The following is a 72,089-nucleotide window of genomic DNA, read 5'->3' as shown; positions in this document are numbered from 1 at the left end:
AGTTTATGGGGAGAGACTTATCCAAAGTGGATTGAATTGAATTCATTACGAATAGGAAAGTCACATCGTAAGATCAGAAATCACGGTTAAATGAGTTGGTGTAGTATCAACGTGGCAGGTTCATTTCAACGCTTTAATTTTGGAGATGAATTATTTTTGAAAATGTTGTACATGTTTTTCGATGTTGAAAGAAATCATTTGATTAATTATGACAACATAAAAGAAACCAATTTAATTTCAACTTTATTTTCGTATATGAAAACTTAGAAGAAGGAAATGATGATGACTCAGTTTAAGATAAGAAAGTCTCTCAGTTAAAAAAATACTTATAAAAATATTTATATTTACCTCACTCACGGAGAGAAGTGGAAATTCGGTAAAAAAATCACTAATTAGTTTCACATAAAATCAATATATATATATATATATATATATATATATATATATATATATATATATATATATATATATATATTATTTTTCATAACAGACCATCTTTTAAATTTAAATACAAGAAATAGATGTATATATTCCATATGGAAGCTTAGATTTCAAGTTATTTTTGCAATTATGTTTTTGTACATTGATGAGGATGTTTTTTAAAGTAAATTCTTTAAATTTATAATTGGTTTTTATTGTTAAGAGTACGACTTATTTACTGTCGATAAGAATTTTATCTTTTATTATATAATTGTTTGGAAATCAAATTTATATGAAATTGTTGAGTGTAATAGGAAGTAACTGAAGACTTTATTAATTTGTTAGAGCTAGCTACCATTGCATATTATTTTCTTTATTATGTTTTACCATCTTTGTTTGTGGGGAAAAACTTTTTTCTTTTACAGCGGGAAAAAAATTTATTTTCATGCTTAAAGTTTAACCCAAGTTTTAATTTAACTTGTTTAAAGTATTTCATAGTTTTCCGTCTAGTTTTATCCCAAAATTTGCTAAATTGTTTCAATGTCATACTTGTTAGTATTTTCATACATTTAGTAACAGAAATTAATGACCTAGTTAATTAGGTCCAAATTGTTTTATATTATTTCTAGACGTGTGTTCAGTTTTTTTAAAATCCTTTATGTTATGACACCAGAAAAGAAAATACTTTATGTTATTACCAATTGCATGCGTACCTATTATATTTTGTTATTTTATATTAGAAATTAGTTCATTCTACCTTTTTTTTAAGTCAGCTCATTCTACCTTAACTTTTTTTATTTGCTTTTTATTTTTTATTTTTTAAGAATTTATCAACTAGTATTTGATTACCAATTTATCATTTTCCTCTCCACTTGCGCAACTATTTTCTTCACCTTCATCTATATTTGCTCTTTTCATTGATGATTTCATCATCATTTTCGACCCACTATAATCTCTAGTGAATTAAAAGATCATATCATTCTCTCGTATGGTCTCTTCTTGCTCCCACGATATCAGAACCTACTATCGTCTCCTCACTCTCTTACTACTATCGTCACCTATTGTTTGCCTTTGTGCATGGTGTGTGCGTGGAAAGTCACATTACTCTCATATTATCATTTAATGGTAAGACTTAAGTGAAGAACAAAATTCGATGGTGATTTTTTTTTTAGAATTATGAGGGATCATATTTTTTTAAGATTAAAAATATTTTTTTTTCTTCTTCATTTTATATTAATCATCCGAATATTCTCGAAAAAAATATTGTTCCTATATTCTAGACTTGTGGTTGTGGCCCGTGTACGATCTTATCCACTTTCGGTTTCAGGCATAAGAAACATATTACTGTTGTTCGTTGTTACGTCTATCATGTACGTCAAACAAATTAAGACATATATTTATTTACATAATATATATAGAGGTGTCAATGCAATGCAAAGCTCTTTTATTGGCATCACATCGATTGTTTGAACGTAAAAGCATAGGCATGATCCACTTGTATCTTGAAATAAAAGAATTAATTGGTGGTCCCATCTTGCTGTTACACAGAGAGAGACAAGATTATTAATTAACTTCTATACATTTACGTGTAATTTAGTATCTTTTACTAATTATATGAGAAAAAATATTTTTCACTGTTTCTTTAACAAAAAAGTCCTTTAAAAAAAAGTGAAAGTCATCTTCTTTTTTGTTAAAATAATTTTAAGTAAATTATACCAGCATTCTATATAATTTCGTCAAAAAATTTTCCTATATTTCCCTTTTTTTACTTAACACTAATTCTCTTTAATTATTTTAAAAAAATTACAATCATATCATTTATATATTACACTAACTTCTTTAATTGTTAAAAAAGTATTACATCATATTACAAACGTTAAAAAAAAGAAGAAAAAGAAAATATGTGGATCGGAATCTCAAGAAATCACAGAATATATTAACATTATTTACTTTAATTACTTAATAATTGTTTATAGTAAATAACATAGATAAGACCTCACTTTTAATATAGTTGTCTTTTCAAACACTTTTTTTACCCATAAAATTTAGACCAGACATTTTTTTTTTGCTGGAATTAAACCCGGCAAATTGCTTAACGTTCTCATTTGACAACCCTTTTATAAATGTAAAAATATTTAAGCCACAAGTTTTAATATTATATTTAACGTAGTTGAAGTTGATAGGAGATTAATAATTAAGTTCCTTTACCCTTTCAAATTTTATTTTAAATCGAGTTTTTGGACCTGCAATTACATCCACTAGTTCTCTGGCTCTCGTGTGCTTCGTCGGGGAATGCGGAACAAATAATGCATACCTGGCACTGAGTCAGCATAAATGACGAGCAGGCCACGGATTGAAGGAGTGTGGATAGGCTTGATTTGTCCATCCATGCAAATCATAAAACAAAGTGCTGATTTGGTCAAAATGCTAATAATTGCAAAATTTGGTTATGTTGCCTTAGAGAATATGCAATCCACCTTGGTGGAAAACAAAAATGGACACTAAAGATAATGCTGACGATGAAAACTACAAAAATATGTGTGCTTGAAATAAAAAAAAATTGATTCTTTACATGAATTTTGTTTCATTTTTTTTTATTGTAGGTGTTGTTCGGAGGGTTCTCTAACATTGATAGGATTCCAATATTTTGTATTTCGAAATATTATTTATTTAAATATTTGATAAATTATCATGATATTATTTTTATTAAAAAATATCTCAATAAATTAAGAAAAAAATATTTATAAACGATTTTGACCACAATTCTTAAGAAATATGAGACTCTATGACTACCAACAAATATTATTATATCCGGTCTATCCTATGCTCCTCTCCCACCATCGCACTCATTTGAGCACCAATTGTCAACTTCATTTTCTTAAATGGATTTTCTTGAAAAATTAATCTTTATTTCCCAATCCAAGATGCACTAAAAAAAGATATGAATATATTAGTAGGTAGATATCTGCTGAGACTCCAACAAGGTTAGGCCTTTCAAAGAGAAAATAAAAACTTGATGCAGTTTTGTTCTTTCTAAATTACATTATGTGTAATTATATTTTATTGTGTTATTTATAACTTAATGTTATTTTTTTTTTATCATTTTATCAAATTTTCTACCTAAAATCCTCACATGATTATTTTCTATTTGAATATTTGAGAGTTTACGGTGGATTTAGAATACGACATAGTGTTAAATGTTTACTATTTAGAGATCAAATTTTATAATGAGATTTGATAAAATTTGAAAGATGTTTTATAATAGGCTAGATGTTACTTTTGATCCTTTATATTTTAATGATTTTTTATTTTGATATATTAAGTTTTAAAAGTCTCATTTTGGTCATTTTCTCATTTTTAAAGGATATCGTTTTGGTCATTTTTTTTATTGAAACATCAAATATGTTAAGAAAAAAGTGTGACGAGTCTCTTAACATGGATTGAAATGATGTTGTGACATGTTAATTTAAATTATGTCATTTAAAATGTGTTGGAATACAATTGTGAGTTGAAATCCTACATCAGGTAAAAATGAGAAAGTTGAACACCATATAAGTAAAGAGAAAATCCATAAACCTGAGTATTAAGTTTTTAGGTTAAAGTGTAGTGTCAAATTAGCTTATGTAGTTACTCATGAGTTCATGTATGAAGGTCAAACAATGTGTCCCGTGACCACAAAGAGGTGGAGTGCACTGGTGCAAGGTATTAAAGCATGTTGATGATAATGGCTAGGCGGGTTGGGGCAACCATGCTTAAGCTTTAAGGGTCACCATTAGATACTCATGGATTGAAAATGACTTTTGCTTGAGAGAGAGATTATCATGTGGGAAAAACTCATACTTAAGGGAGAGATTGTTCGAGTATAAGTGTGAGGTCAAGTTTCACATTGGATAAAAATTAAAAAGTTAAGCAACATGTAAGTGAAGAAAAGACCTATAAAACTAAGTCTTAAGGTTTTTTTTTGTTTGTTAAAGTGTGCTGTCAAGTCCATTTGTGTGATGTGCTTAAAACCCATTGGTGAAGATTTCTCGTGTGTTTACCCCCCTCCATTGCACAAAAAAATGATTTTATTTTAGTTCTTTATATTTTAAATGGTTCTATTTTGATACTTTAAGTTTTTTTGAATGATTTCATTTTGATTCATCAAGTTTGTAAAATGATAAGTTTTATTCCTAATAGTCCTCCATAATATTTAAAATACTTTATGTTTATGAATTTATTGTAGGGATATCTAAGACAACTTTTGTGACAATTTTTGTCCCCCTCCATTTCAATATCACAATTAGTAGGTGTTAAACAAGTGACCTCAATAACTTAAGAGAGGGGGTGAATTAAGTTTAAAAAATTTCTCCTAACAAATTTTAATTCTCTCTTTAAAAGGAATATGCAGACTTAATATGCAAAAAAGAAGTAATGAAAAATTTACTTGATGTTTTTTTAGATATGCAAAGTAAAATTAAACTGCAATAAAGTAAAAGAGTTTAGGGAAGAGAGAATTGTAAACTCAGTTTTATACTGGTTCAACCATGCCTTGTGCCTACGTCTAGTTCTCAAGTAATTCACTTGAGATTTTCACTAACTTGTAAATCCCTTTACAACTTCTGAACCATTCAGGGATACCCTTCCCTTATGTTAAGAAAAATTTACTAATCAAGAGACCCACTGCCTCTTGATTAACAATTGATTGCTTTGAAGTATAGAAGATTGATTTTCTCTCTTTTAGAGAAGAATGATACAATTTGAAGAACTTATAAGAATTCTTAATGATTTTGCAAGTGTTTGGCCAAAGGTTTTCTTGTGAGAGGATAGGACAATGAATGTTCTAAAAGAACTCTGAAGAATTTCAAATACAAGTCACATACTTATAGGCTTTTGGTGACCTTTAAAAAAACTTGTGAAGAGTTGTGACTTTTCAGAGTTATTTTTGAAATTTCCTTAGTGGTAATCGATTACATATATGTGGTAATCAATTACATAGTTAATTTTGAGAAGGTATGCCTTTTTAGTTTGAATTTAAAAATTTTCTGTTAATGGTAATCGATTACAGCTTTTAAATCTCAAATTCAAACTTTTCTGAAAGCTGTTTAAAACTATTTTTGCTTCTGGTAATCGATTACCAGAGAGAAATACATATTTTTTAAAATGTAATATTTACTTAAAAACTTTATAAAATATTTGAAAGCTTAAGTCTTTTAAGGTCAAACCTTTGCAACATTTTTAAGAGACTCTTTTAACATATAAAGGTTTATTGTAATTCATTTATCTTGATTTCTTGATCTTGACTTGAATCAATGTTGAATAACTTTAATCTTTTGGTATCATCAAAATCTTCATACAACATATGTACTTATAGTAGAAATTGTTGTGACTCTAAAATTAAGTAGGATAAAATATAAAGAAACTCAAACAAAAGTATCCCTTTTATAAGAATAAAAAGTTGTTTTAATTAAACTTGAAAATAAACTCTTAGAATTGACTTAGTGATAAGAGGTTCGGATAGTATTTATGAGATTCTAAGTTTGAATTTTAGTGTGATTATTCAAAGAAAAACTTAAAAATATTTTTTTAATTGCTAATATTAAATTAATATGATTAATAGGGAACCAAATCATTATTTTTGCGTGAATCCACATAATTTTAATTTGTCTCCTTATTTCCAATTTCTCATGCCACCATCATTTCTCCTTTTCCTCGATCGTTATGTCCCTCTAGCCTAGATCTTGTCCTTTCTCTTCAGCTCCTTCATTTTATTTTTATTGTTCCGTGCTGCTAAGCCCAATCTTCCTTATTTATAAATTATAAATAGGAACAATATGAGAAAATTTAAAATATTATCTTTCTTTTCCTTACTTTTTCCATCTTAAATTCAAAATTAATACCTAGAAATTTCTTCTCGTCCTTGGCCCTTTTCCCATAGAAGAATATCTCATGTTCAAGTCGTTAGGATATCGAATCTTCAATTAGAATCTCTGAAATCAAGATTGAAGAATGCTACACTACACCTGTATTTAAAAAAATTACACATATGGAACTTGCCAAAGATTTTCCTCCTTGTCGTATCTCATTTTAAATTATTAGTAACAACTTTATGTAATATAAATACGTGGCAACAGTTACAAGCAGATTAGTTAAGAGTTTAAAATGAAACCCACTTCCGGAAGTACATTTCGGTAGAGCTGGCAAATCGAGAATCACACAAGGTTCCTTCTAAAAATTTACACAATATGAATTGTTTAACCTCACATCAGTATCACGTTCTATTCGATAAAGTATTTCTTTATAAACTTTTTTTTTCTTTACACAATTTAACATATATAGGTTCTTTTAAAAACAGAACATTTATTTATACTTATATTTTATGTTACTTACATCAATTCATTATCTCAATTGAGTTGATGACTAATCCAATTTTTAAAACACTTATTTAATTATGTATATTATTTCATCTAACCAATAATAATAGTGAACACATATTGAAACAATGGTTAATATAAATGCTAATAACCTGTCCCTTAAACCATCTTGCATCTATTTCAACTTTTACCATTAGGCCATCCTAGTGAATCATAATCCATTTTTTTTATTCAGGTGAATCATGATCGATTGAATTATAACAAGGCAAGACATGTTCCATTTCTTAAAAATTGTGCAAACTAAGAAAAATGTCAAAGAAATAATTCATTCATTATTAGTTAACATTTTTAACACGAGCATTAAATTGTATAGTTAATAATGGTCTCTTGGTCAAAAGGCAGGCTGTCAGGTCCCTCAATTTATATTGTCATTCTCCTTATGATAATAAGAGCAAAGGAAGGAAAAAAAAACAAAGGAAGGAAAAAAGGAACGAAATCTTTAGGAATAATTGAATGTTTTGCATTAGAAAATTCAAAATTGTGGCGTTTAATGAATTAAACGTTTTTCAATAACAACGGATTTATTTTGTCTTCTCCAATCAATGGTCAAACCTCTTTATATAGTGTAGGTTGAATCAATGAATTGGTGTAAACATGGGGCTGCATCATTGAACCATTGTCTTTAACATGGAAAAGGAATGTGACTGAACTGTAGCCTCATGTCTTTGTTCATTTTGCTAGCTGCACATATATTAAGATGGAATAAAATATCATATAATAAAAAACCCGAACTAATCATCACACAATATTATGTCTACTAGCTACTTCCTCTGCGTCCATACCACGCATCTAAGACTAATATCAACAGATAAATATTATTCATATCATACAACTTAACAAGGTTGTCGATTAACTAATCTAGCTTTACCTACTCTATTGGAAGTCTTTGAAAATTCGATTGATACCAAAATGTTAGATCATGTTGCATGTCTCTAAATTTAGTTATGTTTTGTCACAAATGGATTGAACACTTATTATTATATTGAAGAGTTTTTTATTGTGCCAAAGGGTCTCTCTGATGATTTCTTGCTGATATCTTTTATGCTTGCGAGTCCGAAAGAGTAGTGTTTCAAGATTTGCATGTAAGGATCCCATTTGATGATTTCAAAATGGGTGTGCTTCGTATCTTAAACGAGGCTCTGACGCAACTTCATCCGAATGGGTGGACAACCATGCGAGCGTTCCGTGCACTTTTCTTGTATAGTTCTGTACCTACAATGCCTAGGCTTTATTATTATTTTTTTGCATTATTTTTGCAATCATCCACAAGACAAGGCTCAATGGATATCGTTGATTCGAATATTGAAATGTCCTCTCTTTTACCCTTTCACTTCTCTTTACAAAAATTTTAAAACGGGTTATTTTAAAGTAATAATAAGACCGGTTATCGGGAAGAATTTTTTCTCTGACTCGGCGGGAAACCCATTGTTTCCTTTCTACTACCAACAATGCCCTCGTCGATATGACAAGTACCCGAAGGAGCTTCTGAGAGCCAACGAATGGTGAGACCTTGAGTTCCTTGAAACGCTCCCTTGACAACTGCCTGCTTGACCTCTAGTGTCACTTCTTTAATCTCCGAATCCTATCCGGGATTTTGAAGGTTAGTTATGTTTCTTTTTGGGTGTGTGCCAATTTCTTACTTTAACTTGTGCATTTATCACTTGTGTTATTTTGCAGGAATCATGACGCAAGCTGGTGCTGACATGAGCGCCTTCCGCCTGGCCCGTACAAATCGGATTGCTGTCAGTGGAGGTCCTTCTCTGAATCCTCCTCTGAACCAAACACCGGGGCCACGTGATGCACTGGCTGATGTGGTGCCTCCTCCCTGTAAAGACCCAAAGGGGAAGCACAAGCACAAGAAGAGGAGTCACTGCGATCACCGGAGTGGCTCAGGGGAGGCTTCTGATCATAAGGAGGGGAGCTCTCGAGAGAAAATACTCAAGCAAAAAATGCTTGAGTTTTAGCCTTCCACTGTCGTGACCTTGGCCAACTTGTCGGCCTTGACCAACCAAGGTTTTTTTCCGTTAAGGTCTTTTAGTTGGACCGTCTCATCCCTCCGGCAATGATCTTTGACCACGGGAGGCAAGTGTTGAGCAAGAGCGATGACGCCGCCAACTGGGCCAACTGCTAGACCTTTCTTACTAGGGCCTTAGCTTTGCCCCAACATCTCCAGGGGTCCTCGAATGCTGATGCCTTGAAGGATAAGCTATTGAAGGCCGGAGAGTCTCTGAACTCAGCGTTGCAGGCTAACACCAAGTTGGTTGGGGACAACAAGAACTTGGAGGATTGAGTTCTTGTGTTGACTACCGAAGCCAAGGGGATGGAGACGCGCGTGACACCCTCTACCCCTCACATATATACAAACAAAGGAATAAAAATCCAAATATTAATTAAAAGTATTTTTTTTTTACATTTTTAAATACAAGTCTTTCAAAGGGATAAAAGGCTCACATTCACTTTCTTCTACATCATATTCAAACTTGTCCAAATAAATAATAAAGTTATCTCGGTTTAAGGAAGACCGTCAAAGACTTCATACAATTAATATAAAACCCTATACCCTAATGCCACATCCTATCAGAGCGTTGTGTCTCGACGTCCTTCAGCACAAGGTTCCTTAAATCAATTCACCTAGTCATCTGCTTCCCCGAACACAAAGTTCAAGATCATCACAAGATCCAAACACAAACAACACACGGGGAGTGAGCTATCACATTCCTAACTAATAGAGAAACAAGGCAGCTAGATATACATATCATATAAACCAAATAAAATTTACTTACACGTAATTCCCGTAATTCCACCACTTTGTCATTCAAAGTTCATTTTTCATCCATCAATCACACTTTTCAATCATCAATCACATTACACAAGAATCATATGCTCTGATCAAGACATAATAACACATCAATTTCATAATAAACAATTAGCAAGCGCATGAGACAGATATGCTAAGACTCAAGCCTATATGCAATGTGGTACCATGTCAGTGAAAAACCACCCTGGGGCGCTTAGGAGTACATAACAAGACACACCACACAATGGGTTTGTCAGGTCACTCTCACTAAGTAAGATCATAGGGAGACCAGTCAGGGTCACGATGTTTTGCGAGAATGCTCCAACCATATGGGATCAGCATAGGCTTAAAGGAGCACTCAAACCCGGTGACCCCCAAGGCCTACACTCTGAAGAGTCTGTCAGGGTCTCTCCCTCCTGATTTAGGTCCAACCCCTAAAATCATTTTAGCACACAGAAACTGCTCGTGAATTATACAATACCCACGACCTCACACTCGTGTTTTAAACACGTACAACATATTGCGCTACAATTTAACATTGGTTCCTAAATAGGAAACCTACACTTTCTCTTTAACACTGGTTCCTAAATAGGAAACCTACACTTTATTTTTAACGCTGCACATTTAAACTTTTTTCAAGATAACACTAGTCGGGTTATTGTACAATTCACAGCTTACAACACAAATAATGTCACATCAAGAGTTAATCACACACTTATTCACAACCAAAACTCATTCACAATTTCACATCTCATAATGTCACAATCCACCATCACATGTTTTCATGTATCTCACAATTCAACACTTGTTCTACTTTATACTTTTACTCAATCTCAATAACAATATTATAATCTCAAGGCAACATATTATTACACAATTCATCACATATTTCATTTATAAGCATTACTCATGAATTATACAATATCCACTACCTCACACTCGTGTTTCAAACACGTTTAACACATTGCGCTACAATTTAACACTGGTTCCTGAATATGAAACCTACATTTTCTCTTAAACATTGTGCATCAACGCTTTTCTCAAGATAACACTGGTCGGATTATTATATAATTCATAGCTCACAATATAATTATTGTTACATCAAGTGTCAAACACACACACTTATTCACAATCAAATATCATGCCCACAATTTAACATCTCATAATATCACATCAACCATCTCATTTTTACATGTATCTCGCAAATTGACACATTCAACTTTGTACTACTCAATCTTCACAATAATATTATAATACCATTATAATAACTTATTACACCTTATAACTCATATACACATCACACAATAATAATATTTGCATGATACAAAACATATATATGTATATGTATATAGTGAATTAAACTACATTGTTTTTAATCAAAGGATTTCTATAACAATTTAATATTACATCAAAAGAAATTACCACTAGGCATTAACCTTACAATTTTCTTTAATTTATTATTCTAGTATTACAATAATTATATACACATAACATGTTGATCATCATCGTAGAAAAATTAGAACAAGATAATAATTTGTATAAAATAAGTCATTAAATAATATTATTTAAAATATAATTTACGTTAATAAAAATAACTTAATTTTTCTAAGGGGTTCACACTCAACACAAGAACACATCAATCTCACAACCATTTCTCATTGGGACATCAATTGATTCATCAAACAAATATAATTCACTATAATAATTATAAGGATAAAATGAAAATTGCAAAAACACCCCAAAACCCATTTCAATTGATATCTCTAAGGATCCCTACACATGTTCTTACTAACCCCAAATTGTGAATAACTCATCCCTTACCTCTAAGCGGGCTCACGTGTCTTCAGCCAGCGATAGTAGCATCTCTAGCGGTTCCTTGAGATTCATCCGGTTTTTTCATTCGACTGCTTCGATAGAGTTCCCAAACATCAGAGAGACGGAGAAGGGATTGAAGCCTCCATTTGTATTATCTTCATACAATTCCTTTTTCTCCCTCCACGAACATTATCTCGCAAATCCCAACGGTGAAAGCGTGCGAAATTTCAAACAACACATCCAATTTTCACTACAATCCAACGGTTAACGAAACCAGGATCGTAGTTTTATCAAGACAGCTCTGGGTTTCTATGGGAAAGAAAAAGGCTACAATGCGAAAGGTACTTCTCTCAGCTCAAACATTATATCAAAATTCCCAATGGTGAGAATGCTAGGAATTGGGTTGCGAACCTGGTGCTCAAATTTCACGATGATCCAACGGTGAATGAGTCCGAGATCGTCATTGTTCTGAGAGATTTGATGGGCTGCGGGAAAAAGAAAGAGTTTTGGGAAAAGAAGAGAGAAAAAACGAAATTGAGAGGCAGATGAGGCTGAGGAGTCAGTCTGAAAACTGACCTAGCATGTTGCTATTTATAGCTAGGGTATTCACGAACTATTATTTACTCTATTTATTTATTTTTATTATTTTATAAAAAAAGAAACTCTATTTTATTCCCTATCAAATGAATAAATCAAATGTCTTTTTTTTTTCCTTCAAATCATTATTTTTCATTATTTATTTATTTATAAAAACCTGATCATTTTTCTAAAACTCTATTTATTTAAAAAAATAAAAATTCTTTTTAAATTGGCTTACGAAAAATGGGATGTTACAACGCGACCATTAATGATGAAGCCTTGGTTAAGTCTCCGGATGGCGAGATTTCCAGGCTTCGGTCAGCCTTAACCATTGCCAAGAAGGAGAAGGAGGAGGCTACTACTGGTAAAGAGAAGATCCAGCAGAAGGCTTTTGATGATGTGTATAGTGCACATGAGGCGGGCTTCAACCACTGCCTTTGACATGTGTTGCACCTGTGCGAAGTCTCCGACCCAGGTGTCTTTGATATTAATAAAGACGTATATCATGGGGGCTGATGTTGATAGAAGACATTCTAGAGGATGCAGCCCCTAATCCTGTGAGGGCGATGACCCCGGTGGAGGACTTTCATGCTGACAATGTTGGGGCCGAGGATGAAGACAATGTAGGACCCATGGACTAAGTTTTTAGATTTATATGTACAACTTTTTGTGTTAGCTTTCTTTTTGTTTTTTGTATGACACTGTTGTTGGTCTTTCGCTTAATGTTAATGAAGTTTCCTCCCAAAGAATTGGTTTGCTTGTTATGTTTTTTTATTTAGTCGAGTGACTTATTTGTTTTTGTATTCGATCGACACGGTATTCGGTGGCAAAATGATAAAACTAAATTGTGCAAGTGTAAGTTTACTTTTTAATTGAGACATAAGAAATTTTAACATAAGCCTTATAATTTGTTAATGAAGCTGGAGAGAAATGTTAACAAATCGTCGAAGTTCAACCTTAGCCAAAGAGGGTATTTGGGAAGCAACTGTTAGTAAGTCTTCAAGTTCAACCTTAGCCGAGGAGGGTACTCAGGAGGGAACAATCAATAAGTCTTCAAGTTCAACCTTAGCCAAGGAGGGTACTCAAGAGAGAAAGATTAGTAAGTTTTCAAGTTCAACCTTAGTCGAGGAGGGTACTTGGGAGGGAACTATTAGTAAGTCTGGATACACTAACCTACAATCAAAGATAATGATTAAAAGATTTTGATTAATAGTTGGTCGCCGAAGTGTGTCTCGTTAAAACCTCCTAGGTAAAAACCTTTTCATATTTTTTATAAGAATAAAAAACTGAGGTAAAAAAAAGAGTATGACTGCTATTACAATAAAGCACTTAACTATAGTAGAATTTTAAATGTGTGGAGTTCCAAGTCCTTGGGATGACTTTTCCAGATAGCTCTTCTAACTTGTAAGCTTCATTCTTCAAATTATGCTAAACTCTGAAGGCCCCTTCCCATATGGTTGCCAAATTTCCATCTGTCAGGACCTTTCGGGCTTCTCCGCATGCTCTCCATACTAGGTCCCCTTGTTCGAACTGCAAAAGGGATAACTTAGAGTTGAAGTGTTGGGTCATGCGCTGCTTGTATGCTTCATTCATGATAACCACATCTTCTCGTGTTTTTTCTATGAGGTCCAACTCTATTAGTAGTCTTCGTTGTTTTCAACCTCAGCGAAGTAGTGCCATCAGAGAGAGACTTCTTCTACCTCGACCAACAACATGACGTCTGTCCTATAGGTTAGCCAAAAAGGAGTCTCTTGGGTTGTAGAATGTGGGGTGCATATATATACCCATAGGACCTCCGCAAGCTCTTCAACCCATCTTTCTCTTGCTTCATCCAACTGCTTCCTTAGCTCACCCGGGATTATCTTGTTAGTTGTTTTGGCTTGCCCATTGGTCTGGGGGTGTTCCATTGATTTCACCCTATTCCTAATACCAAGACCGCTCAAGAACTTATTAAGCTTTCAATCTGTGAATTGTTGGCCATTGTTTGTGACCAGTGTATTCAGAATTCTGAAATATGTGATGAAATTATTCCAAAAGAATTTTTGGATAGACTGAGTTATGATGTTTGCTAGTGGTTCGATCTCAAACCATTTTGTGAAATAATCAATCATCACTAGTAGAAATTTCCTTTGCCTTGGAGCCATGGGGAAGGGTCCGAGGATATCCATTCCAAAAATAGGGAATGACTAAGGGAAAACAATAAGATGTAGTTCTTCGATTGACCGATGTATCAAATTCCCATGTTTTTTGCATTGGAGGCATTTCTTCACAAAGCTTGAACAATCTGTCCTCAACGTTGGCCAATAGTGCCCAATCCTCATAACTCTTGTGGCCATTATTCTCTTTCTAGAATGCATATTGCAAACTCCTTCATGTAGTTCTCGAAGCACGTAGTTAGTTTGGTCTTGGTCAAGATATTTGAGCAGAGGTGAGGAGAATCCTCTCCTATATAATTCGTTGGCCACTAAGGTATACTTGACAACTTGCATTCTTAATTTTCTGGCTTTTCCCTTATCTGTTGCGAGTGTCTCATGTTTCAAGTACATGACTATCTCATTTTTCCATCCCAAAGGGCCTTCTTCCACTTGCAGACACTTTTTTCTCGAGATGATGGGTTTGGGAATTGAATGGAGTGTGAAAGTTTTCAATTGTCCATGTTTAGGTGAAGTTTCCAGTCGGGCAAACTCATTAGCCTTGTCATTTACTTTTTAACTTACAAGAATCACTTGAACTACCTGAAACTCTTCCTTGAGTCTTTCAAACATGTGGTAGTACTTCAGGAGTTGGGGTTTCGAATTTGAAACACCTTTTTATCTGTTCGGCGGCAACTTTGGAATTGCTTCAACATCAAACTCTTTGAGCATCAACCTCTTTGGCAAGTTTTAGTCCTAGCAAGAAGGACTCATATTCGATCTGATTGGACGTGGCCTTGAAGTTGAAACATAAAGATTGGGCTAGGGCTATGCCATTGAGTCCTTATAAGATCACCCCAGCTCCAGTTCTATGCCGGTTGGAGGAACTGTCCACGTGCACCGTCCACCATTCTTGTTCCAAATGTGATTATGGAAGGTGAAGTTTGTTGACGAAGTCGGCCAGTACCTAGGCCCGGATAGTCCCTCTTGGCTTGTAAACAATCTCATATTCTGAGAGTTCAATAGACCATGTCATCATATGACCTGTTAGCTCAGGAGACGATGAGCAACATTTACAAGTACGAGGGTTACCTTTTCTATCATCTAGTACCTTGTTTCTGGATATTGTAGCACTCGGCTCACAAAATATATTGGCGTCAACTCACTCCTTTCTTCCTATACTGGTATTGTGCTAGTGTCCTCACCCTAGATTGAAAGGTAGATAATCATTTTTTTTGTTGGTGTTAGGCTTCGACAAGACGGGCGGTGTTGCCAATGTTACTTTCAGGTGCCGAAAATTTTTTTCACACTCATCGTCCCAAACAAAGTTATTGGTTTTCTTAAGGAGGTTCATGATTGGTATGACCCTGTTAGCAATTCTTGGCAAAAATCTTGACTAAGAGGCTATCCAGCCGGCTAGCCTTTGAGCTTTTTTCACATTTTGGGGACTTTTAATCTCCAAAATGTCTTGGCACTTGTCCGAGTTAGCACATATTCCTTGATGAGTTAACATGAAACCCAAAAACTTCCCTCCTTGTACCTGTTTGAACTCTAGGACAGTCCCGAACTTTATCGGAAAGTGTACCGATTCGTTAAGGTAATAATAAAACGGTAAGAAATCGAGTATCGAACTCAGGGAAATTGTTTCATTCGGTGAAGTTTCATTCAGCAAGCCGACATTGAGATAAAGCCATGTAAACAGAATTAAACCAAAGATGTATATGCTGTAAATCTAAAATAATTACAAATACACTTATCAAAACGGGAGAGAAAACAGATGATTAAAACGTTGGGTCCTTCTACTGAACTCTTGATGTAATTAAAAGATTTTTCTCTATTTAATGTTATTTCTGTGTTCTATGCTGAGGACTAAAATACCAAACACCGATTCCTCGCGTGAATGGGCTAATTCAAATTAAACCTCATTCTTGGATGTCTCGTTGAACTTAGCCTAACCGAACAACATTACAATCACAACATATCAAAAACTAAAACCCTGCACTCTATGTCTAGCAATGCAGTTATCTTGCCCTGCTCTATCCAATTCTAAGGATTAATACATTTTCCAATGCTAAAAATCCTAACTTTACACACCAATGGGTGATCAGACCAAAAGCATGCAATAATTAAGTGCAGATAGAAGCAATGAACACATAAAACAACTTTAAATAAATAGTTATGAATTTTCATCAAGTTTCAGCAGAATTTCCCAATAGAGATACTTAGCCTTCCATCGCAAGGCAGCACCTTTCAACTACAAGATGAGGGTTTAAGAAGAAAATAACAGATTACACAGTGGTGGGGATGTCTCCTCCACCTCTAGGAACCTAGAAATTACTCCTAAACCTAAGATCCTCTTGAAAGCTGAGGTTTTTGGTTTCCTTGCTCTGTTTTGTGCCTCTGTTATGCTCTCTACACTCTGAATTAGCCTAATCCTAGACGATCGCTTGATTTTTCCAACTTCAGCCTTAAAAAGGGCTTTCTGTCCTCAAAGGCTCACTTAGTGCCATTTTCGCGCTTAGCATGAGTTAGTGAAAATCCATTGAGCGAGCTGGGTGTGCTTAGCGCGAGAAGAGACAAACGCCTCACTGAGCGAGATGATGACACGCTGAGCACGCAAATGCTTCCCAGATTCTCCTCCAGATTCTCCCAACTCGCTAAGTGGGCTGAGTGCCTCGCTTAGCGCATGATTCTCGCTAAGCGCACAAGCCTCGCTTAGCAAGACACCAGTTGCTAGCCTTCACAATCTTCATCCTTTTTACTTGAAATTGAAGTTGAAACACATTAAATTCACAATGTTGGGCATTTCTACTGAACAAAATTAAACTAAACCTAAAAATATGTACAAACCTACAAAAAGAACCATAAATTGGGTATAATATAAACATTTTATAAAACTTTTCTATACAAAAGTTAGTCATAAATGACGACTAACAGTACCCCAAATGATGCACTTTTCGGGGTTTAGCCTCATGTTATACATTTTGAGTTGGTCGAAGACTTCTTCTAAATATGCAATGTGGGTTGCTAAATCATCATACTTGACCACTATGTCATCTACGTAAACTTCTAGGTTTTTTCCAAGTTTGAACTCCTTGTCCATCAAACGCTGATACGTTGCTCTAACATTTTTGAGTCTGAACGACATAACTTTGTAGTAGAAGTTTACGAACTCGGTGATAAATGTCATCCTCTCATTCATTGGGTCCATCTTTATCAGATTGCAACCAGGATATGCATCCAAAAAACTCAACAATCTATGTCTGGCTGTTCCATTGACCAGGCTGTCGATGTTTGGGAGTAGGTAAGCATATTTCGAGCATGCTTAATTCAAATTCATGTAGTCTGTACACATCCTCCACTTTCTGTTTGACTTCTTGACCATGACCAAGTAGGGAAGCTAAGTGGAATAGTCAATCTGTCTCATGAACTGGGCGACCATCATCTTGGCCACTTCCTGCCGTATTGCTCGACACCTCTCTTCCCCCATCTTTCTTTTAATTTGGGCAATGAGCTTTGCTACTTTATATATAGCTAGCTTATGATAATGAAAGTTTGGATCGATCTTGGGCATGTTTGCCGCGGACCATGCAAATAAGTCAGCGTGCCCCTGGATAACCTATTGTATTCGGTTTCGGTCGTCATTGGAAAGTTGTTTTCACATTTAAGTGACTTGTCCCTCCTTACGTCTGAGATGAAAAATGAATGTCTCCTCTATCATCTTCACTGCTTTTCATTGTTAGTTCTCAGATTGAGTTCTAGTTCCTCCAACTCTTTGGTCTCCGCCTTGGCCTCGACGTGGTGGACGACTTTTGGGGCTTCCTCCTTTGTATGAGGACATAACCTAAGGCTGACCATATAGCATTCTCTGGCCGTCCTCTGGTCGGCGTGCACGATAGTCTCGATGTCCGAAGAAAATTTCATCGTGAGGTGAAGGGTTGAAACAATTTCGCCCAGGGCATTGAGTAAGGGACAACCAGGGAGTATATTGTGCGACGTGTGAGCAAGCACTATCACGTATCATATTTTTAGCCTTTTTTGTAGTGACCCCTCATGCTCGAACACAGTGTAAAGCCAAATACACCCCTTCGTCCCTACCTGTTCTCCAAAAAAATCGAACAATGGGTCATCATGTGGAAGGATTTCAAATTCATGTATATCCATCTGATTGAAAGTGTTCCAAAGTAAGATGTAAATTGAGCTTCCTTGGTCTGCAAGGGTCTTCTTGATTATGCAGTTGGCTATCTCTACACTATAACCATAGGGGTCATCCTGCACTAGGTCAATCACCTTGAAGTGATCTGATGTGAAGGTTATGGGAGACATGTTAGGTACTCGGTGCCGGGAGACACTATTGACAGATCGAACTTGCAGTAGTTGCATTTTTTGTGATGGGTGGCCCTTCCTCCAACAAAACCTCTAACAATGGTGTTTATGACCCGCCTCGATTGGTCGAGGGGTCTTTCCTTTCTTTCCCTCGCTACTGTGGCTCCTCCGCCTTTATGAACGTCCTATATGTTCTTAGCCCTTCCCTCGGCTTGATTCTAGTTTGTACAAATTGTTAGGCCTGTATGACTGTGGCTTGTGGACGAACTCCTTTAGATGGCCAATCATTCCTTCGTCGAGTGATCGCGATTGCAGTGATACTGTCAATGTTTTGAGTAGTCAACTTTTGGCGGTGTGTTGGCTCTTTTTGGCGGTAAAAGGACTGATCCATGATATGAGATCTACTGGTGGTAAAAAGAGTGTAATGAGCATATCGTTGTTCTCGGGGTGGTCGTTCCCTCATCCCGTCATTGCAAGATTTGTTAGAGTTGGGCTTATCATTATCTTTTTTGGCCGACACGGCATCCATTAACACCCGGTTCCTATATTCGGCCAACTCCTCCATCTGCATGCACTTAGTCGCTCTCCTCCATCCTGTTTAACATATAGTTCAACAATTTTTTAAAAATCTTTGCTAGAGCCTAATTCAATTTTCCTGTCAGACTATCATTGATAGGATGAAAATTGTACATTGTGTTGTATTGCTTTGACAATATCTTATAGAACTACATGAGACCTCTAATAAGGTACTTTAGTTTGCCCATGTTAGGTGTAACAGTCTGGGTTCTAGGTTTATTAATTTGTTTTTTTTTTTGTTTTAGGGATGGTGGGATTCTAATGTGCAGTTGGGCTAAGGCAATTTCTTTTTCAGATGCAGAATGTTTAACTAACAAAGATCACAAATTGAGTGTTTGTACTTTGTACTTGTTATTAAATTCCATTGCCAGGAGCATAACATTGAGGATTTGATGGTTACAATTTGCATATATTCAATAACTAGTTGTTGTTTACAATCAAAATCGTTGTATTGAGTGTTAGTAAATTTTTCACTTTGCAAGGAATTTTTCAAGTCAATTATCTTGTGTTGCATCCAACCAATTTGTGCTTTAAGGTACCTAGCTTTGTGAGCTGAGGAAGGGGCTTTGATTAGGTCAGGATTTCATTGTCAGTTCTTGACAATTCACTTTGCAAGGAATGTGCTAATTTCATTGTCTACAGACCCACAAAATTGTAGATGATGTTGCATTGAATAAGTTGGTTTTGTAGCCTGGAATCAGTTGCCCAAGTTGCCATTCCTACAAAGATGGTTGCAATAATCTCTGGCCCCTGATTGAATCTTCATTCTACTTCCTCTACATAAACCACAGTTCTTGTGCCAATAAGGTAATTTTTTTTACCACACAAGGAACCTTACTATGCCTTTAAATGCTGCCTAAAGTGTACTTATTTCTAAATGAAGTCCATAAGAAGTTTGAGGTTCAATATACTGTTGTTTGTAGCCTTGGCATATCCAAAGCCTCTATATAGACATATTATTAATTATTAATGAATATCTACCTAATTTGGAGTACAAAGTATTCAATCATTCATTGGCTTCATACTCATAAACTATCCAAAGCCTACTTTTATCTGTTTCTATTTACAAACGTATACCTACAACCAATTTTTTTTCTAATCTATGTGTAATCTTTATTTTCTTTTTTCTTTGTTTTCTCATTCCAGTTTCAACTAACAAGCATTGTGAAAAAGACTAGATCAGAGAGTATAGAGAAAAGAAAGAATTGGGGAAAAAATAGTGTTTTATGTGAAAGAGCCTTCACAATATGAGGGGTAAACGCCAATCTGTAGTGCATCTGTTAAATATTTTGAGAATTGTCTTCAAAACAATTGAATAGATGCAAACAACTTTGTGGTGCATGCATGTAAATGTGCAATTGTGCATGATGCTTAAATTTTATTCTGAGAACAGTAGAAGATCTTCAATTAGACTTTCCTATACCATCTTTATTTCATTTACTTAAAATGAGTAAGAGCTGGATTTCCATCGAGTCCCTTATTATAAAAGTGACATTAAAGTCCTACAATAATGTTTCCCTATACATTGAGGACAATAATTCCTTGACGGGGCCATACATTCCTATTGATGGGTAATGATCATGAGTGAAAAAGAATGCAATTGACAGATACTCTTGCTTCTCTTTGGTTTACTAGCACACGGTGCTCCACACTTTTGAATTTGTCGTTGGATATATGCTGTGAAGGCATTGTAACAAGAGTCCCACGCCCGATCATACTTATAACTGCATCAGGTCTTCAAGGTGAACAACCTCTGGTCGATTGAACAATGTAGGCAAGGGAGGTCGGTAAAATGGATCCGTAACCTCGAGAAAAGGATTGGCTCTGAGGGCTGGGCACGGGGTCCCAGTCCCGAACCCGTCGGCTGTCGGTGGACTACTCGAGCTGCTTCCGTGGCGAGCAGGTCGTCGCGTGCCAGTCGGGGGACGGATTGAGTAGTTTAGTTGATTGAGAATGATATGTGAATGTTATAAACTACTTGATATCGTATTTAATTCTTATGGATAAAAGAAAAAAAAAACTTACAAGCATTGCAAACATAAACACGCACAAGGATCACGAGAGAATAAAAAATTATTGAATTGATCATTTTGATTAATAAATATTTATATAAAATGAGGTTTTCTTTTTTAACAGGGTGTGAAAAAATTATTTATTGTTAAATCTTACCTTAAAAATTCATAATTAAACATAAAAGTCATGTGATTTCTTTAAATAAAATTGTGTAACTTTACATTACCAAAAAAAAGTTTTATGTAACTTTAAATAACTTTCAATGTTAACTATTTATGTATGATGATCGTATAAAAAATAACAGAATGGACTCCTATCGAACTAAGTGTAACTGACTTGACTAATCGAAATAACTTAATATAATTCAACAATATTATATTTCTGTGTAATAACGAACCATGCAAGAGAAGATATTTTTTCTTTTAAACAAAATTGACAAGGTAGGACTCAATCTTCAGTTCTGAGGATAAGGTTGAAACTTCATTGTTCATATATAGCGATCCCATTAATCATTGAAAATTAGCACAAGATGCTCAATCCTAAATAAAATATAAATTCATAACATAATAACAAGAACAACCACATTAAAATGATGACTATGTCTAGGGTGCGAAAGTGAAACTACTTTCGCACCCTACGAAAGTTTTGCATTTCAGAAATTAAGCAATGCGAACCATCCGATCAGTGAAAAGAAAATCTAACAGTCGTTATTTTTTCCTTGCTACCGGTAGTAAATGGATGCCTCGATTTGTGTGTCTGCTATCCCCCCACGCGCGATTGAAGTTGCAAAGCATCCCTCAACTACTTTTTTGCTTTCCCCAAAAGGTATTTTCAAAACCAAATGAAACAATCTATTGAAAAACCATAGCCCCCTCTTGAAAAATCACAGCTGGTTTTGTCTTCTTGGTGCACAAATTCCATCCTAGAAGATCCGATTTTTGAACCAAAGCACTTGGGTTCTCATCATTTGGCATCAGAGGTCAGTTCTAGGGTTGGAATTGAGTTACCTTTTTCTCCATTATATTAATCAATTCTGTTCATACTCTGCTGTTGACACAACCCTAATTTGTGTTTGATAAAATTTGGGTTGTTCAATTTGGTTGTTTGCTTTCTTCAAATTGTTGTTGTTTTCATACTCTGCAGCATATTTGTTGTTGGTGTTGATTTCTGTTTATTGTTAAACATGAGCTTGTGTTGTCGGGAATGGTAATGTAGTGAATCTGTTGCTGCAACTTAAATGTTTGATTGCAAGGTTACAAATTTCGTTATTAGAAGCAGTTTGTGTTATAAAAGAAAAAAAAATTGCACAACTTGTGGCTGTTGTTTATTAAATTCAGTAGAAAAAAAAAGAGAAGAAAAAATAAACATAGAGTACAGCAGCTGTAGTCATTAAATTTCCTTGCACCCAACTTGTTTGATAAAATTCCTAAGTGTCAAGTGTGTTCTCTATTTGTTGTTTTCCATATAATTTGTTCTTACAGGTAGTGAAATTGTTATTTGCTACTTCCCTTTTGTTGGTGTTCAAAATTTTGTGTCAAGCCTTGTGATTGTTACTCTTGAAAGTTATTCTTGATCATAGATTGTTGATTGTTGTAAGAAGCTTAAGTTATAGAACGAGTGGAAAAAGGCTAGAGAGTACATTTGCTGAAAAGCCTAATTGTGTCAAACACTTGAGTGAAACACTTTGGTGAGGTTTTCTTATTTCAGATTCTGTTCATGGCTGAGAGAAAGGGACCTCCATCCCCTACTAGAGATCATAGGATGTTGTTAGATGCCTTAAGTCAAAGGATGAACCAAGTTTTGAGGGAGCATACGGAGGGAATGTATGAAAGGCTTGAGAGTTTAGAAAACCAAAATCTGAATTGGGAAAATGAGCAACATGGAGATAGGGATAGACATGAGTTTGGTATTTGTTTTTTGTGTTTGTGATGCCAAAAAATTGATCTGCGAATATTAGACAAATATCTGCAAATATTACATAAACAACCGTTGAGTAGTCCATTTTGTTGTTTGGTTGTTATTTTGTAGTAATGTTTGTTTTGCAGTTTGGGTTGCCTGAATGTTGTACCGTTTTGAGTTTTGTTGTTATATTATGTGTTGTAGTTTTGAAGATGCAAATAACCAAGGAAAAATTGTATAAAGTTGTTAGATGTGAATATTTTGATGGGATGAACAATTATCTGTCAATTTAGTGTTGTTGTCAGTGTCTCTGTGTAGTGGTGCCATGGAAAGGAGTTCGTTATCGTACACCTCCGAGGCCTGAAGTCACGTGTTTTGTCTGTGTAACATAGAGGCTCCACTAGTCACATCGTGGACTGAGGAAAATCCAGGGAGGCGTTTTTATGGTTGTGGTCTATACAAGGTAAGAAATATTAATTTGGTGCATATGAAAAAAAAAGAATTCGGTAGGGATTGATTTATGTGTTAATTGTTGATTGTTATTGGTTATGTTGGGCATGTAGGATACAGGTAGGAAAGGGTGTAATTTTTTTCAGTGGCATGATCCAGTTGGCAACAATCGTCAAAAGAAAATCATTGTAGGGTTGATGAAGGAGGTTGATGAATTGAAGTTGAGGGAAAAGGATTTGCAAGCCATGATTAGTGACATGAAGATGAAGGAAAAATGTTTATGGATTGTATTGGTTGTTTGTTGGGTCTGTATTTGCTTCTTATTGTGTTTATTATGTAGCAAAGGAGTGTAATTTGATAATGTAGGAGGGGGGGAATGTAATTAGGCAAATGGTTTTTGGTAGCTTAAGTTGTGGAATTAGGCAAATTGTTGTAATGTGCACTGTAATTGTGAAATTGTTGAATTGTGTAATTGTAGCTTAAGCATTTTATGAACCACTTCAGGCATGTACAATTGAAGTTGTCCATTTCGCATAATACATAATATCTGTACATAGTAATGAATGAAATGAAGTTTTTAATAAAAACATATTTTGTTAAATTATAATTTTTATACATAGTAAAATTGTTTACTTATACCAATAATGAATAAGAAATCATTATAATTGTGACATTTTTGTATATAATTATTACAAAAAGCTTATATGGTATTTAGATAGTCAGGTAGCATAAATAAATTTATGTGTTGTAGAGTTGCGAAAGTTGGTAATAAGGGGAAGTTCAAAAAAGTTTAATAACATGGCTGATATAACAAAATTGGAACTGGTGCGTAGGGCCGAAGAATGCAAAGAAAGGCAACGGGCCCAACGATTGAAAAGAAACCCAATGTGCAAATAGCAAAATGCAAATAGCAAGGTGCTGAGTACGGCCCAAGGAATGCAAACAAAGCCGACAAATGCAAAGAAAGCCAATGGGCCCAATTCGTCAAAAGAAACCAAAGTTGCAAATAGCAAATATTGATAATATATGTAGTGTTCAACGTGAAATATGGAAATTGTTCAGCAAATTAAAAAATATAGACAACTTAAAATGACATAAAAATAATTTAACGATCCCAAATAATTTTGCGGCGGATCACCATTTTCCATATTTTATCGTAGACCCTGCAATAGAAGGAGAGCTCATCACCGTGTGACAAATCACTATCCCTGAGGAATTCATACCATGGTTGTAAAACATATCTGTTCATTCCATGAAGGACCTCAACATTCCACTGTAATGGAGGTCCAACTCTTCTGAGGATGGTCATGTATTAACCGCAGGCATTTACATGTGGCATGACACAATTTGGAAGTCTCTGCATGGCAAAAAAAATACTGTCATATATAAGCATCAATTTGCATAAGGAACTTGGAAGAGGTTGTTATGGTTACCAGGGGTCGCGGTGCACCATGCATTGACTGGGAAATTTCAATTGTCCAAACATACTCTCTTGAGAACAAGAGTGGCCTCCCGCAACTTTGGTGCTGTAGATCGGGGGTGAAAAAAATGTCAAAAGTGTATTTGTTTTCCATTGCCATGAATGTAATGCTGACCGATTCATAAATTTGCAAATCTTTTCTTAAGTGGTTTAGTCCATCGACAAAGTAGACTTTGTTGTGAAGCTGTCTAACTCTGATATAAAACGGTGTTCCAAGATATGTCAAGCGGACAAAGCTAGGGTATACTTGCCCCGGAAGCTCCACAAACCTCGCCCTTCTTTAGTCCTCTGTTCCAATCGTGCTCAACGCTCTGCTTCGATGGTTTTACCACGACAAAGACAATGCTCTATTGCTCTACTCAATGGTACTGAATGCTGCTTCAATCCCTAGGCCTAGAGGGTATGCTGGGCTAACCTTCAATGGCGAAACAGGGAGACCTCAAACACAACTCCGCGCCTCCTGAGCTTGAATCGCAAAATCGTGACCTATAGTATTGTATGCTCGAAAAACCAGACACATAGCTATGGTAGTGTATGTCGGGGAAAGCAGAATAGTAGTCGGGGAAAGCGCGTGGGGGGATAGCAGACACACAAATCGAGGCATCCATTTACTACCGGTATCAAGGAAAAAATAACGACCGTTAGATTTGCTTTTCACTGATCGAACGGTTCACATTGCTTAATTTCCGAAATGCAAAACTTTCGTAGGGTGCGAAAGTACTTTCACTTTCGCACCCTAGACATCGTCTAAAATGATGATGCAAGGGATCCATTAACAGCACCATATCTTTAGGAACGAGTGCAAAAAATGCTCGCTTGAATTTGTGACCAACAAGGATCCCAATTTTGCAAATGGTTTTGTGGTATTCGGGTTATCTTCCGTTACCAGCTCGACATAAGATCCTTTAGATAAATTTAAATTCACCTGGTCATAGTTGTTCTTAGTTGATTCATATAAAATTCTGGAAATTTCTTAGTTTAATTCATTTGATTCTATTTTAGTTTGTGCTTAAGAGTTTTATGATAGTTGATTTAAAGATCTTGATGAAGTGGAAAATTCTGATTAAAAGCAAAAACATCAAGTGTTGATAAATTTAAAATTCATGGCATTCTTAGTGTTCTTGAAGTGTTCTTTAAGTTCTGGAATAGTCCTATGTGGTCTGTGCAAACGTTAAATTTTTTTAAGGAACCAATGCAATGTTAAAGGAGGGAGATGAGGGCATTTCTAGTAAAAAAATCATTAAAACTCATGTGCCAATCACATGACCAAACACGTATTGGACGGTACGCATATATTTCTAAAATTGAAGTTAAACTAAAATCTAAGGCAAAGACTAGAAATAGACCCGAACCTATAGTTTTCTTATCCAAAAATGCACGATACTGTCTCTGATTATCATTTTTACGACTATATATGTATTTTTTAAAATAAAGGTCAATGCACGTGACTAGATATTTTTGCAAAAGCAGTTGATTAATTGGCTAACATCCTTAGTTTTCTTACCATAAATGCACGGCAGTGATGACACTGTATATTACTATCATTTTCATTTTAATAATGGTCAATGCACGCGGTTTCAGTGATGACACTGCAAGTTATTTCGATTAGATATTTTTGAATAAACAGTCGATTAATTGAGTATAAAAATCACTCGGTGCATCTTACTTTTTATGTGAACATTTTCAGCTTATAAAAAAGATACAATGGGGTTTCAGTGGTTTTTTGCTCTGTCAATACAGTTTCTGATGCTTTGTTTACTGTTTTCATTCACTGTTACTAATTGTCTTCTTTCAGTTCCTCCTACAAGATGCCATGAAGATGAAAGCCACGCCTTGTTGCAATTTAAGGAAAGGTTTGTTATTAGTAAGTCTACTTCTTATAATCCTTTCAGTTATCCTAAAATTGCATCTTGGAATGCAACCACAGATTGCTGCTCATGGGATGGCATTCAATGTGATGAGCACACAGGTCATGTCATTACCATTGATCTTAGTAGCAGTCAAATCTTTGGTATATTGGATGCTAATAGCAGCCTCTTTCACCTCAAACACCTTCAAAGCCTTGATCTTGCTGATAATGACTTCAACTACTCTCAAATCCCATTTAGGATTGGTGAGCTTTCACAGTTAAGGTATCTGAACCTTTCTGAAGCTAATTTTTCAGGTGAAATCCCAGAACAAGTCTCACATTTATCCAAGTTACTGTCTCTTGATCTAAGTAGGGCATTTTATAGTTCTCCAGATACAGGAAATCTTTTGAGTTTCAAAATATCCACTCTAAGAAGCTTAATTCAAAACTCAACTAATCTTGAAAATCTTCATCTTAGTTATGTGACCATTTCCTCATCTGTACCTGATATTCTTACAAATATTACATCTTTGCAACAACTCTCTCTTTACCATTGTGAACTATATGGGGAATTTCCATCTGAAATATTCCACCTTCCAAACTTGAGATATCTAAATTTGGGGCATAACCAAAACCTCACTGGTAAATTTCCTGATTTTCATTCAAGTGCACAAATTGCCAGGTTAGAACTTGCTTCCACAAGTTTCTATGGTACCCTACCTGCATCCATAGGAAATCTCAAGTCTTTGAATTGGTTATCAATTTCACGATGCAATTTTTCAGGGTCTATTCCTTCTTCATTTAGAAACCTCACACAGCTTATGTTTCTGGATATTATGCACAACAAACTAAAGGGTCATCTTTCTTCATTCTTGGCAAATCTTACTAAGTTACAAACCCTGAGAGTTGGTTTTAATGAATTTACAACTGACACCATCTCATGGATTTGTAAGCTGTCGGGAGTAAATGATTTGAGCCTAGACTTTGTAAATATTAGCAATGAGATTCCATTTTGTTTTGCAAATCTCACCCACCTATCTGTATTATCCCTATCTCACAGCAATTTAAGTGGACATATTCCATCTTGGATAATGAACCTAACTAATTTAGCTTACATGGATCTTCGAGGAAATAATCTTCAGGGTGAAATTCCAAACTCTCTCTTCGAACTTGAGAACCTGGAAATCTTTTCTGTGATTGGTAATCTATTGGAGGGAGAATTAGAGGTGGATAAGTTTCTAAAGCACAAAATGCTAGTTTCAGTTGAATTATGTTTCAATAAATTGTCATTATTAGTTAATGGAAAAAATCCATCCAATGCAAGCCTTTCTCGAATTCAAGGGTTAGGTTTGGCTTCATGCAATTTGAAGGAGTTTCCACATTTTCTCCAGGACATGCCTGAGCTGTCATATCTTTACATGCCAAACAATAATGTCAATTCATTCCCCAGTTGGATGTGGGGAAAAACAAGTCTTCGGGGCTTAATTGTTTCCCACAACTCATTGATAGGAAAAATATCCCCACTGATATGCAATTTGAAATCTCTTATGCATCTTGATTTATCATTTAACAACTTAAGCGGCATGATTCCCTCATGTTTGGGAAGTTCTATTCAATCTCTGCAAACTTTGCGGCTAAAAGGAAACAAATTGATTGGCCCCATTCCTCAAACATATATGATAGCTGATCTGAGAATGATAGATTTAAGCAATAACAATTTGAGCGATCAATTGCCAAGAGCACTGGTAAACTGTACAATGCTAGAGTATATTGATGTAAGTCATAACCAAATTAAAGATTCATTTCCTTTTTGGTTGGGATCTCTTCCGGAGCTGAAAGTTGTTGCTCTAAGTGATAATCATTTGTATGGATCTATACGGTGTCCTACAACTTGTACATTTCCCAAACTGCACATCATAGATCTTTCTCACAATCAGTTCTCTGGAAGTTTGCCTTCAAAAACAATCCAGAATTGGAAATCCATGAAAGTTTCCCGCAAGAGTCAATTACAGTATGAGTATTATATGGCGTATAAGTTGTTGGGGAGGTTCAGTTGGCAGGATGATCAATATAGCTATTCATTTACAATGTGTAACAAAGGGATGGTAATGGTTTATGAAAAGCTCCAACAGTTTTACAATCTGATAGCGATTGATCTTTCAAGTAATAAATTCTGTGGGGAGATTCCAGATGTTATGGGAGACTTAACAGGCCTTGTTTTGCTCAACCTGTCAAATAACATGCTTGGTGGCAGCATTCCTTCTTCCTTGGGGAAGCTTTCAAACCTTCAAGCATTGGACCTATCTCTCAACAGTTTATCAGGGAAGATTCCTCAACAATTGGAAGAACTAACCTTTCTTTCTTACTTTAATGTGTCCTTTAACAATCTCTCAGGTCCAATACCACAAAATAAGCAGTTTGCTACATTTGAGGGCAGTTCATTTGAGGGTAATCAAGGGTTATGTGGGAATCAATTATTGAAGAAATGTGAGGATGATGGAGGGTCACCATTTGCTCCACCTTCTGCCTCTGATAATAATGATCAAGACTCAGGATTTTTGGCTGATTTTGACTGGAAAGTGGTTCTGATTGGGTTTGGGGGTGGACTTCTTGCGGGAGTGGCATTGGAAAGCTATTTCAGTCATTAGATATTGCATAGCTGGTTTGTTGAGTTGGAAACAGTAAATTTGTCTTGAGGAGCTCTCTTTCCCTTGTATTTGTGTTTTTCATTGTAGTACTTTTCCTTTTCAGTTATTATAATTGTATTTAGCTAGCAAGAGTGCGTCTAGTGCTTTATGCAGTTTAGCTGTTGTCTTGTTTTTTTTCTTTTTCTTTTTCCATTGACAATATTGTACCAATATTATATTACAAAGATAAAAATTACTTCAAGACTTAAGCAGAACTTATACATCGTGCACCAAAATTAATAACAAATTAAATTGTAGCTTATTAGAATTTTGCATGCAATTGTTGAAATACAAATATATAATTACAATTAACCGGAAATGTGACACTCTCTACCCCTCACATATATGTACTAATAATAAAAGAAATAAGAAATCAAATTTAATTAAAATTTTTAAAACTTATATAAATACAAGTCTTTTAAAAGGATAAAAGGTTCATATTCACTTTTATAATATCATAATAAAACTTGTCCAAATAAATAATAAATCATCTCGGCTCAAAACAATATCATCCGAGACTTCATGCAATTAATATATAAACTTATACCCTAATGTCACATCTTATCATAGCATTGTGTTCTCATGTCCTCTAGCATGAGGTTCTTCATAGTCATCCACCTAATCATCTGCTCCCACGAACACAAGGTTCGAGATCATCACAAGATTCAAACACAAATAGCACACAAGGAGTGAGTTATCACATTCCTAACTAATGGAGAGAAACAAGACATCATGTAGGTATAAATATCATATAAACAAAATAAAACTTACTTAAACAAAACTCACGTCATTTCACCATTTTGTCGCCCAATATCACATCACAACACGTCTAATTCATTTTCACAACATTCACGTACTCAAGGATCAAAACAGAACATTCACGTACACAAGTGTTATACAACATATACACTAAGACTCAATCCTATATGCAATGTGATACCATGTCAGTGAAAAACCTCGTCGGGCACCTAGGAGTACATGACAAAACAAATCACACACTAGCAAGTCAGGTCACTCTCACTAGGTAAAATCATAGGGAGATCAGTCAGGGTCACGCTGTTTTGCGAGAATGCTCCAACCATATGGGATCAACATAGGCTTAAAGGAGCACTCAAACCGAGTGTATTTACCCCCAAGGCCTACACTCCGAAGAGTCCATCAGGACCTCTTCCTCCTGATTAAAGTCTAACCCAGAAAACATTTTTGCACACAGATTCTATTTATGAACTGTACAAAACACACGACTCCTCAATTGTTCTCAAAATAATTTTAACTCGTCGTCTTTGAAGGGTCTTAGCATTAACTCGTCGCCCTTAAAGGGTCTTAACATTAACTCGTCGCCCTTAAAGGGTCTTAATATTAACTCGTCACACTTAAAGGGTCTTAGCATTAACTCGTCGCCCTTAAAGGGACTTAACATTAACTCATCGCCCTTAAAGGGTCTTATAGTCGTGTGATTGTACAATTTATAGTTCACAACTCAATGCACACAATATCTCAATGTACATATATATCTCAATCACATACAAACTCAATTTATCACATACACTTAATCTCAATCAAAATAGTATAATATCAATTTAACACGTTATCACACCTCCTGAATCATATACACTTTACCTATGAACTATGCAATACACACAACCATTCAATTATTTTCAAAATCATTTTAACTCGTCGGGTTCCCACAGTGGATCCCATCACAATACTTGTCTCCCTTAAAGGGTCTTACAATTGTGTGATTGCATAGTTCATAGCTCACAACTCAATACACACATCTCAATACACATTTATTTCACCATTCATCACAGGTTCAATTTATCACATATTCACAATTTGAATCACCATTTCATAATCTCAATATAACAATTTATACAAAAGATTTATCACAATATGGGGAGTAAAACCCCTCAAATAATTTCACACAATTATATAAAAATCAATTAATCAAAATCATAGCTATATATAAAAGAAAGAAAACACCAAGAGCACTCTATTTTATCAACCAATTTGCATCATGATATCAATATTGTATTTATAATCATAAAGAAAAAATTATAATTCAATAAACATTCCAAAATAAACCCCAATTTAATCCTCTAAGGATCCCTACACATGTTCATTCTAACCCCCAATTGTGATAAACTCATCCGTTACCTCTAACCAGGCTCATGTATGTTCCGACAGCGATAGCGGAATCTCTAACAATTTCTTGAGATTCCTCAAGTTTTTCCTCTGGTTGCATAGGGTTCTCAAACGTGAAGAAGAAGGGATTGAAGCCTTCATTTTGTACTGCTTCGTCCAGTTCATCTTTCTCCCTCCGCAGATATTATTTTAAAATTCCCAACGATGAAGATGTGCCGAAATAAATAGCGAACCACATATCAAAATTTCAAGACAATCCAACGGTTACCAAATCCGAGATCGTAGTTTTACTGAGACAGTTTTGAGTTTCTGCGGGAAAAGAAAAAGTTGTGATAAAAAGGAACTTTCTCTCAGTTATGACATGTTTCTGTAATTCTCAACGGTGATAATGCTCAGAATTGAGTTCTGAACCTGGTGCTTAAATTTCACGACGATTCAACGATGAATAAGTCCAAGATCGTTGTTTTTCTAAGACAAGTTTAGTGATCTGCGGAAAAAAAAAGGTTTTGGGAAGAGGAGAAGGAAAAACTAAATTGAGATAAACAAAAGACGTAAAAACTATCGTTGACCTAACATGTCCCTATTTATAACTAGGGTACTCACAATCTATCATTTACTCTATTTATTTATTTATAAATAACAATCCTTTTAAATTAGTTTACAAAAAATGAGATGTTACAGAAAACACAACCCAGAGTAATGTTCTGCAGTAATGTTCTGCAATTGAATGGATGTGTGTAAGACAAAACCTATTCCTTCTATCTGTCAAGTGATTCATGTTATGTTGGAGTTGCTATTAAGTTAGAAATTTGCTTGAACACTTTGTCTGAATGTTTTTATTTGCAACTGATTTAACTTTGGGTCTACAAGACATGGCATTTGGTTGGTCATGAACCTTAAGATGTTATCCTTTAATTAAGCCCCGTAATGCAATACTTACCTGATGTCCTCATCATTACTTCTTCGTTGTTATCTAGTGCAAAGCTCTGAATCATTGTGAATAAATTCAAGTAAATGAGACATCATCACGTTAGCGTGCACGTACAAAGTTATCATCTTCCTTTTTCTTAAAAGAAAATGTTTTTCTAATCTCTTGGTCCAACCTGAAATTAGTCGTCTAAATTTTGTGTTTGCTGATTCCTGCATAGTGCATTTTTGGTGGTATTTGGGGTTCCATACTTGCACTTCATGGCACCTAATGAGTTTAGTTTTGTATCTCGGGTTGGCCAAGTGCAGGGGTTTAGTCTGCTTAACTTGTGTGTTCAAGATGATTAATGGGATACTAGTAGTCTATGTTGTTTCACAAATTTTTTGTTAAGTCACCTATGAGAAATTAGTTCGTTCTTTATGGGGGGAAATTTCTTGATTTGGACGGTGCTGACAGATAATGAACATTCTTTGATAATGTAGAAGAAACTTCCCTACTTGGCTTCTTTTTTCATTAACTCGCATGATTATTTATAAAAGCACATGATATGTTTCCATAGTTAATACAAACAATAATCCATACCCCTTCAGTCCCTATGCTTCTTTTTAAAATACATTTTTAATAATGGGCCTTCAGTCTCTGGGTCCCTAACATAATACCCCAACAACATTTTTTTCTTCCAATTTTTAGAATGTCTTCACAAAACAATTTATCAGATGCAATTCTTTTAGCGTTACCTATTTATGTAGATTATCGTATAAAAATAACAGATTAATGAAATCTTATTGAACTAACTGTAACTAACTTGACTAATTGAAATAACTTATATAATTCAACAATATAATATTTCTCTGTATAATAACGAACCATGCAAGAGAAGATATTTGTTCTTTTAAATCAAAATTGAGAAGGTAGGACTCAATCTTCAGTTCTGAGGATAAGGTTGAAACTTCATTGTTAATTTATAACGATCCTATTAATCATTGCAAATTAGCTCTAGATGCTTATCCTAAATAAAATATAAATTCATAACATAATAACAAGAACAACCACATTAAAAAGATGATGCAAGGGGTCCATTAAAAGCATCATAGTGAAGTAGTTTGCTTGCTCTAAGTCAGATGAGATTTAACTAGGAGTTACTTCAGCCATAAATATCTGTCATGCCATTGCTCTGGGTTAAAAAACCAGTTTGACAAATTTTAGGGGCTTGAAAGTTAAGCATGTGACTAAATCCATCTGTGCATAATGGAATTAACTGAAAAAAGAAAAACATGAAAGTAAAAACAAAGAAGTGAATGTACAAAGTTTAAGGCAAGATAGATATAGCACACTTTTCACCTGATGTGATTGTGTTACTCATCTTGTGTAATGCAGCAAATTGACATTGATGTTGTATGCTAATCAAGATACAAAATTAGATGAAATTATGTGTGCTCTCTTACCTGCAGGAGATCTCCAATGTTTACTACTGGTGCTCCAGGTATAGGGGGCACATCAATCGATTAATTCTGAACCAAAACTTGTACGCCACCAATATAATCTTGAAGCAAAATTGTGAGGAAATCAGGATCTGTGTGGCTCCTGGTTCCCATAGTTAGTTCAGGCTCAAGACATGATGGATGGTAGTGACAGAAAATTAAGTGTCCTTTTCCACAATCTATGTCTTTAAGATGGTCAAACATGAGTCCAAGCGCTTCTGATAACAACTCAAATGAAAAGTTCCCCAATACTTGACCTTGCCTTGAGAATTCCATAATTACATCCCTGAAAATTTGATGAACTCACATAATTATTATACAGTATGAGTGGACAATTACCCATTCCACCAAATGTTATGCCCAAATAATTGTAGTTCATTAATAACTCAACAATACCACATTCCTCCAGGTAATAGATGTTTACTAAAGTAAAAATTTGTATTCGTTGCAACATACTGCTTACTTTCTGTTATGGAAAATTATTAATTTCACCCATCTTCAAGTGACTCCAGATCACAAAAGCATGAGCAAACTTCCAACAAAATCTAGTCTTAGTCAATCTCTTTTCCAAGGAATCTTATGAAGAAGTCCCCTAATCCTTTTACTTTCTCTAATGTTACCCTACCTCAGAAGTCCACACTTGACATTTGAACTTGATATGGAAAGTGAAAGAGAGGTGCAGGAAGTAACTCAGAGTTCAGATAGCAATAAGGGGGTGCAAGGAGGAAAACCGAAGAGGGCCATTCACAGGCCTGCATACCTGAAAGATTATGCGTGACCAAGCTGAGCTGGATTAGAAGAATTTGCTGAGATTGTTGTCGAGCCTCAGGGGGCAGCAATACCATTTCCGTTATGCTTGTAATCTTTTCCTTCAACAGAATCACAAAGAATCTGCTGAGATTGTTGTCGAGCCTCAAGGGGCAGCAATACCATTTCCGTTATGCTTGTAATCTTTTCCTTCAACAGAATCACAATTCTGTTAGGAATATAGCTATATATATGAACATTGTAATAACAGCAGATCAATATAAGCAATATACAAATTACCCTTCCTTTTGTTCTCTGCGTTTCTTTCTTCTTCTTTGGAGGTTCTGGGCCTCGAACCCAGCTCGTGTCTATCATTTTGGTGCTCTCGTTCACCATGTCTGATTCCTCCCATACTCTTGGTTGTGCAGTCACCCTCGAAGCAGCTATTCTCAAACTTACCCAACACCAAATGTCTCTCAGTGAATCTGTCCACAACATGACCCAGAAATTCGATGAACTCCTCCTTCGTTTACCACTTTCCCCAATTCAACCGCAACCCACACCTGTTCCTGTTGTCACCTCCCCTGTCCCTGCAACACAGCATCCTATGAAACTTGACATACCCAGGTTTGATGGCACTGACCCGTGCGGGTGGGTGTTCAAAATCAACCAATACTTTCAATATCATGCTACCCCAGAACATGAACGTCTTACCATTGTCGCCTTCTACATGGAGGGTCGAGCACTAGCTTGGTTCCAGTGGATGACCAACAATGGTCAACTGACATCGTGGCCTTCTTTCCCCCACGCCTTGCAGACTCAGTTCGCCGCCACCACTTACGAGGACCCTACGGGCTCCCTCTTCAAGCTGACTCAGATCGGCACGGTGGCTCAATACTTGTTCGACTTCGAGGACTTAGCCAATCGAATCGTCGGCCTCCCTGCTTAATTCCTCTTGAGTTGCTTCATTTTGGGACTCACACCTAAAATCCGCCGTAAGGTTCAGGCGTTGCAGCCTATGACCCTTGTGCAAGCCGCGGGTCTGGCTCGACTCCAGGAAGACAAGCTCCTAGATACGCACTCCTCTTTCCGCCACCGTGCACCGCCGGCGTTGACGATACCTATCTCACGTCCTACCCCCACTTCGGCCCTCTTACCTTCCCCACCCCCTCGCTCACCCACCCCACGACCCCAACCCACTCTGAAACGTCTCTCACCGGAGGAGATTATCTCCCGCAGGGAACGCGGGTTGTGCTTTAATTGTGACGAGAAGTACCATAGAGGTCACAGATGTGCCTCTAGGGTTTTCTTCTTGGTCGCCGAAGAGGACCCAGCTGCTGTTGAGGTTAATATAGAAGAGCTGGACCCAAGACCCGACCCAACCGAGACCCACGACCTGCTAGCGGCTCAAATCAGTTTCAACTCTTTGGCGGGTCATTTAGCCCCAGAAACGCTCCGACTGTTATGGACGATTTCCAGCCACCAGGTCATCATCCTCGTGGATGGGGGCAACACCCATAACTTCGTCCAGGAGGAATTGGTGGTTCGTTTGGGATTGACAACACAGGAAACGCGTCCTCTCAGGGTAATGGTTGGTAATGGCCAACACTTAGCTTGTAATCAATGGTGTGAGGTTGTCGCGGTCAATATTCAGGGCATCTCCTTCACCATTGATATGTATGTCTTGCCCATTGCCGGCGCGAACCTCGTCTTGGGGGTGCAGTGGCTCAAGTCTCTCGGGCCTGTCCTTACGGACTACAATTCCATGTTAATAAAGTTTTTCCATGAAGGTCAACTAGTGGAGCTGCACGGGGACACTGAGCTCACCCTGAATTTACTATCTGTACCCCAATTCCGGCGACTCCTACGCAAACCACATACGAGGGTCTATTTCCACATCACAGTGCTCGAAGACGCACCCCAGATTGGTATGTCTCCCCACCCACGTATCCAATCTTTAATTGATCATTTTCCTGCATTATTTCAGCCCCCTTCTTCACTGCCACCGGCCCGCGAAACAGACCACCACATCCACCTCCTGCCGCAAGCTGCGCCAGTCAACGTACGGCCCTATCGTTATCCACATTACCAGAAACATGAGATTGAATCGCAGGTTGAATCAATGCTCTAGAAAGGACCCTTCTTGTCTGTGCTCCTAGTTCGCAAGCAGGATGGTTCATGGCACTTTTGCATGGACTACAGAGCTTTAAATGCAATCACGGTGCGTGATCGGTTTCCGATACCCACCATTGACGAGCTCTTAGACGAATTAGGCAAAGCTTATTGGTTCTCCAAGCTCGACTTGCTTCAAGGGTATCACCAGATCAGAATGCATTCAGACGACATTGCCAAGACCGCATTCTGTACTCACCACGGGCATTATGAATTCAAGGTCATGCCCTTTGGCCTCTGCAATGCGCCTTCGTCATTTCAGGTGATCATGAACATGATTTTCCGGCCATTCCTTCGCTGATTCGTGATCGTCCTTTTCGACGACATCTTGATTTATAGTGTGACATTTGATGATCATATAGCCCATTTGGAACAAGCTTTCCAGGTCTTAGCTGAGAATCAGTTCGTCCTCAAATTGACCAAATGCTCCTTTGGTCAACCTCAGGTGGAGTATCTTGGGCATCTGGTTTCTTCGAGGGGCATAGAGCCTGTGGCTTCCAAAGTCAGTGCAATACACCATTGGCCCGTTCCAAAGTCAACTCGTGCTCTAAGGAGTTTCCTCGGACTTGCGGGATTTTATAAACGCTTCATCAGAGGCTATGCTTCCATAGCAGCACCTCTGGTGCGAGTCACCATGGTGGAACCCTTTCAGTGGACCACTGAAGCTCAGGACACATTTGTAATGTTGAAGAAAGCTTTGTCAGAGGCCCCAGTCCTCGCGTTACCTGATTTCCAAATTCCTTTCACTGTGGAAACGGATGCTTCCGGGGTAGGGATGGGTGCCATTCTATCTCAGCGTGGACATCCTATAGCTTATTTCAACAAACCATTCCCTCTGAAACTTCACCATGCTTCTACTTATGTCAGGGAATTATTTGCAGTGACCACCGCAGTCCGAAAATGGAGACAATATCTCCTCGGGCACCATTTTACAATAATCACCGATCATCGGAGTTTGAAGGAACTCCTCACTCAAGTCATCCAAACCCCCGAACAACACATGTACTTGGCAAGGCTGATGGGGTTTGATTATCAGATACAATTCCGTTCCGGCGCGAGCAACCAGGCAGCAAATGCCTTATCCAGGCTACCAGAGCACACCACTTCCTTGTTCTTGACCCTCTCAGTACCTTGTTTGACATTCAAGGACGAATTACGAGCTCAGTTGACCGAGAGTTCTGAATTCCAGGACATGGTCAAAGCCATTCAAACATCACCCTCAGCATATACTGATTACATGATTGTCAATGACTTAGTGCTCAGAAAGGGGCGAATTTGGCTCCCTCCCAAACTTGCTCTCATTCCTACATTGCTGACCGAATTCCACGCGACACCCACTGGTGGACACTTGGGTACCACCAAAAACGTGGCACGAATCATGGAGAACTTTCACTGGAATGGCTTAAGGAAGGACATTGTTGACTTTGTAGCTCAATGCATTGATTGTCAATGTGCAAAATACGAGACAAAACGCGTGGCGGGATTGCTCTGTCCCTTGCCAGTTCCTCACCGGCCATGGGAGGACCTCTCCCTTGACTTCATTGTTGGCCTTCCCCCGTATCATGGCTATACCGTTATTCTCGTTATAGTGGATCGATTTTCCAAAGGAATCCACTTAGGCATGTTGCCCACATCCCACACGGCCCATTCTGTAGCTTGTCTGTTCATGGATATCGCTGGAAAGATCCACGGTATGCCTCGGAGTCTGGTACCGGACCGTGACCCTCTCTTCGTTAGCCATTTTTGGCAGGAATTGTTCCGGTTGAGTGGTACTCAGCTACGCATGAGCTCTGCATACCATCCACAGAGTGATGGTCAAACAAAGGTGTTGAACAGAGTTATTGAGCAGTACCTCCGTTCCTTCATGCATCGCCGGCCGAGCTCATGGGTAAATTTCTCCTCTGGGTTGAATGGTCACACAATACGTCGTGGAATGCGGCCACTGGGTCCACGCCATATGAGATCACCTTCGGTCGGAAACCTTTCAACTTTCCGGAATACATTACCGGCACGTCCAAAGTGGATGCGGTGGAAGAAATGCTGGTCAATTGTGAGGAGACTTTCTTATCCATTCGAAAGAAACTCCTTAAGGCAAAGGCTCTGATGAAACATTATGCGGATACCAAGAGGAGAGACGTGGAATTTCACCCCGGAGATTGGGTCATGCTCAAATTGCGACCACACCGTCAATCTTCAGCTAAACACTTGCAGGCAACATCGGGCAAGCTATCTAAACGGTATTATGGACCGTTTCAGGTATTGCAACGTGTTGGACAGGTCGCGTATAAGTTGCAGTTACCTGAGGGTGCTAGAATTCACCCGGTGTTCCACTCCTCTGCTTTGAAGCCTTTTAAGGGTTCACCGGAGAAGACAGAACCAGTGGCCCTGCCTTCCCGCTTTGATCAGAATCAGCCCATCATTGCACCCTTAACGATTCTGGACTATCGCCAGCGTACTGATAAACAGTGGGAAGATTTGGTTCAATGGGAGGGCTTATCTCCCGATGAGACTACATAGGAGGAACTAGACCAGCTTCGCCGTGATTACCACCTTGAGAACAAGGTGTTTCTGTAAGGGCCATGGAATGATATGGAAAGTGAAAGAGAGGTGCAGGAAGTAACTCAGAGTTCAGATAGCAATAAGGGGGTGCAAGGAGGAAAACCGAAGAGGACCATTCACAGGCCTGCATACCTGAAAGATTATGCATGACAAAGCTGAGCTGGATTAGAAGAATCTGCTGAGATTGTTGTCGAGCCTCAGGGGGCAACAATACCATTTTCGTTATGCTTGTAATCTTTTCCTTCAACAGAATCACAATTCTATTAGGAATATAGCTATATATATGAACATTGTAATAACAACAGATCAATATAAGCAATATACAAATTACCCTTCCTTTTGTTCTCTGGGTTTCTTTCTTCTTCTTTGGAGGTTCTGGGCCTCGAACCCAGCTCGTGTCTATCAGAACCAGTGTCAAATTTCAAACACAATGTCACTCTCAAGTAATTTGAAGCTATAATGTCAGCATACTTTTGCTGTTTTGCACATGTCAGCCATGTAGATAAGTAGCACCCTACAAAATGCAAAAAATTAATTAATAGCCTTTGTTATACACTATTGTCACAATTTATACCATACATCGAGTCTTCTATCCATATTTTGCATAGAATCATGGAGACTCAACCAAAAGATCAAACGGAAAGAATCATAGAGATGTCTCAATCAAAAGATCAAATAAAAACAATCCCTTGTAAACAATTTTTTCTCAATCTAAGTCACATGATGTTGTATTCATACATTATGTACTTTACATTGGCATTGTGTAAATATATATGTAAACAAAGGAAGGTGTATTCTGTGCAGCAACAAAATACATTTAGTTAGCAACTGCTTCATTTCAAATCATAATACACAATCTCCTACTTTCTTAATTTTCATGACATTAGACATGTTATTTCTCAAGGAATTGCGTATGAAGGCTTCACATGTAAACAGAAATCTTCATTTTCCAATATTCATAGCTAAAACATTACCTACAAATAGGAGGCAACTCTTGAGGATCCCGAGGCTCAATACTTAGACTGATACAAATCAAAGTTGGTCCAATACTTTCACCTTCTTCTTCTCCCTAGAATAATAGTCACCCTTCACCTCTTGTGCGTGGAACTCACGCGCAGCTGCACCATCTCCTCCAACAGCTTCACCGGCATCCCATGATTCACCACCTGGAAAAAACCCACCGTATCCGCCGCCTTCCGGATTCCGACCACCATGCCGGAGAGGTCGCCGGAGATTTCGCCGGAGATGTCATTAAGATCAATGATGGGAATCCTGAACTGGGTATGGCTCCGTTCCTCGGAAACTTGACCGGCGGAGGCGACGCCTTCCGGCAGCATGGCAAAAATCCGAGGGACCTTGGTGATGCCGGCGTCGGAGGCTTTCAGTTCATGTAATGTGTAAACGATCATAGGATGTGAAAGTTGAACTTCCGGCGAGAGATTTTCCGGCGCCGGAGAGAGCCATTGTGGTTTTGTTATTTTCCTGTGCTATGGAATGTGAACACAATGGTTACTTTATTTAAGTTGGTTTTATTGGCACTACAAATAATATCCTTTTATCATTTTGTTCCAAAAATGTCAACAGTCATAGTGTCTGTGTTCGGAAATATTTTTGTGGCGAAAAGTTTTGCTAAAAAATACAGAACATGGAGCGATTTGATTAACAAAGAGTTTTTTTATCCATGGGAAAGGTTTACGACACTCATGTATGTATTCGCTCAACCAAAGGTAGGCAGAAATTAAAGGGAAAGGTAACCGAATGTAAACGTTGGTGAAGTTAGAACATGGAATTGGTATAATTAACTTATTGTTTTAAATACATTTTTATTATTAATTAAAATTGTTAAGAATCAACAAATATGTGAGATTTATTTCCTATTCACTGAGTTTCATTCGTTATTGAAATTAAAAAATATGCGAGTTTTATTCATGATATCCAATTTTTACTAACGAGTGTCAATTTTTTTTTAATAAATTTGAAATATTACTAAAAAGTATTTTAAAAAAGTATGTTAAAATTATGTTATTAGAACTCTTCAATCTGCAGTAAAAAAATAAATAATAAAATAATTCTTTAATCAAGATAATTTGTCTATGCAGGTATCATGTAAGATAACGAATAGTAAGTGTGTTCAGGTGATATTCCATTTATCATATATATATATAGAGAGTAACATCGTAACATCCCAATTTTCGTAAACTATATTAAAAAGGATTGTTATTTATAAATAAATAGAGTTTAAAAAAATGATGAGATTTTATAAATAAATAAACAAGGAGATATAATTATTAATTAAAATAATGATGTGAAAAAAAATAAAAAGGGTATTTTATTTATTTGTTTGATAGAGAATAAAATAAAGTTTGTTTTTATAAAATAATAAATAATAAATAAATAAATAGAATAAATAATAAGTCGTAAATGCCCCTAGTTATAAATAACAACATGCGTCACTTCTCAGACTCACTCATCTTCCTCTGCCCCACAATTTCGTTTATTCTTTCTTCTCCCAAAACCCTCTCTTTTTCCCGCAGGCCACCTAACCTATTTCAGAAAAATGGCGATCTCGAACTCGTTCACCGTTGGATCGTCGTGAAATTGGAGCACTACGTTCGCAGCCCAATTCCGAGCATTCTCACCGTTGGGAATTTTGATATCATGTTTGAGTTGAGAGAAATACCTATTGCATTGTAGCCTTTTCCTTTCCCGCAGAAATCCAAAACGATCTTAGTTAAATTATGATCCCGGTTTCGTTAACCGTTGGATTTTCAATAAATTTGGATATGTTGTTCGAAATTCAATTGTGCACACTTCCACCGTTGGGATTTGCGAGATAATATTCGCGGAGGGAGAAAAAGGAATCGCATGAAGACAGTACAAGTGGAGGTTTCAATTTCTTCTCCGTCTCTTTGACGTTTGGGAATTCTATCGGAGCAGTCGGAGGAATAACTGAAGAAATTTCAGGGAACCGCTAGAGATGCTGCTATCGCTGTCGAAAGACACGTGAGTCCGCTTAGAGGTAAGGGATGAGTTATTCACGATTGGGAATTAGTGAGAACATGTGTAGGGATCCTTAGAGATATCAATTGGAATGAGTTTTGGGGTGTTTTTGCAATTTTCATTTTATCCTTATAATTATTACAGTGAATTATATATGTTTGACAGACCAATTTTTGTGAAATTGATATGCTATTGTGTTGAGCGTGAACCCTATAAATCAAGTACTTTTTCTAATTAACATGAGTGTGAGGTCGAGGTATTGTATAATTCATGAGCAGTGTTTATAAATAAATGAAATATGTGATGAATTATGGAATAATATGTTGCCTTGAGATTATAATATTGCTATTGAGATTGAGTAAAAGTGTAAAGTAGAACATGTGTTGAATTGTGAGATACGTGAAAACATGTGATGGTGGATTGTGACATTATGAGATGTGAAATTGTGAATGAGTTTTGGTTGTGAATAAGTGTGTGATTAACTCTTGATGTGACATTATTTGTGTTGTAAGCTGTGAATTGTACAATAACCTGACCAGTGTTATCTTGAGAAAAGCGTTGATGCGCAGTGTTAAAGAGAAAGTGTAGGTTTCCTATTTAGGAACCAGGGTTAAATTGTAGCGCAATATGTTGTACGTGTTTAACACACGAGTGTGAGGTCATGGGTATTGTATAATTCACGAGCAATGTCCGTGTGCTAAAATGATTTTAGGGGTTGGACCTGAATCAGTCGGGAGAGGCCCTGACGAACTCTTCGGAGTGTAGGCCTTGGGGGTCACCGGGTTTGAGTGCTTCTTTAAGCCTATGCTGATCCCATATGGTTGGAGCATTCTCACAAAACATCATGACCCTGACTGGTCTCCCTATGATCTTACTTAGTGAGAGTGACCTGACAAACCCATTGTTTGGTGTGTCTTGTTATGTATTCCTAAGCGCCCCAGGGTGGTTTTTCACTGACATGGTACCACATTACATATAGGCTTGAGTCTTAGCATAACTGTCTCATGCGCTTGCTAATTGTTTATTATGAAATTGATGTGTTATTATGTCTTGATCAGAGCGTGTGATTCTTGTGTAATGTGATTGATGATTGAAAAGTGAACTTTGAATGACAAAGTGGTGGAATTACATGTAACTAAGTTTTATTTGGTTTATATGATATGTATATCTAGTTGTCTTGTTTCTCTATTAGTTAGGAATGTGATAACTCACTCCTCGTGTGTTGTTTGTGTTTGGATCCTGTGATGATCTTGAACTTTGTGTTCGGGGGAGCAGATGACTAGGTGAATTTCTTTAAGGAACCATGTGCTGAAGGACGTCGGGACATAACGCTCTGATAGGATGTGACATTGGGGTATAGGGTTTTATAGACGGCCTTGTTTGAGCCGAAGTGAATTTATTATTTATTTAGAAAAGTTCTATGATGATGTTAGAAAGGTGAATATGAGTCTGCTACCCTCTTGAAAGGCTTGTATTTAAATATGTTTTAAAATTTTGAATTAAGTTTACACACACACACACACACACACACACACAAATAAATAAAATAAATAATTAATAATATTTTTTTGAATTTTTGGTTAAAACATTAAACAAAATGAAATGGAGAGATTACATGGTATTAATCCTCTATTATATGTACCTTGTGAAAATCAAAGTCATTAACTCCTTAAAAAAATTAGTTATTAAAATTGACAAAAAATGCATAAGTACATGCTAAAATTCTAAAATTTCCATACTTCCTAAATTCAATTTCTTAAATGTTAAATCAAGCTATGTATGTATATAGAGATATTAATTTTTTAGAGAAAAAAATAAAAAAATAAAGTAGATTGGTAGTAAAAGAAATACCCTAAAGTAATATGGAAATAAAAACAAAAAACACTAGCAAAGTAAACACAAAACAAGCACATGCCAACAACAAAACCTGATAAAATGGAGAAAATCTATTGCTAGCCAGCGTAGATCAATAAGTAACAGAATAAGATAAGATATTGGGAAAATATTATAATAAAAGTTGTGTTGTTGTGTGATGGGAAACACCAACACCATTTCTGTCTCCGTAGACTCAAAATACACACTTAACGGAAACGAAAAAGAACAAGAATAAGGAGTAGAAGAATGATACCAATAATTTTTAATGTAAAAAACTCTTTTAATATGAAATGTAAAAATCACGGGATCAAACCAATAAATATCTTCACTATTAAAAGTAGGATTACAATGACTCTCTCAATACAAGAGAATATCTCTCAACCTTACCCAAATGATGATTTACAATTTCTCTCAATCTCACCAAGTGTGGTGGAAACTAAAACTCTCGTTCTCACAATCACTTTTGCTTTGCTTCTCTTTGATGAGATGAGATGAGATGCTCTAACTCTTCACAACTCTCCCTATTTATAGGAGAGGAGTGTGGCTTCCTTCAAAAGTAAGTGGTGGATGCCAATAAATGAGTTGCATTCATAAAGTTCCTTATAACTCCAATCTTCACTTTCCTAAGTGGAGTGTATAAGTTTCAAGGTCAAAGAAATCAATTCCAAGTCCTTGGAAAGTGCTCCAAACTTCCTACACATGTATTGGTGTGCACCTCCTTCATTCATAAACTTCCTTGGAATGTGCTCTTCAATTTTCTATGTATTTGAATTTACATGTTTACTTGAATGTGAACCAACCTTAATTATGAAGAAATTTCCAACAAATCTCTCCCTTCCGACATAATTGGTGTGCACCACTATGCTAACACACTGACAATAGTCTTCAACCTTCTTGGTTGGTATTGTCTTAGTCTTCAACCTTCAATTTATTTTCATTCAACACCTCACGTATCCAATGATAACGGATGCCAATGTGTTTGGAGCGTGAATGGAACATGGGGTTCTTGGCTAAGTGGATGACACTTTGATTATCATAGTTTACCATATAATCGTCTTGATCATGTCCCAACTCAGTTAAGAATTTCTTCATCCATAACATTTCTTAGAATGCTTTAGCTACTACAATATATTCTACTTCAGTGGTTGATAATGCAAGTAATTAGATATCCGAATGTAGACTTTTCTAGAATCCACATCTCCTGCCATATCTGCGTCTGCATATCCAAGAAGCATTAAATCTCCAATGCCAAAGCACAAGTACCTTTTGGTCGTTCTTCTAAGGTACCTTAGTATCCACTTCACAGTGTTCCAATGCTCCTTTCTTGGATTTGATAGGAATCTGCTCACAACTCCTACAACATAGGCAATGTATGGTTTTGTGCAAATCATTGCATACATAAGGCTACCCACAATAGACAAATAGGGCACCTTGCTCATCTCTTCCTTTTCTTCTTCATTCTTTGGACATTGCATCTTGCTTAATTTGAAATGTCCAAGAAGAGAAACATGCACTGGTTTGGCATTATGCATGTTGAACCTTTCCAAGAACCTTTTCAATGTAGTCCTCTTGAGATATCCAGAGCATTCTTCTAGATCGATCTCTAGTGATCTTCATTCCAAGAATCTTCTTTACTGGACTCAGATCTTTCATGACAAAAGATTTGCTCAATGCCTTCTTGAGAGCATCAATCTTTATTTTATTTTTGCCAACAATTAACATATGACCAACATACAACAAGAGTATGATGGACTCACCATTCTTGTAGTTCTTCAAAAACACACAATGGTCTGCTGAGGTCTTTTTGAAATTATGTTGGGCCATAAAGAGATGAAACTTCTTGTACCATTGTCTTGGAGCTTATTTTAAACCATAGAGACTTTTCTTCAAGTGGCACACTAAGTGTTCTTTCCCTGGTTCTACAAAACCTTATGGTTGCTCCATATAAATTTCTTTCTCTGAGTTTCCATGTAAGAATGTTGTTTTGACATCAAGCTTCTCAACCTCCAAGTCTTGTTTTACAGCTAGACAAAGAATTTCTCTAATGGATGTCATCTTCACCACCGGTGAGAAGATTTCTTCAAAATATATGCCTTTCTTCTGGTTACATCCTTTCACCATAATGCGGGCTTTGTACGTTGGGTTTAGGTTTTCTTCATTCTTGAGTTTGAACACCCACTTGTTTTTGAATGCTTTCCTTCCTTCTGGTAACTCCATTAGATCATATATTTGATTTTCAATCAAGGACTGCATTTCTTCTTTCATGGTTTGCATCCATTTCTCTTTATCATCTATCTCAATGGCTTCTTGGAAAATTTGAGGTTCCTCGTCACCAGTGAGATTGACATATTTATTAGAGAAATACATCATTAATGATTGTCTGACTCTTGTTGATCGCCTCACTTGGGATTCTTCCATCGTCTGAGTTGGATGCTCCATTTGAATCTGCTTCATCTGGTCAGGCTGTTCTATTTGAGGAGGTTGCTCCATCTTATTTGTTTCTATCATCTGAGTGGGTTCTGTCTCTTTTAGAAGAGTCTATTCCCTTGAGTTTCTCATTATGGGCTTTGGCTTCTTAGATCTCTGGATATCATGTATTGTCTAATCTTCGAAGAACACCATATCTCTACTTTGGATAATCTTCTTGTTATTAGGATCACATAGTCTAAATCCAAGTTCATCTCTTGGTGAACCAAGGTATGTGCACTCCTTTGCCTTAGCAAGATTTGATCTTTCATCTTTCGAAATGTAGACAAAAGCCTTGCACCCGAAGACTCTTAAGTGACCATAAGAGGCTTTCTTTCCAAACCAAACTTCTTTTGGTATCTCTCCATTTAAAGGTATTGAAGGAGACAAATTGATCCAATCAAATACAGTCTTCACTTCCTCACCCGAGAATGTCTTGGGGAGTTTTGAATGTGAAAGCATACATATGACTTTCTCTGCAATTGTTGTATTCATCCTTTAAGCTAACCTATTCAAATGAGGAGTGTTTTGGGAGGTACCTTCTCATGTCGTATCCCATGAGTCTCGTAGTATGCCTCGAATGAGCCTCTGTATTCTCCCCCATTGTCTGATCTCAAGCATTTAAGCTTTCTTCTAGTCTCCTATTCTACTGAGGCACAAAACTCCTTGAAATTTTGAAGAATTTGATCTTTCACCTTCAATGGATAGACCCACACCTTTATGGAGCGATCATCAATGAAGGTAACAAAGTATTGGGCACCACTAAGGGACTTTTCAGACATTGAGCAAACATCTGAATGGACAAGATCTAAGATTTGATTTCTCCTTTTGACCTCATCCGATCTTTGGAAAGACATTCTGCATTGTTTACTCGCAAGATAGTCTTTGTAGGATTCAAGTGGCTACCCCTTTATGTTTGAAAAGTGATCCTTTGATAGAAACTCCAAACCTTTCTCACTTATGTGACCCAATCTCTTGTACCACACAATTTTTTGGTCGCATCTTGAGCAACATTCGTCTTTGTCTTCAACACCAAGCTCCTCCTCCCTGGTGGGTTCAATTCTCCCATAGGCAGAAACTTCAAGAACTTTTCCTAAAGCACTGTCTTGCTATGACTTTGTTACCAACACACCTAGCTACAAAGTCGATACTTCTTGCATGGTTTGTTTCTCCTCTTTTTCTGACTCAAGATTGAGATCCTTTTTCTTGATCAACAATTGTACCATTTGTTTGATATCTTTAATTCCCTCAATGGTCTTCTTGATCTTGGTTTTAGAGGGTTGTGCCTCCATGCTTTCCTCCCTTTTAACCTCAAGAACATTTTTCGAACTTTTTAGTAGCCCATACTTCAACTTTGAAGTGTTTACTTTGTAGAAGCAAAGACTTTGCCTTTGATGTTTTGATTATGCCATATGATCATGATGTTTTGATGCCTTATGAAAATGCGCTTCTCAAGTTTAATTCAAGACAAAAATCCAAGAATACAAGATACAACATCAAGAAGATCTCTAGTGTTTTAGGAAGGGAATTCCAAATTGAAACAGCAAAAGGTTTGACCAAGAAATTTAAGCAAAAATGTCTTTTTCAAGAGATCTACTCTCTGGTAATCGATTACTCGAGGATGTAATCGATTACCAGTGGCAAAAATGATTTATAACAGCTATTATAAATTTGAATTCAAATTTTACACTGTGTAATCGATTACACATGGATGGTAATTGATTGCCAGCAGTTACTAAACATTTTGATTCAAATTTTAAAGCCTGTAATCGATTACACAAGTCTTGTAATCGATTACCAGAGGAGATTTTTAGAAAATAATTTCCAAGAGTCACATCTATTCAAATGGTTTATGAATGACCATCAAAGGTCTATTTATATGTGATTTGGAAACACGAATTAGAAGAGATTTTTTATTGCCCAAAAAGTTTTATCCTCTCAAAAGATTAAGAGAGTTTTTCTAAACTGAAATGTCTTATCCTCTCAAAAAGATTCCTTGGTCAAACACTTGCATATTCAATAAAGAATCTTGATTGATCTTCATTGTACATTCTATCTCTTTCAAGAGAGATTTCTTCTTCTCTTCTTCTTACTTCTGAAAAGGGATTGAGAGACTGAGGGTCTCTTGTTGTAAAGGATTCCTGAACACAAGGGAAGGGTTGTCCCTGTGTGGTTCAGACTTTGTAAAAGGTGTTTTACAAAGAGAGTGGAAAATTTCAAGTGGGTTGCTTGAGGACTGGACGTAGGCACAGGAAGTGGCCGAACCAGTATAAATCAAGTTTGTATTTCTCTCTTCCCTTAAACTCATTTATTATTTATTGCTTATTGTTTCTATTCAGTAAGATTAATTTGCATTATTATTTTGGAGTTCATTTTTAAAAGGAATCTTGGGTTGTTGGGATAAAATCAAAATAGAATTTTTGATTAGGAAAAGATTGTGATATCTTAATTCAACCCCCCTTCTTAAGATAACTGAGGCCATTTGTCTAACAAGTGGTATCAGAGCAGGACTCTTGTATAAAGTTTAAAAACTTCAAGAATAGATATGACCTCATCCAACTTTCTATTTCCTGAGGGAAATTCTATTAATAGGCCTCTTATGTTCAATGGCGAGGGTTATTACTATTGGAAAACCCGAATGCAGATCCTTATTGAAGCCATAGATTTAAATATATGGGAAGCCATTGAAGTTGGTCCCTTTATTCCTACAAAGGTAGTGGGAAATGCAACTATAGAAAAACCAAGAGAAGAATGGAATGATGATGAAAGAAGAAAGGTTCAATACAATTTAAAGGCCAAAAATATAATCACTTCTGCATTAGGCATGGATGAATATTTTAGAGTCTCAAATTGTAAAAATGCAAAATAAATGTGGGATACATTGCAAGTAACCTATGAAGGCACAACTGATGTCTAGAGATCTAGAATAAACACTCTCACACATGAACATGAACTGTTCAGAATGTTTCAATATGAGACCATAGAAGATATGCAAAAGAGATTTACTCATATCGTTAATCATCTTGCATCATTGGGAAAAATATTTCCCAATGAAGATCTTATTAACAAAGTGTTGAGATGTTTGAGCAGACAATGGCAACCAAAAGTAACAACAATTGCAGAATCAAGAAATCTCACTAATATGTCTCTTGCCACTCTCTTTGGAAAACTTCAAGAACATGAAATGGAACTTATGAGACTCCATCAACATGAAGAGAATGATATAAAGAGAAAAGCAATAGCACTCAGAGCCTCATCATCTTTTATTCAAGAAGAAAGTGACAAAGAGGACTTGACTGAAATAGAAGAAGATGATGATGATTTTAGACTCTTTGTGAAAAGGTTCAATAAATTTTTGACAAACAAAATAAATAAAAGGGAATCAAACATCAATACAAAGAAGAAAGAAGAAGATTCCTCCTTAGCCCCAACATGCTATGAAAGCAATCAACCTGGGCACATAAGATTCGATTATCTTGTCTTTAAAAGAAGAATTGAAAAATCCGACAAGAGGAATCTCAAAGAAAAGAAAGAAAAGAAAGCATAAATCACTTGGGAAGAAAATGACAAAAAATTCTTCAAGTGATTCAGAAAAATAAAATCATAAATTTGGGTATCATGATGAAAGACTATGAAAATGGAGAAGAGCAAAGTCGATACATTGATAGCAATTTCTCCAAACACATGGCATGCATCAAAGTTTATTCATATTTCTCCCTAAGATAAATGGATATGTGATTTATGGAGACAACAAACAAAGGCCACTAGATCAACAAGCCCAACAAGTAATATCAAATGATACCAACAGGTCACTTGTCTTTGATTGATTACTTTGATGATTTTTGTCTATGATTGCTAACTTTTGATTGAGTTTTGATGCTTGTTTTCTGCTTAAATATTTGATTTTCATTGATGATTTTGATTGATAGTTATGTTAATTGTCTTTGATAATTGTTTTTGATTATGTTTTGATGATTGCTTTTGTTTGATTGTGTTTAATTGTAAGTATTTGATTATGTTTGATTGGTGTGTGTTAATTGTGTGATTAATACTTGTTTGATTGAAATATATAAGTATTAGTATTGATAATTAATATAGATAGATGTTTTTAGCATAGGAATAGATATTCTTTGATGAAACAACCTAGATATTGTTCTGATAATCGATTACCATAACATGTAATCGATTACACAAGAACAGATAGCCTGTAATCGATTACCAGAAGGCTAAATGCTCCTGTAATTGATTACCAAACCTTGTAATCGATTACATAACATCATCTTCTATAAATACTCACGTAAACCAGTCACGTGCCTCTTTGTCCCTAATCTTCAAACCTTCATATCTCCCTCAATTATTAACCAAATCATGTCCCACAAAGCCCAATCTTCATCATTTTCACTCCTCTTTCGATTACACCGATTGAAATTCCTTAAAACTTCATCAAATGGTAGAATCGTCTAAGAAGCGAAAGGGAACATCCTCCACCACCGCTGCTGCTGGCCATTGCCGCCACGGACCATCTGAAGCACCCATAGCACCAATTCATCCTTCCTTATCATCTCCACGATCATCTACTCTATTTTCTTCAGATGATCAACGTGTACGGTACAACTCTCAATTTTCTTCTAGGATCATCTTAGACCCTAAGTACCTAGACACAGATTTCTTTAATGATGAGACATTTGACTGTTATCAAGTGTTTCAAAACTCTGGATTGGTTGATTTTATGTCCTTAAAATTGCCTTACTATCCTGAACTTGTTAAAGTCTTTTACAATAATTTAAAAATTCAGGATGGTATTATTTCTTCTGAGGTGCATGGTATTTCTATGATCATTGATCAATCTCTGTTCTTTTCATTGACTAAATTACCCAGTCAAGGTGCACCTTTTGAGGGCACCATTGTTGATGACTGGAAGTTTGACTATTCTAGTCATGATGCTCGCCGTATGGTTTGTAAGGACCAGGATGAAATGACCGGTAGATTGCTGGCCGGATCATTAACCTTTGATTGTCGCATCATGCACTATATTATCATTAGAATTTTGCTTCCCCGTTCTTCTAATTTGGCTCAAGCCTCTGAGGAGGGCTTGATTTTGATGTGGGCTTTCCTTACCGGTCGTTCGATTGACTGGGATCACTTGGTTAGGTACCGAATGCATAAGGCATTATGGGCCAATGCACCTCTTCCATATCCTCAATTGGTCACCCTTTTTCTCCGTCATTTTCAAATTCCTCTTGATGATGAACCTTTTGTTCAAGTCAAGAGATCATTTGCTATAGGTGCTGGTGCAGTCACTTCATTTGGTTACCGTAAGGATCGTGATGGTCAATGGCTGAAGAAGGACGCACTCCCTCCACAAGACGAGCGTACTCCTTCTCCTCCTCCTCAATGAGATGATTCAGCCCTTATGACTGAAGTTCTTTCTGAGTTACGGGGTCTCCACACTTATGTTGGTGAACGATTCGATTCCTTAGATGGTCGCTTTGAAGGCATGGATACCCGCATCACCCAGCTTGAAGAGGATGTCACTTATCTTCGTCGGGGCTTTGACCTTCCACCACCGTCTTAGTTTTTAGGATGTTATTATCTTTTATTATAAGCCGTGTATTTGGCTATGCTTTTTGCGTTATCATTTTCTAAACTTTCATTATCTTTTGATAATTAGCACTTAGTCTTTTATGCTTGGATTATATTTGGTTATGACTTATTTATGCTTGGATTATATTTGGTTTTAACTTATGGATGATTGGCTTATATTTGGTTGTGACTTATGATTGATTATGTACACTTTAGTTATATCATCTTGTGTTGGTTGCCACGCAGTTTGGCTTTTTGATGTTGCCAAAGGGGGAGAGAAATGGGGTGGTATAGAAGCTTAGAAATCAAGTGATTAAGTGATCATCAATTCCAAAACATAGGCGGAGTATGAAATGAGTGAACGCAATATATCTTGCATATACATTGCTTGTATCTTGATTTCAAAAATTAAATTGTCATCATAAAAAAGGGGGAGATTGTAGAAGCAAAGACTTTGCCTTTGATGTTTTGATGATGCCATATGATCATGATGTTTTGATGCCTTATGAAAATGCGCTTCTCAAGTTTAATTCAAGACAAAAATCCAAGAATACAAGATACAACATCAAGAAGATCTCTAGTGTTTTAGGAAGAGAATTCCAAATTGAAACAACAAAAGGTTTGGCCAAGAAATTTAAGCAAAAATGTCTTTTTCAAGAGATCTACTCTCTGGTAATCGATTACTCGAGGATGTAATCGATTACCAGTGGCAAAAATGATTTATAACAGCTATTATAAATTTGAATTCAAATTTTACACTGTGTAATCGATTACACATGGATGGTAATTGATTGCCAGCAGTTACTAAACATTTTGATTCAAATTTTAAAGCTTGTAATCGATTACAAAAGTCTTGTAATCGATTACCAGAGGAGATTTTCAAAAAATAATTTCCAAGAGTCACATCTATTCAAATGGTTTATGAATGACCATCAAAGGTCTATTTATATGTGACTTGGAAACACGAATTAGAGGAGAGTTTTTATTGCCCAAAAAGTTTTATCCTCTCAAAAGATTAAGAGAGTTTTTCTAAACTGAAATGTCTTATCCTCTCAAAAAGATTCCTTGGTCAAACACTTGCATATTCAATAACAAATCTTGATTGATCATCATTGTACAATCTATCTCTTTCAAGAGAGATTCCTTCTTCTCTTCTTCTTACTTCTGAAAATGGATTGAGAGACTGAGGGTCTCTTGTTGTAAAGGATTCCTGAACATAAGGGAAGGGTTGCCCTTGTGTGGTTCAGACTTTGTTAAAGGTATTTTACAAAGAGAGTGGAAAATCTCAAGTGGGTTGCTTGAGGACTGGACGTAGGCACAGGAAGTGGCCGAACCAGTATAAATCAAGTTTGCATTTCTCTCTTTCCTTAAACTCCTTTATTGTTTATTGCTTATTGTTTCTATTCAGTAGGATTAATTTGCATTATTATTTAGGAGTTCATTTTTAAAAGGAATCTTGGGTTGTTGAGATAAAATCAAAATAGAATTTTTGATTAGGAAAAGATTGTGATATCTTAATTCAACCCCCCATTCTTAAGATAATTGAGGCCATTTGTCTAACAGACTTTGCAAGAATGGTGGTGCAACCCACAAGATTTGGGTTCCTCCTTTTGGAATACCTCTTTTTTCCAAGACTTATCTTGTTGTGGTTTGATTTCTTGTTTCTTCACCAACTACTGCAACATTTTCTTAAGCTCGGGTACATCGTTGGTCCTCTCTTTCAAGAAGAGTGTGGAAGTCTCCCTTTCTTCAATGTGGGTTTCCGTCTCAATTTGCTCTTCTTGCTTTAAGGTAGTCAATCTTTCAAAGACATGGCTACCATAGCTATCTTTGAATCTTTTGATCAAAGTTGTGGAAAATGACTCACAATCTAAATCTGGGTTCTTTTGGCCCCAAATGTAGAACCAATGTGTCACAACACGTTCCATGCTCATGAATGTATATTGCAACTTATGGAATGAAGGAATTTCTTGTACCTCAGAATTTTTCAGCTCTAACAATCCAACCAATTGGGTATGTCCAAATGAATGCTGGTAGCTCCACCTTCTTAGCCTAAATTTGCACCTCCTCCACCTGTAAAACACTGGCTTTCCCTTGAAGATCCTGTAGGTTGGACTAATTATTAGGAATCAAGAATTGAAATGACAAAGAAAAGAAAGAGGTTTATTGAATAGGATGAGAGGTATAGAAAATAGGAGAAATAACTCTCCTCCAAGGATTTTCCCTTCATAGAGAATTTCTCCTTTCACAAAGAGTTAAGACTCAATATACAGAATAAACATATTCTCTCTCTCCTATCATTCTTCCCTTATTTATATCTAATAAACCCCTCTAACTAACTAACTAATTGATTAACAAACTAACTATCTTAACTAACTTTCCCTTCTCCTTATATCCTAACATTCACTCAACCTAATATTTGTTTACAAATTACATCATGTAATTAGTACTAAGGATATGGTTCTCATAGATGTTCATGTCATGCTCAAAATGTTATGTTGAGGATCTTATTGGTAAGGACGTGATTAATGCCAATTATGAACTATTTAATCTGAATTTGCATCTCTACATTACTCTTTGATACATGCTTTTGCTTATTTGACATTCTAAATTACTACACATTAGTCATAATGAACTAAAATAGCATATATATTGTATGGTGAACATTTATTGAGACTTGGAATGTTGAAACCGTGCAAAGTGCTCTGAGATTAAGGAACCAATAGGAAGCTTCGTACTAGTTTTATTTGTGAATAACTGATATGGTATGCACTATGGAATTTTTTTACTGGGTGCAATGCATTTGATCACCATGTATATAGTTCTACATTTTTATTATTATTATTTTCCTGAATTGGCCCATACTAGAACCAAATTTTGTAAATATGTGAATAATTCTAGCACCACATCATTGGGAAGTGTGAACTGAATTTTCCTTCCTTATCTATATACTATATATTAAAAGAGAAGGCCATGAAAATTACTATTATGCCTATGCCTGAGAGCTTGACAGCTGTCCATTTTATTGGCTTTTTGGTCATTTTATGCCCCTCCAACTTTGCCTTGGTTTTGTGCCACGTTTTCTGCCACGTTGAGTGTTTAGCTTTGGCCATTCCAACTTTAGTGTTTTATTTCTATTGGTGATGCACGTGGCTTCTTCTCGAGCGTTTTCCGGTCATTTCCCTACCAACTTCAAACCCACTTCCTTCATTTGTGTCATTTCCCCACCAATTTGCTTCCTCCGTTTCCATTCTTTCTTCTTCATTTTGGTGTTCTCTTCAATTCCACTTTTTTCTTTTGTTTTCGGTTGAGTTTTAGAGCTGCTGAGGGCTTCCATCTTCATTTTATTTTTTGCGATTTTGGTTTGGGTTCTTTTTCTTTGATTGGTCTGATTTTTTATGGTTTTATTTTTGGAACAGGCTACAGTAACAATGACGATTTTGGCAAAGAAGTTGTCGAAGAAGTTAAGAGGAAGATAGAGGTTCTTCTATTTTGATTTTATTAAAACGATGTTTACGTTTTTTTTTGTCTGATTTTTTGTGGTTTTTTTGGATGCTTCGTTGCTATTTTTTCCTTAAACTCATATTTCTGATATTGTTTAGAGTTTTACGGGATAGTCTACGAGATAAGCTATAATTTTTATGCATTTTCCTCAGTGCTTAATTATCTGGATTTGCATGCAAGCTCTACACCTCACAGTATCTTTTTGCGGTTTTTGCGATTTTTATTTGGATCAGGGTGTCTGTGGCTCAATGGTATTTTGGGTTCAATCGCTTACAATTGGTCTCGACTCAACATGAAAACTGGTGTTAAGATCATTCACCCAAGTTCCTATTACGGGAAAGTTCCTGTTACTCGCAAAGGTTTTTTCTTTTCCACTCTTTTTTTCCTTCCTTCTATCTTTTTCAATAATCTGTCACCGTTTTTCTTTGCAGGAAAGAGATTCGTGAAGCCATTCAAGGTTACAGAGGATATGGATATTGATCATGTAAGCCCCTTTCACAAACCAACATCCAACTTTCTCTCCGAAACTTTTCCCAAGTCGAAGAAAAGTTTTGTTTTCATTCTTCAATAATGTATTTCTACTGTGCGTCAATCTGTTGCATCTGATCTTTGTTCATGTGGAATCGGATAATGAAGATGTAGGAAAGCTTGTTGTAGATTATTTCTAATTGTATTGTAATTTCATTCTTACGACTCTCGCTAAATGTTATTGTCTCCTATACACTCATAGAATCATTGAGCCCATATAATTAAATTCCTAGGTTCAAAGTTCAAACGGCTATTTCCTAATGGAATTTTGCATTTTTCGCTTTTGATCCACGGGTTTGAGGTTCCATGACTTTTCTTTCTCATGGGTCTTCTCAAGTTCCTTTTTTTAATTGATTTGTAGCTTAGACTTCCCAATTTGCTTTTGACTTCATGTTCTGTTTTCAATGTGAGTTGAGTTATCTGAGGATGCATGCAAAGAAGTCAATTTAATCCTTTGCACTTTCTCTTTAGGATTCAATCCATGAGCTTAAATATATTTTGATTCTGATTTCTGAATAGATGTTGAGTGTGTGAATGATTTGTTTTCTTGCTTAAATATATTTAAGTACCAGTTATGTGTGTGTTTAGGATTCAATCCATGTGCTCTTGAATAGATGTTTGGTTGTTCATTGCTTGGGTGATTTGTTTCCATCATATCCATCACTTTTGTCAGGAATCTAAAACTCTAAATTCGTGAGCTATGTAGGATTCAATTTAGTTGTTATTCTTTATTTTATTGCGCAGTATATATTTTTTTTTATTTCAATGTGATTATCTTGCAAAAAATTTCATGGACCAATAGAATATTGTATGTTTGGTATGTTAAGCTAATAGCAGATTTGGTAGATTAGCTTAAGTTGATATTGTTTAATTTGTTGAGCAGGGGATACCAAAGATACCCGTACATCATCAGAGAAAAATTCAATTAAAGAAGAGATTGAAACTTAAATTGCTTAAGCGCAAACGTAATTTTATTATGCATATAATTTCAGTACCATTTTTGTTATATGATTTTGGTTCTTGGGTATGGCAGATTTTCTAGCAAAAAATGGGGAAGAAGAGAAAGCATAGTGAGACAACTCATGATGAGGCACAACCCCAAAAGGAAGATGTCGTGTCAGAGAGACCAGCTAGGACCCTTTTGATGTATGATACAATTTGACATTATATTCATTCTATGTTCATAACAGCTTACTCAAATTCACACATGAACTAAAAATGCAGTAATGTTAGAAGCAATTTTTGCTTTTACAGTAGAGTTCTTCATGTTACTATAGAGATTGTTTATGCTCCTATTCCTTTATCCTTCGGTTTTTTTTTTCCTTGTGGTACACAAAATTAATTCAATTGTTTAATGTGCTTGCGGGAAAGTTTGCATACTTTACTTCTGTAGCAGGATTCATTTCTTGAAAAAGTTTAGCATGAGTTTGAATGATAGAAGATGTTTTGTTAGAAATATTTCTTTGCATGTAGGTTTCTACTGAGTGGCCTAGCTTTCCTCTTGGTGTAAAGTTTGATCCTTCTGATGTAGAACTCTTAGAACATTTAGCAACAAAATGTGGCATTGGAAACACTCAGCAACACATGTTTATCAATGAGTTCATCCCAAGACTCGAAGGAGACCATGAAATTTGCTACACACATCCAGAAAATCTTCTTGGTGAGATTTCTCTGACCTTTTTGCTTTCAATTCAAATATGTAAACTTTTACCGCTCTTTTTATTATACTTGATTGATCAATGAACCTGTAAAATAAAGTCATTAATCAAACCACACAAACATCTGGAAGGAAGACTGATCAATGTAGGTGACAAGAGATGTCCCTTGTGGAACAGGTTATGGAAAAGTGCCATGAATGACACATCAATGTAATTTGACTGCCTTTTGCACCTTAGAATTCAATGCATGTTTTTAAATTGATGTTTGAAAAAATAAAACAGGACAGACCAAGAAGACGAAAGCTATAATAGAAGATGGAAAAGAGAAATTAAATATATATTCTACCTCTGAAACAAGCCAGTATAAAAAAGTTCTTTTTTTTTGTATTAGCTTAGAGAAGTTTTAATTGTGTTGATCATCCCTGAAGTTTGTAAATCTAATGAGTAATGAGTACACAAGTGATGCAATAGTTTTACTTGACATTTTTTACCATCTACTTGGTTCGCTAAAATTTACTTTCTATGAACTAGGATACCAAGACAATCCCTGGAGAATCTCATGCTCCAAAATCAGATATTCAGGATCAAGACTTTCCTGGCAATGCTGCATGGTTAGCTGGCGAATCGCGGGCTGAGGAAAGCACCGAATATGATGGCTGTGACGACATCTTATTGTGCTAGTAGATCTTAGATTCTTATGCTATATTAAATGATCCTGGATTGGACTCCACCAATCTTGAAGACATTGCAGGCTATGCTACCCAAAGGGCTAGAAATGATAATGAATCTTGCAGAATTTCTGTCCTGGATTCACTGGAATTGGATACTCCTTATTTTGATCTTTCTGTAAGCATAATTTTAATATAATGTAAGTTGGTTTAAAGATAAATTTTAATATAATATTAGAGTCTATAGTTCATTTTCTTATAAGGGATATTGAAAAATCTCACGTTACCTACCTAAATTCCTAGTGCCAAGTTATATACATGTTGGATAACTTTATGTAATGTCAATTGATTTTAAGATGGAATACAATACTCACATATTATGTTCATAAAAATACATGCAGTGGGATGGCAAAACCATTGCACCTACAAGCTCTGCAGCTTGGGGCTCTAGTACCTTGCAATGGCTTAACAACATTACAATTAGCGGCAAAGGTGTCATTGATGGTCAAGGCACTGTTTGGTGGAATAATGACTCTCCCACTTACAATCCCACAAAAGTGATGCTAGAAAGCAATGGAAGACTTCCTAGCACAAAACCAACACTAAGAGTTCTTTTGTATTGTTGAACTTCTTAACATATTGAAACTAAAATTCTCATGTGCTATGCTATTAATTACTTCTTTATTACAATTAGGCACTCAGGTTCTATGGAAGTGATGGTGTAACAATCACAGACATAACAATTCAGAATAGTCAACAAACCCATCTCAAGTTTGACTCTTGCACAAATGTTCAAGTCTCAGGCATTAGTGTTTCATCACCTGGTGATAGCCCCCAACACTGATGGAATTCACTTACAAAATTCTCAAAATGTGGTTATCTATAGCAGCACACTTGCTTGTGGTAAGCATAATAATTATATATAGCCTTGCTGACTCCATTTATTTATAATTTTACCCTTGCTGACTACAAACCAATAACAACAGTTAAAGGAACCTGGATAGATGGTGAAAGTCTCAAATCCTTACTTCATCTATTTATAATTGGTTTTGATGTTTCTTCACCTGGACAATTAACTTATTTTTTGTTCGAACAACATTTGGGATGTTACCTCCTTCAGGTTAGAGGGGATATAGCAAGGGCATTAATGTACATGGCAGTCTGTTATGGGTTCCAACAACCAAGGCAGGCCTTCGCCTCTCGGATGCCCCAAATGTTGGTAGGTTCAACACTTGAACTATTGAAGTTCTCATTTGACAATAGTATTTGGGTTTTTAGCTCAAACCCCAAGGGGGAATATACATGCCTTACATTTACATGTGTTGATCAAATTATAAGTGAACTATCTTCCTTTTTATGCATTTGATTATCAAATGATTAATTTTATCACTTGATGTTATGTAGTATTTCATTTGATGGCAATTTTATAATATCAAGCTCATGTTTAGTCATAGTCTCATAGATGTAAGAATCTTTTAAACCTGGCATTCAATACGGAGATCAGGATTTGAATTAGGACATGTTTGATTACTCTTTTTAAAAAAAGTTTTTAGTTTTCTAAAATCTAAAATTACAAAGTTTTAAAACCTGTTTGATTCTTCATGAAAATTTCTTTATTTTTATTTTTATGGTGAATTCTTAAAACATCTTTTCAAAAAAAGTTTAATTTGATTATTGCATTACTCTGCAAGTGTAAAATTTGACATGAACTTAAAACTAAAGTTTGCTTTGAGTTTGATATTTAGTTTGTTATTCTTTTACATATAGCAACTCCTTTATCGCTGCAGATATAAGGTAAAAATGATATTTACATCTTACCTACAGAAAAGAGGGAGATGGGACTCCTTTCCACTTTATTAAAATGGATTGAAGTTGATCCACCTTCGAGGGATGAAAAACTGAGAAATGAAAGGATATGCAAATTTTATCAGCACAATCGGAATCCATTTGTCGACCATCCGGAGTATGCCAACCTTATATGGAAGCAACCTATTTTTCTCAAGACAGTATCCTTGATTGGATGGACAGGTTATGAGGTGCTCTATGTATAGAGTCCTTTTTGGTACCGAATCCAGAAGTTGTTCCATTCAATTGCCTGGGTAGTGCACCCTTTTTCTCCCTTTCATGCTTCAATTGTTGTGGTTTTTCTTCTTCTGCATCTCTATTTCTTGATGATCTTATATTTTGAACTTATTTTTTTATTAAGTTGTTAGCCAGTAATTTTAATGAAGGGGAATTATTGTATCCTTTACAAAATATATGGGTTTATGATTAAAAGGAGCTAATGTATGCTTAATGTGTTTGATGCATGACAGGAACATGCTGCTGCTCTAGCAGAAGGGCAACCAGCTCCAGCATTATGCAGCAGTGGGGACGTTCGAGATTTAAACATGGAAGACTTTAAATATGCTCATCAGCAGGTATGAAATGAAATTTCATTTAAGCAAAGCCCTCTCCAGTTTATTATTATTATTATTATTATTACTCAAGTCAAGTGACCATGACTATACTAGGGTGTTGCCTACGATATTTCCGTGATTCAAATTTGTCACCATGAGCAGGTCAGGGCAACCACGGGATTTGAAGAAGTGTTCCTCTCATTTTTCACTTAAATTTTATTTTATTTTAATTTTTCATGTTGTTGTTGTTATTATTATTATTATTATTATTATTATTATTATTATTATTATTATTATTATTATTATTATTATTATTATTATTATTACTCAAGTCAAGTGACCATGACTATGCTAGGGTGTTGCCTAGGATATTCCTGTGATTCAAATTTGTCACCATGAGCAGGTCAGAGCAATCACGGGATTTGAAGAAGTGTTCCTCTCAGCTTTGTAAACATTTGTATGAGTATTTCCTAACAATGTAGCTATGGAGAGTAACATGTAATTCTGCATCTATGATTTACAAAGCTAACAAAACTGTTATTCTACAATTAATATTTGCTTTATGTTTGGAAATTTGCATTTTGAAAGTGGTTCATATTATTCTAATGCAAACTTTTTGTTGTTTTATATTGGAGCAAATGCCATATTGGCAGTGTCTCTTGCAGTCTGCAGAGCTGGTGTTGCTGTCCTGAAAGTTCCTCTTTACAAGGTATTTATCCATGAACTGTGGTACTTGATCATGTCAAATGAAAATGCAAAGGGAGAGAGCAAAAAAAACTCAGCTAATACAAAAAATATAAGCAACGATTTATAGTCTGACACACATATTTTCTTGAACTACCTGCCAAGCCTGTTGAGAAACTTTCCACTGCTGAGATACAATTGGAAAACAAGGAAGCAGAATGATCTATGGGAGCATTATGTTTTGGTTACTGTTCTTGGCAATAGAACATTAAACATATTTTTGTTATTTAAATTTATATTGTGCAGAAGACTAGCTAATGTATCTTTACCGTTGCTTTTCGTTTACCCTTTGTTACTGTCGGCAGACACATGCACAAGAAATTTTAGAATAAGTCTAATTTTTCACTTGAATTATTATTATTATTATTATTATTATCATTATTATTATTATTATTATTATTATTATTATTATTATTATTATTATTATTATTATTATTATTATTATTATTATTATTATTATTATTATTTTAGATGACCTGCAATTGAGAATTCCTGTTGTGCTATCTTTTTACATCCATCACAGTAATTAGTTAATTATAAATATTAACTTTCTTCATAGTTCACTTGAGAATTTAATTTTAAGTCTATATTGAAATTAAAAAAAGCTTGCAAAGTAACTTAACAAACAACCCGTGCATGTGCACGGGTTGCATACTAGTTAGTAGTAAAAGGGGAAAAACCATGGACTTACTTGTAGCATATCTCCGATGTTTACTACTAGAGATCCAGGAATAGGGGGAGCATCAATCCATTCATTTTAGCTCAAAATTTGTAGCCCTTCAATGTGATATTGTAGCGGTACTGTGAGGAACCCAGGATCTGAGTGTCTATTGGTGCCTAAAGTAAGACGAGGTTCAGGACATGCTGGATCATAGTGCATAAGAATTGAGTGGCCTTTTACGCAATCCATACCTTCAAGATGGTCAGACTCTAGTTCAAGTGCTTCTAATAGTAATGCAAATAAAAGTCCCCCCAATACCTGAACTTGCCTTGAGTACTTCATTGTTATATCCCCGTAAATTTGTACAGTTTGCAGAATTGAATGCCAACTATTATTTTATTTCACCAAAATCTATTGTGTTTTTACTACATCACATTAATTCAACAACTTTATAAAAAGGCTAGATTCCTTCTGGTGATAGATGCTTGATTTGTAAAAGCAATTATTAGTTATGGAGTTTGCAAATGACATAATAAATATTCCGGTTAGCAATGAAAAAGAATTTTGTTATGTTGCTTTGGTCCTCCAAAGTGTCATATATGCAATTCCTTGGTATGAACTTATAAGTAAATCGACAATTTGGATTTAGCAAATTTATTTTTCGAAGACCAACTTACACATACACAAAAAAAGTTGGTAACTCTAGAGAATCACAAATAATATCTTTAAGATCAAATTGCATTTATATAGTGTCACTGTCAAATGATATAACAACTCCAAATCTTTAGGCAACCGATGTGAAACTAGCTAGCTACAAAAATGATTAGTCTACCCTACAAATAATTTTGACACTTTGTAAGGAGAAAAAAAGATAAAAAGAAAGAAAGAAGATGTAAATATAATAGGTGATAAGATTAAATGTGTGTTATATAAAGGTGATATGATTGGCAGAAGTGCTAACATGTTGGAGTCATCATATTTTCATGCACCAAAATAGAGTTTGCATTGATGCAATGAGTCAACCTTTTTGGTCATCCTAAGAGATCACTACTAGAAAATATAGATTTAACATCATCATCTTAGCATCGGTTTTTAACAAAACCGATGTGAACATAAATGTGGTGGCATAACTATAAATAACATGTATACATTAACATCGATTTTCTAAAAACCCGATGTTAATGAACTGAGTTTAACATCGGTTCTTGAAAAACCAATGTTAATGATGTGCCATCATTTTCTTCTATTTTCTAAATCCTTTTTGCACCATTTTAATTATTGATTGGTCTTAATTGTCAATTAATTAGGCAGTTTTATTATTTGGGCTCATTTAGCTAATTTGATGTTTTTAATCTAATTTCAGGAATTAATGAAACATTGGGCTTAATCCGGATTTTGGTTGTGGACTTGAAGAGGGCAAATAAAGCAGCGCTTACCTTAGTTAATTTCTAATTAGGAAATTTCGCAATTTTATTTTATGTTGTTCAGTGTTTATTTCGTTTTGGGCCAAAGTATTGTAATAGGGCCCAGTGACTTTGAGTGACTCTTTTTAAATAGCTGCCTTGGGATTCGTGTAGGGCAATTCTATTCTGCTATGCTATTTTCATTATTCAGAGCTTTGGTTTTAGGTTTTCACGTTTTTCTGTGCCCTTGTTACAGTTTTCGTTCTTAATGCAAATTTCCGTTTTCTGCTTCTAATTACGAGTTCATTCTTGCTTCTTCTTCTACTTTCATTTACGTTTCTGTTCATTTACGTTTCTGTTCATTTACGTTCTTGTTCATTTACGTTTACCAAACAACCAAACCCCCCCCCCCCATCGTTACTGTTACTGCAAGTATATTATGAACATTTGGCTTGTCACTGCTCGTTGGGAAACGACCTAGGATCACTTCCTAGTTACTGCATTTTCATGTTTATTTGATTCGGGTACGACCTCGATCAAATTTGGCGCCGTTGCCGGGGAACAGTGTCCAAAGGTTCATAATAGCTAGCTAGTGTTGTGTGTTTAATCCTTTCGTGTTTTATGTTTAATTGTTAGTATTGTGTTAGTATGTGTGTTAGTGTTGATTAGTGTCCTGGTATTTTGTTTAATGTGTGTTCTGTTTCAGTTTTACCATTAAGCGTTTCCCCTGTTTCAGTCTTGGGTGTTTTGCTGTGAAGATTGTGCTTGAAAACAGAGTAGTAGTAGAAATCAGCTTGCGGAAAAACAGAGTAGTAGTAGAAATCAGCTTGCGGAAAAACAGAGTAGTAGTAGAAATCAATTAGAGACGGATTTTAGCGACCACCCATGCTGAATTAATTGGGATTTTTTTGTTTTAGTAGCTAGGGTTGTTATTTTTGGCTGAATTTTTTTGTGGTAACTTCTTTTAATCCATATTTTGTGGGAAAAATAGCTAGAGCCTTTAGTTTGGTCAGATTTGAAAGTTCCAAAAAACTAGCAAATTTTGTGTTTGTCAAAACTTCAAACGACCATAACTTTTGCTCCGGTTATCAGAATCGCAATTATTATATATGCATTTGGGGTAGAAAAAAATTTCCTACGCTGTGGCAGCCTGCTGTAGGCCGGCTGAGGTCTCCATCGTCCAAAAAAAGCGATTCTGTCAAAAGTTTTTTATTTTTCAAGTTTTATTCACTTATTTTTCTTAACCTACCAATTTTTGCTTTCATAGTTAGACTTTGAATTTTTGTCTGAAATTTTTTGTGCTATCTTATCATCATTTTATAAGGTTGCTCACAAAATTTCAAGTCATTTGGATATCATTTGAGGGTAGCTGTAGTTCAAACCTACACCTTTATTTACATGACAAGGCAACTAGTTGTGTGCATGCTGAATGTAGTGTATGACTAGAGGCAATCCATCTGACTTACAACCCTTTGATCCTGAGATAGATAGGACATTTCATAGATTAGTTAGGCATCATTTTATACCTTTTGATCATTCTGAGCATTCCATAACTGGTGAATCTGTGCATTCTATTATTGGTGATTTTGAACATCCTGATCTTGAGCATTATAATTTTGAGCATTCTGATTCTGAGCATTCTGATTTTGCACATTCTGAGAACATGGCACAACCTCCACCTCGTGAGAGGACTCTAAGGGAAATGGCTGCACCTGATTTCACCTATGAAAGCTTGTGCATCCAATACCCTGATGAGGATGTCCCATATGTTCTTAAAACTGGACTGATTCATTTGCTTCCAAAGTTTCATGGCCTTGCAGGTGAAGACCCGCACAAACATTTGAAAGAATTTCACATTGTCTGCTCCACCATGAAACCCCTAGATGTCCAAGAGGATCACATATTTCTGAAGGCTTTTCCTCATTCATTAGAGGGAGTGGCAAAGGACTGGCTGTATTACCTTGCTCCAAGGTCCATCACGAGCTGGGATGACCTTAAGAGAGTATTCTTAGAAAAAATTTTCCCTGCTTCCAGGACCACAGCCATCAGGAAGGATATCTCAGGTATTAGACAACTCAGTGGAGAGAGCCTGTATGAGTACTGGGAGAGATTTAAGAAACTATGTGCCAGTTGCCCCCACCATCAGATTTCAGAACAGCTTCTTCTCCAATATTTTTATGAAGGACTCAGTAATATGGAGAGAAGTATGATAGATGCTGCCAATGGTGGAGCCCTTGGAGACATGACTCCTGCTGAAGCCAGAAATTTAATTGAGAAGATGGCCTCCAACTCCCAGCAGTTTAGCGCCAGAAATGATGCCATAGTCATTATAGGAGTGCATGAGGTAGCTACAAACCCATCTGCATCATCTGAAACTAAGAAGCTTGAAGGCAAACTGGATGCGTTGGTCAACTTGGTAACCCAGCTGGCCTTGAATCAGAAATCTGTACCTGTCGCAAGGGTTTGTGGTTTGTGCTCCTCTGCTGACCACCATACAGACCTTTGCCCTTCCATGCAGCAACCTGGAGCAATTGAGCAGCCTGAAGCTTATGCTGCAAATATTTACAATAGACCTCCTCAACCTCAGCAGCAAAATCAACCACAGCAGAGCAATTATGACCTTTCCAGCAACAGATACAACCCTGGATGGAGGAATCACCCTAACCTCAGATGGTCCAGCCCTCAGCAACAACAACAGCAGCCTGCTCCTTCCTTCCAAAATGCTGCTGGCCCAAGCAGACCATACATTCCTCCACCAATCCAACAACAGCAACAACCCCAGAAACAGCCAACAGTTGAGGCCCCTCCACAACCTTCCCTCGAAGAACTTGTGAGGCAAATGACTATGCAGAACATGCAGTTTCAGTAAGAGACCAGAGCCTCTATTCAGAGCTTAACCAATCAGATGGGACAATTAGCTACTCAATTGAATCAACAACAGTCCCAGAATTCTGACAAACTGCCTTCTCAAGCTGTCCAAAACCCCAAAAATGTCAGTGCCATTTCATTGAGGTCGGGAAAGCAGTGTTAAGGACCTCAACCCGTAGCACCTTCCTCATCTGCAAATGAACCTGCCAAACTTCACTCTATTTCAGAAAAAGGTGATGACAAAAATCTACCTAACAATTTCTGTGCAGGTGAATCTTCTTCCACAGGTAATTCTGATTTGCAGAAGCAGCACATTCCCCCTCTTCCATTCCCTCCAAGAGCAGTTTCCAACAAAAAAATGGAAGAGGTAGAGAAAGAGATCTTGGAAACGTTTAGAAAAGTAGAGGTAAACATACCTCTGTTGGATGCAATAAAGCAAATTCCAAGATATGCCAAATTCTTGAAGGAGTTGTGCACTAATAAGCGGAAGCTTAAAGGAAGTGAATGAATTAGCATGGGCAGAAATGTCTCCGCATTGATTGGTAAATCTGTTCCTCAAATTCCCGAAAAATGCAAAGATCCAGGTACATTCAGCATACCTTGTATTATAGGGAATAGTAAGTTTGACAATGCCATGCTAGATTTAGGAGCCTCTGTTAGTGTTATGCCTCTGTTGATTTTTAATTCTCTATCTCTAGGTCCCTTGCAGTCAACTGATGTGGTAATTCATTTAGCTAATAGAAGTGTTGCCTATCCTGTTGGTTTCATAGAAGATGTCTTAGTTAGAGTTGGTGAACTGATTTTCCCTGTTGATTTTTATATCTTGAATATGGAAGATGGATTTTCTCAAGGATCAGTTCCCATCATTCTAGGCAGACCCTTTATGAAAACTGCTAGAACTAAGATAGATGTTTATGCAGGCACACTGTCCATGGAGTTTGGTGATATAACTGTTCATTTTAATATTCTGGATGCTATGAAATACCCATCTGAAGATCTTTCTGTATTTCATGCTGAAATAATTGACCATGTTGTTGATGAATACATGACTGATCTTTATTCTAATCTGCATGCCTCTCACTCTTCATGCATTGAGTCTGAAATTGTACTTGATCATATGTCTGAATTTGATGCTGAGAGTGAATCTGAGAGTGATATTGATTGAATGCCTGGTGGTGGTGTTTTACCTCTTGAGATTGATTTTATAGAGTCAGATAGGACTAACCATGTTTCAGGAAGTACACATACCTCTGACTTTCTTTATGAGGTAAAGGCTGAGAAACCATCTCCTTCTACCACTGTCCAGCCGACCACACCAGAATTGAAGCCTCTGCCATCAAATTTAAAATACGCTTACTTAGATGATAGCAAGAGTTTTCCAGTGATTATATCTGTCTCCCTTGCTGATGAGCAAGAGGAGAAGTTGTTGTCAGTTCTCAAGAAGCATAAGAAGGCTATAGGCTGGACCCTGGCGGACATTCCTGGTATTAGCCCATCCACATGTATGCATCGAATAAATTTAGAGGATGGAGCTAAACCAGTAAGACAGCCACAGAGAAGACTCAACCCGGTGATTCTTGATGTAGTGAAGAAGGAGATAACCAAGCTTTTGCAAGCTGGAATCATTTATCCTATCTCCGACAGCCAATGGGTGAGTCCCGTCCAGGTAGTCCCGAAAAAGACTGGCCTCACAGTGATCAGAAATGAGAAGGAGGAGCTGATTCCTACTCGGGTGCAGAACAGTTGGAGAGTCTGCATTGACTATAGGAGACTGAACCAGGTTACCAAAAAGGACCATTTTCCCCTGCCATTCATTGACCAGATGCTTGAACGCCTGGCAGGTAAATCCCACTACTGTTTCCTTGATGGTTTTTCTGGTTATATGCAAATTACTATTGCTCCTGAGGATCAGGAAAAGACCACATTCACCTGCCCCTTCGGCACTTTTGCTTATAGGAGGATGCCTTTCAGCCTGTGCAATGCCCCTGGTACCTTCCAGCGGTGCATGATTAGTATTTTCAGTGATTTTTTAGAAAATTGCATAGAGGTGTTTATGGATGATTTCACTGTATATGGATCCTCTTTTGATGGTTGTTTGAATAGTTTGGAAAAAGTTTTGAATAGATGCATTGAAACTAACCTTGTTCTAAATTTTGAAAAATGTCATTTTATGGTTGAGCAAGGTATAGTTTTAGGCCACATTATTTCCAATAAGGGCATTGAAGTAGATCCTGCAAAAATTTATGTTATTTCACAATTGCCTTACCCCTCTTGTGTGCGAGAGGTGCGATCTTTTCTTGGTCATGCAGGATTCTACAGGCACTTTATAAGGGATTTTAGCAAAGTAGCCCTTCCACTGTCCAACTTGTTACAAAAGGAGGTGGAGTTTGACTTTAATGACAGATGCAAAGAGGCTTTTGATTGCCTCAAAAGAGCGTTGACTACCACCCCCATCATCCAGGCACCCGATTGGACAGCCCCTTTTGAGCTTATGTGTGATGCATCAAATTATGCATTGGGGGCTGTCCTTGCTCAGAAAATTGATAAATTGCCCAGGGTGATATATTATGCTTCTAGGACTTTAGATGCTGCCCAAGCAAATTATACTACTATTAAGAAAGAGCTTCTAGCCATAGTTTTTGCTCTTGAAAAATTTCGATCTTATTTGCTTGGTACTCGCATTATTGTTTATACTGACCATGCAGCTCTAAAGTACTTGTTGAAGAAGGTTGATTCTAAGCCTAGGTTGATCCGATGGATGCTCTGGCTCCAAGAGTTTGACTTGGAGATCCGTGATAGGAGCGGAGCACAAAATCTAGTTGCTGATCATTTGAGTCGGATCGAACGTGTCTCTGATGCGGATTCACCTATTCGGGATGATTTCCCGGATGATCATTTGTATATATTGTATAGTATTTCTGACTCTCTTTCTACTCCCTGGTTTGCTAACATTGTCAATTATTTAGTTGCCTCTGTTTTTCCTCCCTTAGCATCTAAGGCCCAAAAAGATAAGATTAAAAGTGATGCTAAGCATTTTATTTGGGATGACCCCTACTTGTGGAAATTGTGCAGTGATCAGGTCATTAGACAGTGCATTCCAGATCATGAGACTGACTCAGTCCTGCAGTTCTGTCATTCTTCCGCACCGGGAGGTCATCTGGGTGTTCAAAGGACAGCTCGCAAAGTGCTTGATTGTGGTTTTTATTGGCCCACCATCTTTAAAGATGCGTGGAAGATCTGCAGCACTTGTGAGCAGTGTCAGAGAGCAGGAAATACACTTACATGGCGACAACAAATGCCTCAGCAACCTATGCTATTCTGTGAGGTGTTTGATGTCTGGGGTATAGATTTCATGGGTCCTTTTCCTGTCTCTTTTGGTTATGTTTATATTCTCCTTGCAGTTGATTATGTTTCAAAATGGGTGGAAGCCAAGCCCACTAGAACTAACGATGCTAAAGTTGTCGCAGACTTTGTCAGGTCTAATCTGTTTTGCAGGTTTAGAGTACCTAAAGCAATTGTTAGTGATCAAGGAACCCATTTTTGCAACAGGACAATGCATGCCCTGCTTAAAAAGTACGGGGTGGTACACAGGGTATCCACACCATACCACCCCCAGACTAATGGACAGGCAGAAATTTCTAACAGGGAAATCAAGAGAATTCTAGAGAAGATTGTGCCGCCAAGCAGGAAAGATTGGAGTACCAGGCTTGATGATGCTCTCTGGGCACATCGGACTGCCTACAAAGCACCCATAGGAATGTCTCCTTATCGGGTTGTCTTTGGAAAGGCATGTCATCTTCCAGTGGAAATTGAGCACAAAGCATACTGGGCAGTGAAGACTTGCAACTTCTCTATGGATCAAACTGGCGAGGAAAGGAAGTTGCAACTGAGTGAGTTAGATGAAATCCGCCTAGAAGCCTACGAGAATGCCAAGTTCTACAAAGAAAAGACCAAGAAGTTCCATGATAGCATGATAGTTAAAAAAGACTTCGTGGTTGGGCAAAAAGTGTTATTGTATAATTCTAGGCTTGGACTCATGAGTGGTAAGTTGAGGTCTAAGTGGATTGGTCCTTTTGTTGTTACTAATGTTTTTCCTTATGGTACAGTTGAGATCGAAAGCGACTCCACAAACAAGAGCTTCAAGGTCAATGGACATCGACTTAAGCCATTCCTCACGAACCCTTCTTTAGTGGACATAGTGGTGGAAGAGACTTCCTTACTCCACCCTACTCTTCCTCCACCATGACTTAGGGAGTTTTTCTTTTCCTATCTCCTTCTTTGCTTTTATTACACTTGTCCGATTCTCTTTGATGATTTAATTGTTTTTAATCTTTTAATTGTGCTACATTGAGGACAATGTGTTGTTTAAGTATGGGGGGGGAGTGTTCTTTGGTTTTGCTAGTTTTGTTGGTTTTGTTAATTTGTTAGTTGTGTTAATTTGTTAATGTTGTTAGTTTCGTCGGATTTTCAGTTTAATATTTTGGGTCAATTTCATGTGCACGTACGACTTTGCATGTTTTTCTTTGAATTATAGGATATGTTCAAGAAATGGGTAATTGTTTTGAAAATAAAAGTTCTTGACATTTTGTGACTTGAAATCCTTGATTCTTCTCTACATGTCATGATAGTTTTGAAAGCTCAATTTGAAAGTGGTGATTTTACCTTTGTGAGAATTTGAGCCATCCATCATTATAATCATTTGGTGTGTTTTGCCCCATTGATTGCTTGCACAATAGCCTTGGCTTGATTCTTGTTGATGCGTCCTAATTCACATGCATATTTGGAAATGATTAAGGCAATTTTGTTCTTATAAGCTTCTAGCCAAATGGACTTACCTTGAATTAATTCCTTTGATAGCCCTTTTGAGCCTTGTTTCCCTTTCCTTGTTTTGAAGCTCACTACAAGCCTTAAGTGAAAAACCATGATATTACCATATCCTTAAGGAATTTTGGAGCTTTGGAATTGTTTTGGGAATAAGTGTGGGGGGTTTTTGTTTCATTGGACAACTTGTTTTGTTGGCTATGCTTCATGATGTATTTTGGGCCATACTTGATGTACATTGTATATTGGTTAAATGTTGGACATGCTGAATGAAATGTTGTTTCTCAAAGGCTAAAGAGTCTAAAAAAAAAAATCGAAAAAAAAAATTCGAAAAAAAAGAAAAAGAAAAGCAATAAAGTTGAGTGAATAAGATCTTAAATGGCACAAGAATGATGAAACTCTTGGTTCTACTCTTCATGTTTAATTTTTATCTTTACTTCTTT

At 36.4% G+C, this 72,089-nt stretch overlaps 1 protein-coding gene, 1 non-coding gene and 1 pseudogene across 2 annotated transcripts; 1 reads left to right on the top strand and 2 right to left on the bottom strand.

Annotated features, from left to right (window-relative positions):
- Positions 1-20,486: 20,486 nt before the first annotated feature.
- On the bottom strand, positions 20,487-40,897 carry LOC102659657 (1-aminocyclopropane-1-carboxylate oxidase homolog 3-like; annotated as a pseudogene).
- LOC100782169 (receptor-like protein 7) lies at positions 26,572-29,638 on the top strand. The gene has a single exon (XM_041004920.1). It carries the CDS (start codon positions 26,605-26,607, stop codon positions 29,395-29,397), a length of 2,793 nt encoding a protein of 930 aa, XP_040860854.1. The 5' UTR covers positions 26,572-26,604; the 3' UTR covers positions 29,398-29,638.
- A 25,101-nt stretch (positions 40,898-65,998) lies between the features above and the next one.
- Positions 65,999-66,105, bottom strand: LOC112998001 (small nucleolar RNA R71). Its single transcript, XR_003263047.1, has one exon. It is a non-coding gene; the product is annotated as a small nucleolar RNA R71 (small nucleolar RNA).
- Positions 66,106-72,089: the final 5,984 nt, after the last annotated feature.

This window comes from Glycine max, chromosome 9, assembly GCF_000004515.6.
Source record: "Glycine max cultivar Williams 82 chromosome 9, Glycine_max_v4.0, whole genome shotgun sequence".
In the NCBI taxonomy this organism is placed as follows: Eukaryota; Viridiplantae; Streptophyta; class Magnoliopsida; order Fabales; family Fabaceae; genus Glycine; species Glycine max.
Note: the sequence above shows the minus strand (reverse complement) of the source record. Positions and strands in the feature narration are given on the sequence as shown.

Coding starts and splice junctions, on each gene's coding strand:
- LOC100782169 (XM_041004920.1), top strand. CDS start 26,605: ATGGGGTTTCAGTGGTTTTTTGCTCTGTCAATACAGTTTCTGATGCTT.